The 65,084-nt window shown below is 52.0% G+C and overlaps 8 protein-coding genes and 1 long non-coding RNA gene across 12 annotated transcripts in view; 3 read left to right on the top strand and 6 right to left on the bottom strand.

The window, feature by feature from the left end:
* Positions 1-2,712, bottom strand: part of ARHGAP33 (Rho GTPase activating protein 33) — a 13,918-nt gene extending 11,206 nt beyond the window's left edge. Inside the window, exons 1-4 of the mRNA XM_037039659.1 lie at positions 2,583-2,712; positions 538-635; positions 375-459; positions 1-15 (exon numbers count right to left, since the gene is read on the bottom strand). The exon at positions 1-15 is cut by the window's left edge and continues 66 nt beyond it. Of these exons, the coding sequence (XP_036895554.1) occupies positions 1-15; positions 375-459; positions 538-635; positions 2,583-2,588 (204 nt within the window). The 5' untranslated portion in view covers positions 2,589-2,712. The remainder of the gene's footprint in view (positions 16-374; positions 460-537; positions 636-2,582) is intronic.
* Positions 2,713-5,245: 2,533 nt separating this feature from the next.
* PROSER3 (proline and serine rich 3) lies at positions 5,246-18,247 on the bottom strand. The gene is made up of 11 exons (XM_037039579.1): positions 18,148-18,247; positions 16,014-16,195; positions 15,605-15,807; positions 14,173-14,300; positions 13,960-14,069; positions 13,222-13,304; positions 12,985-13,121; positions 7,842-8,017; positions 6,888-7,731; positions 6,714-6,795; positions 5,246-6,556 (listed from the first exon to the last, which is right to left on the bottom strand). The coding sequence occupies exons 2-11, from the start codon at positions 16,017-16,019 to the stop codon at positions 6,442-6,444; spliced, it is 1,884 nt and encodes a 627-aa protein (XP_036895474.1). The 5' UTR covers positions 16,020-16,195; positions 18,148-18,247; the 3' UTR covers positions 5,246-6,441.
* Positions 18,248-19,326: 1,079 nt separating this feature from the next.
* HSPB6 (heat shock protein family B (small) member 6) lies at positions 19,327-21,735 on the top strand. The gene is made up of 3 exons (XM_037039580.1): positions 19,327-19,582; positions 20,522-20,644; positions 20,734-21,735. Exons 1-3 carry the CDS (start codon positions 19,385-19,387, stop codon positions 20,917-20,919), a joined length of 507 nt encoding a protein of 168 aa, XP_036895475.1. The 5' UTR covers positions 19,327-19,384; the 3' UTR covers positions 20,920-21,735.
* A 53-nt stretch (positions 21,736-21,788) lies between these two features.
* LIN37 (lin-37 DREAM MuvB core complex component) lies at positions 21,789-28,451 on the bottom strand. Its single transcript, XM_037039581.1, is given in 11 exon segments — positions 21,789-21,923; positions 22,007-22,080; positions 22,169-22,309; positions 22,907-23,073; positions 23,164-23,249; positions 23,325-23,354; positions 23,672-23,722; positions 23,916-23,991; positions 26,717-26,743; positions 26,746-26,820; positions 28,403-28,451. Coding segments are annotated over 11 exon segments (843 nt in total). The 5' UTR covers positions 28,437-28,451; the 3' UTR covers positions 21,789-21,841.
* A 1,184-nt stretch (positions 28,452-29,635) lies between these two features.
* Positions 29,636-30,990, bottom strand: PSENEN (presenilin enhancer, gamma-secretase subunit). Of its 3 annotated transcripts, none has more exons than XM_037039678.1 (4): positions 30,855-30,990; positions 30,580-30,671; positions 30,082-30,186; positions 29,636-29,891 (listed from the first exon to the last, which is right to left on the bottom strand). In XM_037039678.1, exons 2-4 carry the CDS (start codon positions 30,638-30,640, stop codon positions 29,752-29,754), a joined length of 306 nt encoding a protein of 101 aa, XP_036895573.1. In that variant the 5' UTR covers positions 30,641-30,671; positions 30,855-30,990; the 3' UTR covers positions 29,636-29,751. The 3 variants fall into 3 exon arrangements, with proteins under 3 accessions (XP_036895573.1, XP_036895571.1, XP_036895572.1); XM_037039676.1 differs by having other exon boundaries at positions 30,580-30,732; positions 30,855-30,989; XM_037039677.1 differs by having other exon boundaries at positions 30,580-30,698; positions 30,855-30,989.
* Positions 30,991-31,111: 121 nt separating this feature from the next.
* LOC118982554 (uncharacterized) lies at positions 31,112-32,573 on the top strand. The gene is made up of 3 exons (XR_005065566.1): positions 31,112-31,813; positions 31,896-31,939; positions 32,124-32,573. It is a non-coding gene; the product is annotated as an uncharacterized LOC118982554 (long non-coding RNA).
* A 17-nt stretch (positions 32,574-32,590) lies between these two features.
* IGFLR1 (IGF like family receptor 1) lies at positions 32,591-36,560 on the top strand. 2 transcript variants are annotated; one of them, XM_037039675.1, is made up of 7 exons: positions 32,591-32,609; positions 33,329-33,397; positions 34,043-34,263; positions 34,761-34,933; positions 35,215-35,524; positions 35,654-36,012; positions 36,051-36,560. In XM_037039675.1, exons 3-6 carry the CDS (start codon positions 34,107-34,109, stop codon positions 35,977-35,979), a joined length of 966 nt encoding a protein of 321 aa, XP_036895570.1. In that variant the 5' UTR covers positions 32,591-32,609; positions 33,329-33,397; positions 34,043-34,106; the 3' UTR covers positions 35,980-36,012; positions 36,051-36,560. The 2 variants fall into 2 exon arrangements, with proteins under 2 accessions (XP_036895570.1, XP_036895569.1); XM_037039674.1 differs by lacking the exon at positions 32,591-32,609 and having other exon boundaries at positions 33,310-33,397.
* On the bottom strand, positions 36,479-56,319 carry KMT2B (lysine methyltransferase 2B). The gene is made up of 37 exons (XM_037039672.1): positions 55,764-56,319; positions 54,635-54,707; positions 52,410-54,388; positions 52,099-52,212; positions 51,855-52,005; positions 51,399-51,678; positions 51,183-51,238; positions 50,669-50,947; positions 50,263-50,357; positions 49,891-49,989; positions 49,639-49,752; positions 49,353-49,499; positions 49,155-49,250; positions 48,615-48,732; positions 47,957-48,070; positions 47,610-47,794; positions 47,445-47,534; positions 47,250-47,354; positions 47,044-47,117; positions 46,348-46,463; positions 46,160-46,251; positions 45,943-46,080; positions 44,867-45,025; positions 44,542-44,662; positions 44,386-44,464; positions 44,123-44,283; positions 42,828-43,055; positions 41,445-42,738; positions 41,272-41,349; positions 41,085-41,194; positions 38,454-38,591; positions 38,297-38,371; positions 38,014-38,191; positions 37,610-37,717; positions 37,409-37,492; positions 37,162-37,291; positions 36,479-37,069 (listed from the first exon to the last, which is right to left on the bottom strand). The coding sequence occupies exons 1-37, from the start codon at positions 56,118-56,120 to the stop codon at positions 36,794-36,796; spliced, it is 8,091 nt and encodes a 2,696-aa protein (XP_036895567.1). The 5' UTR covers positions 56,121-56,319; the 3' UTR covers positions 36,479-36,793.
* Positions 56,320-57,102: 783 nt separating this feature from the next.
* Positions 57,103-60,928, bottom strand: ZBTB32 (zinc finger and BTB domain containing 32). The gene is made up of 5 exons (XM_037039673.1): positions 58,697-60,928; positions 58,352-58,425; positions 58,173-58,241; positions 57,883-58,047; positions 57,103-57,688 (listed from the first exon to the last, which is right to left on the bottom strand). The coding sequence occupies exons 1-5, from the start codon at positions 59,581-59,583 to the stop codon at positions 57,435-57,437; spliced, it is 1,449 nt and encodes a 482-aa protein (XP_036895568.1). The 5' UTR covers positions 59,584-60,928; the 3' UTR covers positions 57,103-57,434.
* Positions 60,929-65,084: the final 4,156 nt, after the last annotated feature.

Genomic DNA, 65,084 nt, shown 5'->3' with positions numbered 1-65,084 from the left:
TGGAGACAGCAGGAGCTGCAGAGAAAAAGAAAGGCCCAGGTGAGGGCCTCACATCTGTTCCAGTACTACCTCTCCAGGTGGCACTATCTAGGGATAAGGCCATATTCCCTAAGGGCAGAGCCTGGTGATGCCTCAGTCAGAATACAGAGTCTTGGCACCAAGTATATACCTAACAAAAAGTTGTTGCTGAATGAATCAAGGAAAAAACACATGAATGATGAGCAGCTCTCCCCTCTGTCCTGCAACTCCCATCACTGACTGCTCAGGTGGGTGGAGCAGCCAGTCCCAGGGACCAGTCTTAGGGGTTGGGTGGCTGACAATGCTTCAGGGTTGAGTGGGGTTTCATCTTCCCACCCGGGGGTAAATCCTCATACCTGAATGTGGCCAAAGTCAACATTCTCATAGTGGAAATGAGCACAGTCAGCCAGCCGAGGGAAGGGACCTCGAGGAGCTGAGAGCCTGGGGGACAGGTAACACATCACTAGTGGCTCCTGTGCTCGGCCCCCTTGTAAGCTGAGCCACTCCCTTACTTCTCACCTCTTCCCAGGCTTCCCCTTCGCACTGGGGGCCCCAGTTGGAGGTAGGGGCTGCACTGAGCCCTCCCCTGAGCCATCCAGGCTGTCAGTGCTTCGAGCCTGTGGAGCAGAAAAAAGAATCAGAGGACCCCAGAGATGGGAGCAGAGAGACAACAGGAGTATTGTTATCGTCCAGTCTGGGCCTAGAGACTGAATCACTCTTTATACTGGAGTAGCAGAGTAGGTCAAGGAGAGGTGAAGGCCAGGCTAAGAATAGGCCTTCATCTTCCTGTGTGGTCTGGGGTGGGGGTGTGTAGAAGAGCAGGGGCCAGAAGTGAGGCAGGGAGAGCGCATGCTAGTACCATGTCTCTGGGTTTAAACTCCTCTTGTAGGCCCTTGAGAGTACAGTCATCTTCCACTTGTGCCTCTCCACCCCTCTCAACGATGTCTGTGCAATCACAGCTTCCATTTTCTCAGTCTTCCTGCTCTCAGCCTCGCCCCTCCTGCCAGCATCTCCACAGCAAGCAACAGTATAACTTTCACACAACACAATCCTGTCTCTCCATAGATCACAGACCTTCAGTGGATCCCTGTTGTCTCGAAGATAATTCTCTGGTCTGTTTGCCTCTCCACCCTCATCTCTCCCCATTGCCTCCATTCTTAGAGTTCTCAAATTTCTGAGTCCAACAAAAGCACCATTTTCTCATTTCCTTCTAGGCCTTTACAAAGGCTGTTCCCTCTGCATGTAACACTCTTCCCTATTCTTTCACTAGGTTCACCCTTCCTCATCAACTCTCATGCTTCCTCCTCTCCAAAGTCCTCCCTGATCCTTCAGGTTGTATCAGTCACCTCTTCTGGACTCCTCCATCCTGAGGTTCCCCCACTCCAGGCTTGATGACTCTGCCTGGGTTTCCCCCATCACAGTCCTGAGCGCTCTGAGATGTCACTGTCTGGTGACAAGTCCATCTTCCCCACTGGACTGTGACCTCCCCAGGATCAGGGTCTGGGGCTGAGCCCTCAGCTCCCCAGCATTGTCCAGCACAGAGGTAGGCACAGAACTGATACTCCTCACAAATAGGGTTGTGTCTGGCTCCTTGCTGGGTCCAAGGCCAAGTGTCAACCCAGTTGCCAGTGGTGGGTGGGGTAAAATCTGATGCATAAATTAACCAGATACCAGATGTGGACTCCCCAGACTGGGCTCTAGCTTCTCCCTCATTCACACCCCTGCAACCCAAGTTCTCCTTCATCTACCCCTCAGGTCCGGTCCCCTCCAACCCATGAAACTCCCAAAGGCAGGATGGGACCCAACTCTCTTTGTGCTTGGAGCCTGAGCTGGCAGAGGTCTCAGTGAATGTTTGTTACGTGATCGAAGGAAGAAATAAGATGGATGAAAAAGCAGGAGCAGCGTGGTGGAAGAGGGAGATGGAGGGGAGGGAGGATGAAGACAAGATGGAGAGGAACTAAGGACCAGTGCTGGCTTGGGGATGGGGTGGACTAAGGAGGACAGGGAGGGCTGGAAAGGCTGAGGTAAAGGCTCTAGCTGGTGGGAGAAGAGGCTTGGTTGAGAGAGACTGGGATGGGGTTAAAATAATAAGAGAAGAAAAGGGTTAGACTGAGGTGGAGCTGAGTGGGGGTGGGGCTATAGAAAGAGGCTAGTGGTAGCAGGAGGAGGAGGCTAGGCTGGGAAGGGATGGAGGTTGGGCTAAAATGATGAAGACAGCTCTGGGATGCGGGGGTTGGTGGGGTCCCAGGGAGCGTCGGCAGGTACCTGTTGGGACCATTTGGGGGATGCCGGGTCCTTCCCAGGACCAGTCCCTCCCAAGTCCAAGCCTTCAGCCACAGACCTCCATCCGGGGTGTGGAAGGAGATGTTCGCTGAGAGGGCGGGGCAGGGAAGGGCTTGGGACCAAGACCAGGCTGGGGGACAAGAGGGCCCGCGACTTGGGGCGAGGGGCTGCGCAGGCCTCGGGCTCCGGCGGGGCCGGGGCCCGGGGCGGGGCGCGCGGGGTGGGGCCGTGCATGGACAGACTGCCACGCGGACCGACTGACGGCCGCATAGGCCCCTCACCACCATGGTCGCGTGGCCTCCTCAGGTGCTGGCCGCGCTAGACACCTCGATCGTCGTTGTCCTCGTCGCGGATGCCGCCGCCATGGTGACACAAAGGGGTGGGCACGAGCAGCGCGCGGGCAGCTGTAGGCTCCGCCCCTAACCGCTGCCTGTGGCTGAGGTGCCCGCCCCACGGGGGCGGGGACAGTAGGGACGGCAGGCAGCCCCTCATTGGCTCCACCCCGCCTGGGGCGTCCAGCCCACACAGCGGCTTCTCATTGGCTTTGGCTCGAGTCCCTCCCTAGCTGGGTCTTGCCCAGAAAAGCTTGACAGCGCCACGACCACGCCCATGACTGCTTTCATTGGCTTTCATTCCCTGATACACACCCCCTTGTTTCTTTTTATTTATAGAGACGGGAAAGGAGGGAGAAAGAGTAACATTGATGTGAAGATACACTGACCAGTTGCCTATCGCGCGCCCCGACCGGGGACCTAGCCCATAACCCAGGCCCATGCCCTGACTGGGAATCAAACCATAGACCTTCCGCTCAATCCACTGAGCCACACCAGCCAGGGATAAACTTTTCTTCTAACACCTTTAATGCAAAATAATGGGCCCTACGCCTTAGTTCACTCAGTGACCGCTCCTCTGACCCTCATAATTGTATACTCTCATATGCTCAGGGCTTTTCTCCATCTCCAGGCAGCTTTTCAAAGTCTCAATTCTCTAAGCCTCACCTTGTCAGTCCTCACCCCAGCCCTTCCCGCGGAATACTGAGGACATTTGCCCATGGATGGTTTCTGCTGGCTCAGGTGCCTCGCCTGGAACATAACCTAGGCACTGTGTGACTTAGCTCTACCCACTGGTATTTTCCTTGCCTTCCCTACTGCTTATTACAGGCCAGCTTCCAGCCTTATCTCTTTTCCGAGAAATAAGTTCAGCCTGCAATGCCACAACACAGCCATGCCCCGCCATAAAGCCAATCCCAGTCATTCTCCCCACCACTGACTTAGCCAAGTTCAGAAAACATTAACAGTGACCCTTTCAAGATGAGACTCCCACTGGTCATGCCCTCAACAAGGCTCTCAGTCTCAAAAGAGACTTAGAGCTCTTAGTCTCGTTTTTATTGATTGATTTTAGAGAGAGGAAGGGGGTTAGAGAGAGAGACATCGATTTGTTGTTCCACTTATTTTACGCATTCATTGGTTGACTCTTGTATGTGCCCTGAAGGGGATTGAACCCGCAACCTTGGTGTAACAGAACAACACTCTAAGCAACTGAGTTGCCCTACCAAGGCAGAAGGTACATCCTTAATCAACCTACTCATTCATTCAAAAATTTCAATCGCATCATTTGTGGAGACATCAGTAACCAAAACAGGAAAATGTACACTGCCCACATAAAACTCAAAAGCTAGTGGGAGAAACCAATGAACAAAATAAATAAAAATATAGATTAGGTGATAAATTCTATGGATACAAACTAAGCAGGGACTGGGGAAATGAAATGCTGGGGAAAGGGTCGATTTACAGTTACTTATTTCAATTTATTGAACTTGCAAACTTCACTCCCATCACAGATACTTCCTACATGATGCTGCCTCTACCCAGAGTATTCCCCTCCCCCCACTTCAACCTCTTTGGGCTGCAAATTCTTTGACACGGTCTCTCACAAAAAAGTAGAGTATACATCCCCTCCCCTTTGATTCCGGGCAGAATTCAACCAATAAAGGGCAGTGGGCTCTAGCTGGTGTGACTCAGAGGATTTAGTGCCAGCTTGCAAACCAAAGGGTCGCCGGTTCAATTCCTAGTCTAAGACACACGCCTGGGGGGCAGGCCAGGTCCCTAGGAGGGGGCATGTGAGAGGCAACCACACACTGATGTTTCTCTCCTTCTCTTTCTCCCTCCCTTCCCCTCTATAAAAATAAAATCTAAAAAAGAAATAGCAGAATGGACACTATGTGACTCCCAAGGCTAAGGAGTAAGAGGCGACGCAGCTTCCTCCTTGTCCCCTGGAACAACCAGCTCTAGACTTGTTGAGGCATCACGTGAGAAATGTGACTTTGCTGAGGTAGTCATGTTTTGAGGAAGCCCGAGCTACAAGGAAACTGTGTACTAGAATCAATAGTTCCAGCTGATCATGTGAGCCCTGGTGCCAGATGGTTTTAGGCCACTAAGTTTTGGGGGTGGTTTGTATCCCAGCCACAGTATCTGAAGTGTCCCTTTGCCAACTAGGTAATTCCTGCCTGTCTCGGTTCAAATGTACTTTTCTCAGAAATCCTTCTAGGCCCTACTCACCCTTCAACTAGATCAGGTTCTTCTACCATAAACATCTTTTATTTCTTCTTATATCTAAATATCTATTTCCTTCTTGTTGGTTTGATTTTCTAAAAGATTTTATTTATTTTTAGAGAGAGGGGAAGGGAAGGAAAAAGAGAGGGAGAGAACATTGATGTGTGGTTGCTTCTCGTGCACTCCTCACTGGGGACCTGGCCTACAACCCAGGCACGTGCCCTGACTGGGAGTCGAACTGTCGATCCTTTGGTTCGCAGGCCCACGCTCAATCCACTAAGCTACACCCAGCCAGGGCTCATTGGTTTAAATGTAGAGTTTGTTCAAAAAGGCTGAAAACAAATATTTACCATGTCTGTGACAAACAGAAGCTACTTTTTACAGAAATATATTCCATATTTTAAACAAATAATGTCAAAAAGGAAACTAGGTAGAAATTGTATCATCTTTTCTAACACAGTTTAGAACTTTAAAGCAGTATCATTTCCTCTGCATTCTGTATCATTCCTCTGCATTCCTCTGTATCATTTCATTCATTTATGGAAGTTAAAGTTCTATCAAGGAAAAGGAAAGAAAAGTCTCAAGGAAAAGAAACCTAGATTCTACTTTTTGATGGGAAATATTTCAAAGAACTTTTTGACAAAACAATAGTTTTTAATAGTCCAGACAGGTGATGATCGCCTAGACTAGGGTGAGGGCTGTGGAAGGGGAAGAAAGGGTTAAATTCTGGGTAGATTTTAAAGGTAGGGATGACAGGACTTCCTAGTCCACTGAGTGTAGGTGTGAGGAAAAGAGAGGAGTCAAGGATGACCATGAGGCTTTTGGACCAAGGAGGAAGCAGAAGGTCACTGAGGCAAGCTTGGGAGGAGCAGGTTTAGGGGAGCTCAATTTAAGCCCTGTGCAGTCTGAGACATCTCGTAGCCTCTGAATGAAGATGGTGAGCAGGTAGCAGGATATAGGAGCCTGAGGTTTAGGCAAGGTCCAGGCAAGGTCTTGGGCACTATCAGGACAAATAGGATTATCCATTTAGCTTCAACAGCACCTGGGAATGGGTGTAGATACAGAAGTCGAGGCCAGAGCCCTGGGTGCACTAAAGTGACAGACTGGTAATGCTAGAAGCAGGGGAAGGGAATGCTTCAAGGAGGGAGGGCTCCATGAACCAAATGCGGCTGCAGGCTCAAGCAGGATGTGAACTGAGGACTAACCATCGCCCAGTACTCTGATAATCCCATTACTTTCAGTCCCAGAGGGCAGTTCCTTCTATCTCATATAAGACAGGAGGATCCGCTCCTGAGTTAAGGTGAGTCCCAGACTTCCCTGTAGTGTTGCCTGGAATCCCTCCCCTGCTCGCCCTCAAAGGGGATGAAGGCAGAAAAGATTCTGTATGGCAGGTCAGAAACCAGGGTGGGGGTGGGGCAGGACGGAGGTAGGAGGCAGGGGGAGCCATTTCCCTAAAATAGCATGACTCAGCCTTTCTAGAACTCTTTTCATAGACACAACCAGTAAACTGGAAAAATAATTTCATTGGGAAAAAACAGAATTTGTACAATTCAAAATCTTCTGGTCTCAAGTGAAGCCCCTTCCCTCCTCAGCAGTATCCTTGGTGACCTGAGGGTGGGAAGCGTGGTGACCCAGCCAGAGGAGACCAAGACCCTGGGTCTTCACTGTGGTCCAGCAACAGGAATAATTGAGTGTCCACTTCCCTGGAAAAAAACCAGGTAGTAAAGACTTATGTATGTGCTCAGCATTGGGGTCTGGGGCCGTGGACAATTCTGGGAAAGGGGTTCAGAGAGGTGGGCGCTCTATGGGGGTCTCAGAAGATGCAGGGTTCCAGTGTCATACATCCTGGAGATACGTCACCTTTTCTGCCGCTGCAGCTCCACCCTCTGAACCCTGAGCACCTGCAGTACAGGGTCCTCCTGGAACTCGCTACTGTCGGAGTCTGGGGAAAAAGAGCGAGTGCCAGGGGGCTGTACTCACAATGTGCTGGACAGCCATCAGGATCCTAGCAGCCTTGCACAGATGCTCGCTCACCTTCAGCAGCCTGCAGAAGCCCAGCAGCCTGGGAGAGTATATCCTCTGGCGGGGCGTGGTCAGCGGCAGGCGATAATGTGACCCCAGTTTCTCGAGACCCCACCTTGAAGCCTGTGGAAGCCTTCTCAACTGAAGGGGGCGGGAACTCGGGCTGAGACTGCCTGACTTCCTTGCAACGCACCGACCCCACCGCAGAGGGCATGACCCTGGCTTTCAGAAACTCAGCCTTAGACAGATCGGGCGGTATCTCCGCCTGTGGAAACCATGAATCTGACAGAGGGGGTTTAACCTTGGTTTGAGAGTGTGTGGTTTTGATTTTCGGAGATTCAGCTAGGGATGGAGGCGAGCCCTTGAAGGGAGAGTGGGTGTCCTCCAGGCTTTCCGGGAATAGTCTAGCGGCCACTACCTGACCAAGAGGGCCTCGGAGCTGCGGACCAGGCCCTTGGTCAGCCACTGTGACCTGCCCAGCAGGTTCCTGGCAAGGGGTTCTGCCCCTCTGAGGCTTGGGGCCCTGGTGCTTGGGTTGGGCAGGGCTGCATGGCTCAGGGTTGGGCAGGCCCTGGAGGGGGGTAAGGGCACTAGGAGTGGAGGCCCAGGGCAAGGCCCTGGAAGATACCCATGGACCAGTGTGTGGTGCCCAGAAAAACCCATCAGGGCTGGGGCCCCAAAAGATGTGTGGAGAGAACCCTGGGGCAATAGGAGGCCTCTCCGCATAGAAGGCTTCACCCGGGGGATGAGGCCTGGCCACGCTGCCCCGAAGTGGGAGGCAGTTAGACTGAGTTCCCAGAGAACCAAGGGTCTCTGCAGGGGCAGGCGACGTCTGCAGACAGGAGGGGGCAGGGACCTAAAAGAGAGAATGCATCGAGTGTCCTCAGTCCCACTCAGGCTTCCTCTTCCGCCAACTTCCCTTAGGATCGCCGTCAGCCCCTCAGGTGCCTCTCTTCCCCATCTCACCGAAGTGGAGAGGGCAGAGGTCCCTGGCAGCACCCAGGTTCCATCGCCCTGACCTCCTTGAGCCTGTTCAAGCTTCCGCCGCTGCCGCCACTGGTACAGAATGTCATCCTCTGGTTGCAGGGGTGCCTGGGAGGAGCCCAGGGCTGGAGCAGGGATGGGGGCTGGTGCAGGAGTCGCTGTGGGGTAAGTAGAGGGAAGAGGGTAAGATAGGAGCCAAGGCGATAAGGAACCAGGGGGTAAGTAGAGGGAAGCAGGTACGTAGAGCAAAGAGGGTAAGACAGGAACCTGATGACAGCCTGCACACATACCCTTCGACTGTACCAGAAGGTTATTCAGACAGGCTTTCCAGATACTGTCCCTGCTCCTCTCTGGAGTGGGAAGTGGGGAAGGGGAAGGGTCAGAGAGCAGCCTCATGGACTTCTCAACCTGTCATCATTCAATTCTTCCTTCATTAACAAGTGTTTATTGAGCTCTTACTATTGAGCCAGGCACTGTTCGGGCTCAGTACAACAGTGACTCACAGCAGGGCCACTGGCTGGCCTCAGTCCAGCAGGGCAAAACGACACCTTCCCATCACCCAGAGCATCATTTCAACCGTGATGATCAGTAGGGCTACCACTGTCTCTCAGAAGCCCTACCATCTGATGCTGCACACAGAGGAAGGGGCATAGTCTCAGACTTCTCTCTTCTCCCCTCCCCTCTACATCCCCCCAAAAGATAGGCGGGGTGAATCCTGTGAATCTACTTCCAAAGCTGGCCACATACCTCTCCTTTGCTCTTCAGGCTCTGGCCCAAGACAGCTACCAGCATCTGTCACTGGGTATTGATAGCAGCCAGGGGCAGTTCGTTAACACTCAAGAAATATCATGTATCCTCCTGACTCAGACCCTCCCATGGCTCCACAGTACTAAGATAATGACCAACTGCCTCCCCAAGCCTGCTTGGCCCAGTGTAGTCTGGCCCTTGCCAATCTCTCCATCCTAATCCCACACGACTCTCACCTCTGGTTCTTGCCTTTTCTAGCTCATTGTCTGTACCATGTTCCCTTCCACCTCGGGTTCTCTGTACGTGCTAGAGGGTCTTCCACCACCATCATTCAGGTCTCCATTCAGCTAGCATCTCTTCTGGGAATGTCTTCTCTGACATCCCAACATCACGATCCTCTCCAGCATGGCCCCCACTTCTGCTTACATTTCACATTTGTTTGTGAGGTAATGTAGCTACTCTCTGTGCTACACTAACTATGCTGTGAGTACCCTGAAGATTATACTGGGCAGAGGTGGTTCACTGTGGAATCTCTAATCCTGTTCACAGGGCCTCATGCACAGCAGGAAATTAATGTTTGTTAGATGAATGAATAAATTAAATCTGCAGTAAAACTCATGAAGTGGTTACTAGTTTTATCCTCATTTTACAGATGAGAAAACTGAGGCTCAGAAAGAAAAAGTGAATCAAAGGTGATGCTTAGAGACTTCTGGCCAAGATGGAGGCATAGGTGGAAACACTGTGCCTCCTCGCACAACCAAGTTTAAAGATAACGAAGTTTTAGTAACAAAAACACAACCAAAACACAGAAAATTTAACTGTACAGAAGTCCGACAATAATGAACCACTGAGCCACACTGGTAAGAGGGCCGGAGTCAGTGGCTGGTGGAGAGGAGTCCCGGCAGAAAAAGGCGGCCGGACAGACCCAGGCACACAGGCGGCGGCAGTTGGCATTTCCCAGGTGTGGGGTGGCAACAGGCGGACCCAGTGAGGGCGCAAAGTGGCTGGCTGACTGCGGTCACACATTCGTGCACAGATAAACCAGGCAGAGGAGCGAGCAGTGAGACAGACCACTCAGGCTAGGGCCCCAGCCACGGGAATTAAAGCCTAAAAGCACCAACTGGAAAAACTTGAGAGGCTCCCAGGCTCACATAGAGTTTGTTGGAGAGACCCACAGGGTCCTAGAGGGTGCACAGGCCCACACACCCGGAAGCCAGCACCAGAAGGGCACCAGGTTTGCTTGTGGGAAGCAGCAGAGGGGACCAAAATCCGAGAGAGAGCAGAAAAAACACCATTGCCCCTCTCTGACCCCACCTCCACATACAGCGTCACAACCCAGTGACTGGGTCGCCCCACCCTGGTGAACACCTAAGGCTCTGCCCCTCATACATAACAGGTGTGAACAGACCAAAACATTATGGCTCAAGAAGAACTCAAAGCCCCAGAGCCAATACTTCTAAGCGACCAAGAGATAGCGAGCCTTTCAGATGCACAGTTCAAAACACTGGTGATCAGGATGCTCACAGAACTGGTTGATTTTAGCCACAAATTAAAGGAACATCTGAAGGCTAAACTGATTGAAATGAAGGGAAATGTACAGGAAACCAATAGTGATGGAAAGGAAACTGGGACTCAAATCAAGGGAGTGGACCAGAAGGAAGGAAAAAAAATGACCAAACAGAAAAGAATGAAGAAACAAGAATTCAAAAACAGGAGGAGAGGCTTAGGAACCTCCAGGGCATCTTTAAAAATCCCAACATCTGAATTATAGGGGTACCAGAAGGGGAAGAGGAAGAGCAACAAGTGGAAAAGTTATTTGCACAGACAATAAAGGAGAACTTCCCCAGTCTGGCAAAGGAAAGAGACTTCCAGGAAGTCCAGGAGGCTCAGAGAGTCCCAAAGAAGGTGGACCCAAAGAGGAACACACCAAGGCACATCATAATTACATTACCCAAGATTAAAATGAAGGAGAGAATTCTAGAAGCAGCAAGAGACAAGGGGACAGTCACCTACAAAGGAGTCCCCATCAGACTGTCAGCTGATTTCTCAAAAGAGACCTTGCAGGCAAGAAGGGGCTGGAAAGAAGTATTCCAAGTCATGAAATCCCAAGACCTACATCCAAGATCGCTCTATCCAGCAAATATTTTGAATAGAATATTCTGTTTAGAATAGAAGGCCAGATAAAGTGCTTCTCANTTCTAAGCGACCAAGAGATAGCGAGCCTTTCAGATGCACAGTTCAAAACACTGGTGATCAGGATGCTCACAGAACTGGTTGATTTTAGCCACAAATTAAAGGAACATCTGAAGGCTAAACTGATTGAAATAAAGGGAAATGTACAGGAAACCAATAGTGATGGAAAGGAAACTGGGACTCAAATCAAGGGAGTGGACCAGAAGGAAGGAAAAAAAATGACCAAACAGAAAAGAATGAAGAAACAAGAATTCAAAAACAGGAGAGGCTTAGGAACCTCCAGGACATCTTTAAAAATCCCAACATCTGAATTATAGGGGTACCAGAAGGGGAAGAGGAAGAGCAACAAGTGGAAAAGTTATTTGAACAGACAATAAAGGAGAACTTCCCCAATCTGGCAAAGGAAATAGACTTCCAGGAAATCCAGGAAGTTCAGAGAGTCCCAAAGAAGTTGGACCCAAGAAGGAACACACCAAGGCACATCATAATTACATTAGCCAAGATTAAAATGAAGGAGAGAATTCTAGAAGCAGCAAGAGACAAGGGGACAGTCACCTACAAAGGAGTTCCCATCAGACTGTCAGCGGATTTCTCAAAAGAGACCTTGCAGTCAAGAAGGGGCTGGAAAAAAAGTATTCCAAGTCATGAAATCCCAAGACCTACATCCAAGATCGCTCTATCCAGCAAATATTTAGAATAGAATATTCTATTTGGAATAGAAGGCCAGATAAAGTGCTTCTCAGATAAGGTCAAATTCAAGGAGTTCATCATCACCAAGCCCCTTATTATGTGAAATGTTAAAAGGACTTATATAAGAAAAAGAAGATGAAAAATATGAACAGTAAAAGGACAGCAAACTCACAGTTATTAACGACCACACCTAAAACAAAAGCAAACTAAGAGGACAGCTAGATTAGGAGCAGAATCACAGAAAAGGAGATCACATGGAGGGTTAGCAACAGGGGAGTGGGAGGAGGGAGAAGGTACAGAGAATAAGTAGCATAGACGGTAGGTAAAAATAGGAGGGAGGGCAAGAATAGTATGGGAAATGTAGAAGCTAAAGAACTTATGACACATGGACATAAAATAAAGGGGGGATGGTGGGGGAGGGGTGTGCAGGGTGGAGCGGAATGAAGGGGGGAAATGGGACAACTGTAATNTAGTATGGGAAATATAGAAGCTAAAGAACTTGTGACACGTGGACATAAACTAAAGGGGGGATGGTGGGGGAGGGGGTGTGCAGGGTGGAGGGGAATGAAGGGGGGGGGAATGGGACAGCTGTAATGGCATAATCAATAAAATATTAAAAAAAGAAAAAGAAAAAAAAGGTGATGCTTAGGTGGAGGGAAGAATCAGACTGGCATTTTGGCAGGATCACACGACATGCAGGAACCTCTGTTTACTTGGGCCAGCCTGTTGCCATCCACAGGAGCCCCATGAGACACAGAGCACCTGTGCTCCACTGCCTGGCAGGACCTGGGCACTGAGTGACAGTAACAATAATGACGGCAGTAATAGTAACCCAGGTCCTTAATACCATCTCTGAAATTTTGGGAGCAGAAATTTCAGAGTTCAACAGATTGCATGTTTCAGCAAAGTTGTATGGTATGAGAAGCGTAGGCAGGGGTCTGGTGCGGTACACCTGACTCAGACCCATTGGTATTCAGTCGAACAGTATGCAACCATTCTTACTTACAAAGTAACAAAAAATGGTTACTTACTTAACCATTCAACCATTTCTTACTTACAAAGGCAAAAATTTCATATGGTGCAATGTAATATACCCACAGCAAAAAGTATGCAGTCACCCTAACAGAGATATAGATAGATAAATAATTTCCTTTCTATGGTTAAGGTCAGATTTTGCTGTCAAGTGGGGTATGGTGAAAAATTTGCAAAAAGCATTCTGACTTTGGACCCCCTGTGTTCAGAGAGGCAGATGGGATACAGAGAGAGAGCTTGTCATCCTAATGATAGCTACTTTTTAACAAAGTGGTGCTAAGTCCTGCATGTATTCACTAACTCATTTAATTTTCTCAACACCCATAGCAGAGGAGTACTATTATCCCTGTTTTAAAGCTGGGAAAAGAAGAAAGACCCAGAGAGGCCCGAGGTCACATAGCTGGTCAGTGGCAGAGCTGGGATTCACACTAACTGCCCTCAGTCCTTGCTCTCCAGAACTCACCATGTGTCTTGAAGTCAGAGCTCTTGCTGGAGTCAGGGGTGAAGGTCTTGGAAGAGGGAGAAAGGCCATCAGACCTGATGGAGAATGAAGAATTGATGGCATTGCTGAGGCTTCGGGAGGAGGAGACGGAGGCTTTGCTGTAGGAAGAAGGCAGAAGTGAGGCGACAGGGTCTCAGAGACAGTGGGCCAGGCCTGGAACTTTAGGAGTGCGGAGGATGATGGGGGTGGGGAAAGTACCTGTGTTTCAGCAGCTTGGCAGCTCTGCTTTGCAAGCTCAGCACCTCCAGGTCCAGTAGGGATGAGTTCCACGTACTGAGGCTCTGCGAGGTGAGAGGGTCAGAGGCTAACTCCAACTCCAAAAGCTGTTCAGAAACGGGCCCCAGACGGAGGGCCTGGAGTACATACCTGCACTGCACCTGGTACCCTCACATGCTGGCTTAGACTCTGCTCCTTCTCTGGGAAAAGTGACCCAGTTTTCCTCTGTGGATCCACACCCCCCGATGCAGGCATTTTTGTAGAAGAACGGACCCTACTTTCCTGATTGTTGTGATTAGGCCTAGCTAATCACAACTATCTGTCCTCTGGTTCATGTTGATTCTGAGTGCATGAAAGTAAGCCCTGGGGCTACGGATGCAGCTATTGGAAAAGACCCCTCTTTCCTGTGGATTAAATAAATTAGAAGCCTAGAGCTACTGGCCCAGTTAGCTACTTTGAGGGGAAATCCTGCCTGAGACTGAGCCCAACCAAGAACAGAGACACGGTAGTCAAGCTCCTCCCAATAGTATTTAAACACCCAGATCCAGCCATGCCTGAAAACATCTACTTTGGGATTTTTCTTATTGTGGTAGCAAACAAATGCTTTTTTGTTTGGTTGGTTGGTTAAGCTTCCTTGAATTGGGAAGTGACCCTAATTCTACCCCAGAGCTGATGCTGTCAGTTCAGGTACACAGGGGAAGGAGTGGATGGGGACGTCACCTGCTTTATCTCCTGAAGGGGGGCCAGAGCCTTAGCCTGTGATGCACCGGCTACCTTGGCAAGAGTCGGGACTACTGTGTTGAGTCTTCCTTCCAGTGTATTGGTTCCTGCTGAGAAGCCCCAATTGACTGAGGAGGGCTGGGAGGAGTGGCTGCTGGGAGCATTGAACAGGAAAGGTTTGGGGCCAGCAGTAGATGGGGCTGAAGCAAGTACCTGTTGCAAGTTTACTGCCAGGATCTGGAGATTCAGGCTGCAGCCACCAAAAGTCAGCTGGGGTTGGACCTGCAGTCTGGCGTTCCTCTCTGCTTGTGGGCTGAGCCTGGCGGAACCGGTTTATGAACCTGTGGGCCTCAGGGAATGGGAGGTGGGTAGGGTGAGGAGAACCAAATCATCTTCGTCATCACCATCATCACAATAGCCAATACTATTGAGCACCACGGCAGTGTCTGGTAGTTGTCCCTCAATATCTGCTCTCTTTTCCTATACAGTAATACAATATTATGTACGACTAACACTGGGCACATAGCCTCTCTTCTAAAGATACATTTACCAGGTACTCTCGTAGCTTTATAGCCATGCAACTAGGTTTTTGACTAACAGGGTACAAGGAGATAGGATTCTGAAAAATGGGTGCTGTGGGCCATTTTGGTGCACGAAGGAAAGGGCAACAGCCTAGGGCTGGGAGGGCAACAAGATAGAAGGAAACTGTATCTCTGACCCCTCAACAAGGGCTGCCATATCAGCTCTGGTTACTTCTGCCTGGACTGTTAGGTGAGGGAAAAATAAATGCTACCTTGTGTAAGCCACACTTGATTTGGGACTCTTTGTTACAGCAGCTGAACTAGTGTCCTACAAATCCAAGTGCTCACCATGGGACAGACATTGCTGTAGAAGCTTTACAGACCATTGACAGGACTTGACAGGCCAAGGAGGAATGAAAAATCACCAGGTAGAAAACTACACCCTGGGAAACTGCAGCCCGCGAAACTGCCTGCTGACCCTGCCCAGGACAAATAGATGCTTGCCTAGGAGTGGAGTCTGGGGTCAGCCTATCCCACATAACAGGATGCAGCTTTAACCCGAGGCCGACAAGATGTATCAAGAACAATGGTCAGCAGAAATGGCACCCAGCGACCAGCTCTAGCCAATCAGACTCTGATACCCCAACCAGTTACCCTTCGCAGGTTTTTGCACTTAAAAACCCTGCCCTAAGAACAACTGAGCCACTTACTCCCCTGGTTGGCTCCCCAACCTCCCTTGGTTGTCTCCACTTTCCCCTTTCTCCTTGCTAATAATCCCTGCTCTTTGGCTTGCTGTGTCCAACTGGTTTCTTGAGCGACTCTGACCCAACAACAGTAACTCATTGAAAGTTTAAACAGCCCTAGAGGACATGTTATTCATATCCTCAATTTATAGACAAAAGCAAAAAAAACAAAAAACAAACAAAAAAAATGAGGCCAAGCTGATACAGGAAGTAAGTGACAGAGCTGGGATTTGAACCCAGGGAACCTAGCTCCAAAGCTCTTAACACACATGAAATGTGGTCCTGAAAGTGCTACATAAACCATGCTGGCTGTGGTGATTATTCCAGGATGGTTGTTCAACCCCTCAATCTTTCTTGCCCCTCAGGGCTGATGGGACTTACCTGGCCACCACAGAATCACCACTGTCGATTACGGTGGGTGGTTCGGAGGCACCAATCTGTTCCTCAGTGGTGCTGGGTGAGGAAGGGGTCCCTGAGCTGGATGGCCAGGACTTCTCAAACAGCTCAGGGGAGTTGTGACCTGTGGCCAGAGCCTTGGGAACTTCTGGGATCCTGGATCTTTGGGACCTGGATGGGCTCAGGGTCTAAAATAGGGGAGGTGGGGAGAAGAAAAAGTGATGCCTAGGGACCTCCCTGTAGGAAAACAAACACACATGAGATCTTAGTCCAGAGGGAAGGAAACATGTCTCACAATGGTAACAACTTGGAGTAGATGAGGTTGGGATGGTAGCAGAGGACTGGAAAAGGAAGGGACATGGGGAGAAAGAGGGGCTGTCTCTTCGTCTCTCACCTGCATCTCTTGTTACAGGTCTTCCCTCTAGTCATCACTTCCTTCCTACTGGGCTGGCAAATGGTACTCCGTGAGGTGTCCTCACCTCGAGGTGCCAGGTCTGGTTTCAGGATGGCCAATAGCAGCTTCGACTTAGGGGAGCATCCCCAAAGGGGCTCTCTTGGGGGGAGAAAACTGGCAGGCTGCAAGGGCAGAAGAGGGTTGGTAGGCAGAGCCTGGTCACTGCAGCTTGGGAGGAGTTGGGAGGGGAGTATAGGGTGGGAGGATGGGAAGAGGAGGGCAGAACAGACTACAGTTCCCGTGGATTCCTGTAAGAGATGGACTCTAATTCTCCTGGTGGAGTCTCAAAAGAGAAAAACCCAGAACTTCCAGTCAAGTCAGGGGCATAGGCAGACATGACTCGCCTCTCTCACAACAACAACAAAATTACAACTGAAAAATACAAAACCATTGCTCATAAGCAACGTAAATCGAGTTGAATGGAAGTCTGACAACTACAAAATTAAAGAAACCACATCCATCAAGACTGGTAGGAGGGGTGCAGATGCCGAACAGGCTGGTCTCTTACCCACACATGGTGGATAAACACACAGGAGGGATATCCTGGGAACCAGGAGGCCCAGCCCCCAGCCCAGGGTTCCAGTGCAAAGCTGTCTGAAAAAAACAATGAAAGAAAACTTCCCTAATTGGGTGAAGGAAATAGACCTAAAAGTCCAGGAAGCACAGAGTCCCCAACAAGATGGACGCAAAGAGGCCCACAGCATAATTAAAATGCCAAAGGTTAGCCCTGGCTGGTGTAGCTCAGTGGATTGAGCACTGGCCTGTAAACCAAAGGGTGGCTGGTTCAATTCCCACTCAGGGCACATGCCCGGGTTGCCCACCAGGCCCCTCGTGGGGGGTGCACAAGAAGCAACCACACATTGATGTTTCTCTCCCTCTCTTTCTCTCTCCCTTCCTCTCTCTCTAAAAATAAATAAAAAAATATTTTTTAAAAATAAAAAATAAAACGCCAAAGGTTAAAGAGATGGCTGAGTGGGTCTGGGAGAATAGGTGAGAAGTCAGGGGATTAAAGAGTACAAATAGGTTTAACTACAGAATTGCCATGGGGATGTAAAGTACTGCGTAGGAAAGGGAGTAGCCAAAGAACTTACACACATGACCTGTGGACATGAACAAGGGTTGGAGGGAGGTTGCCTGAGGGAGTAGGGGGTGCTGGGTGGAGGGGAGCAAAGGGGGAGAAATCAGCCCTGGCTGGTGTAGCTCAGTGGACTGAGCGCAGGCCTGTGAACCAGAGGATTCAATTCCCAGTCAGGGCACATGCCTGGACTGCAGGCCAGTTCCCAGCAGGGGACCCATGAGAGGCAACCGTACGTTGATATTCTCTCCCTCTCTCTTTCCCTTCCCCTTTAAAGATAAATAAATAAAGTCTTTTAAAAAAAGAAAATATTATTTTTTAAAAGGGAAAATCAGGACAACTGTAATAGCATAATCAATAAAATATAATTTAAAAAAATGAGAAGAACCCAGAAACTGCTAACCAGTGGTACTCATCACTGGGTCTAGTCTAGTTTTCTTTTGAAAGAAGAAAATACAGCAGCTGTCTTTGAAAATACAGATGTGTGGTCCCCACCACAGACCAAAAGAATAAGAATTGTCTGGAAGCGGGAGCTAAGAATCTATCTTTTTCTCAGCATCCCAGGTGATTTTGAAGTGGCGCTTGAGTTAAGAACCACTGCTAAACCCAATCACTGTATACATTTCGCGTAAATCCTTAGGACACTAAAGAGAGAAGGGTCGATGGACTACAATCCCCATCAGTCACTGGGCTCGGCCTAGGCAAGAAAGGTCAAAAACAGAACCAAAGAAGACACGGGAGTCTGAGGGCAATTTCAAAATTAAGAAACTTAATTCTCAAGATGCCCGCTGTCCATCTTAGGAGGAAAAAAAAAAACGGTCCGTGGGGCAATTAAGCGAGCGGAACGTAAGACGCTATGGGATTTCCCGGCTTGGAAGTTGCAGTTCTATGCGATTGAGGAGAGACTCCAGACGCCAACAAACAACTCTGGGCTGTACGGCTCTCGCCCTTGGTTTTCCCCAAGCCTCCTGTGGTCCCCGGAAGAGAGATCCGTCTCACCTGCAGTTCATCCTGCAGCTACCTCAGCGATTTCGCCAGCTCCTCTCCTTCCCCTGATTGACTCCGCGCGCCTCCCTGTTGCTTAGCGACGCCCTATCAGTCCCGCCCCTCCCCAGAAGTGCCCGCGCGGGAAGATAGCAGCCTCCAAAGCGACCAATGATAGAGAAGGAAATAAAAGTAATGGAATGTGACTAAAGGGGGCGGTCTCACGACCGGCTGTAACGGCGGCCTGACTGAGAGAGCGTGTTTGATTGGAGAACCACAGTGTGCAGGAGTAATTGGCAAGCTTGTGGTCCCATGGAAAGTACACGAAACTGGGTTCGAGGTTAGGGAGGGGTCCTAAAGTACACTCGCTTTCCTGCAGTCTTCCAACCACGCCCCCTCTTGCTGCGGGAATGTCTTCCAGACTCCATTACGACAACCGTTTTGTTTTTTCGTTGCAGGGGCAATCAGGGAGACTGTCCCCTTTCTAAAGGGTGGCCCTCCAACAGTCGGACCTGCAGGCCTGTCCTGCACGTTACCTAACTACTGTTGTTTTGCTGCAGGAGCAGCTGGTTGCGCCAAGTGCCAAGCCTGGGCTTCTGGCCAGGTGGCTGGATCAAAAAGAGCTATTTCGGGCCAGGCCTACGGGCCCCCGGGGGGCCAGCCTGGGCTGTTCTTGCCCACGCCCCCTGGCCTCTACTCATCTGGCAGACTCTGCTATCCCGCGCATCAGAGGCTGAGTCAGAGGCACAAAATTAGGCCCGGCTTGCCGGGGGGCTGGGCTGAGATGGGAATAGGGTCTGTCCTGTGTCCTCCTGACAGCTTGGCTGGTGCACTGCATTCCCTATACCCAGGATTCTGCTCTTAAGACTGCCATCTGCGTCATCTCCAGAGCTGCCTGCGGGGCGGGGGTGGAGTAAAAGACTGGGAACTGCAGGAGAGTTTCTTAGGCCCTGGGTCTCAATGTCGCGCTGCACTAGCCACTTAGAGTTGTTAGACAAGGCTCCACCTCTTCAGCCTTAGTTTCCCCTTCGGGAAACTGGAGAATCTTCTTACCCCTGTGGCATCCAGCAGGAGCTTAATAAATGGCCAAGTCATTGTTGGCTTTCTAAATAAGGCTCTGTTAGTGTCTGGGTCTGGCCGTGGTCCGAATGTCCCGGGGCGCCCCGCCGGGGGGCGGACACACAGCGTACTATAAAGCAGCAGCGGCGCACGCTGGGACTCAACGAAGCGTAGGCGGTGGCTGAGGAGCAGGATGGAGATCCCAGTCCCTGTGCAGCCGTCTTGGCTGCGCCGCGCCTCGGCCCCGTTGCCCGGGCTTTCGGCGACCGGGCGTCTTTTTGATCAGCGCTTCGGCGAGGGGCTGCTGGAGGCCGAGCTTGCTGCGCTGTGTCCCGCCGCGCTGGCCCCCTACTACCTACGCGCACCCAGCGTGGCGCTTCCGGCAGCCCAGGTGCCAGGCTTGGGGAAGGGCTGTAATCCGACTACTTCCAAGGCTCGGGGTTTCGTCACCCCGGGAGTGGGGGGGATCAGGGAATGGACAGTCCCTTGACTTTGGGCCGGGTGAAGAGTTCGGCCACTAAGAGGGGCTTCCGGAGTCCCCCAAGTACGGAATCTCTGAGGCTGGATTACTGAAGTGGGTCGGAGGTGCCTGTCTATCCGAGGAGGGACTCAGTTCTAAGGGTGAGGTGGTCACCCTGTCTTGGTGACTTTGAAAAACGCCGGAGACCCAGGAAATGCTGGGAGCGGGGGTGGGGGGGGAGGGGCGGGGGGCTGCGATGGAGCCCAGTCATTCTGAAGGGCTGGGGGACTTCCCAGTGACTCCTGCGGGGAGGGGATGTTTTGTTATTCTTGGGAAAGAGTTTGGAGACCCTATGTATCCTGGAGAGGCAGAGGGGAAGAAGGGTCCCGTGACTTGAGAAAGAGGGGCCTGGACAATCTGAGAAGTGGGGGAGTACTGATTAACTGCTGAGGGCACAAGTGGTCTCATGATACGAATGGGAGGTTAGAAAGAGGACCCTGGAGACTGGAGAAGGGGCAACCTGGCAAGTTCTGGCGGTAGGAGCAGGGTGTTTGTGGCAGCAAGGGCCCTGGGGGCTCTGAAAGGAAGGGCTGGAGAGTGAGCAGTCAGAAGGAAACGTTGACCATGGGGTAGTTGACACTGAGGGAGGTCGGGCGGGTGGAGGTCCCTCACTTGCTGAGGGATGGTGGCCTCATCACTCTGGGTGAGAGGTGGATGAGACCAGTCGGGATGAAGAGGTCATCAGTAGGAAAGGGGCTTCCGAGTTTTGGAGGTCAGGGTCAGCTGCAATATTAGAACCGTCCCCGGAGAGCTTTGCTGGGGACTGGGAGCCCCGCCCCACCCCGCCCAATGACTATTGGCTGTGCTCAGGTGCCGACTGACCCTGGGCATTTCTCGGTGCTGCTGGATGTGAAGCACTTCTCGCCAGAGGAAATCTCCGTCAAGGTGGTTGGCGACCACGTGGAGGTGCACGCCCGCCATGAGGAGCGACCGGTGAGCCGGCTGGTGGTGCATATACAGAATCTCGGGCGGGTTCCTCAGACCTAAGGGAGGGGGACTCTATCTGGCTTCTCTCCTTCCAGGATGAACACGGATACGTCTCTCGCGAGTTCCATCGTCGCTACCGTTTGCCACCTGGCGTGGACCCCGCCGCAGTGACGTCAGCATTGTCCCCTGAGGGTGTCCTGTCCATCCAGGCTTCACCTGTGCCCACTCAGGCCCCACTGCCACCACCAGCTCCTGCCAATTTGGGATCTGGGCATGCGTGAACCCTGGCAGCTACCGCAGGCACCTTCTTTTAAAGCCAAACTGACTCTGCCCAGCCAGATATCCCAAGCATGCCAAGATCCCCCTGCCTAAGCCGGGATCCAGCCCAGACCCAGCCCAGACCCCTCCAACCTAGACTCAGTCCTGATAACCTAGACCTTTTCCACTGGCACTCCTGCTCACATGCCATCCATTTCCAAACCCCAACACCTCTCTAGTTTCCAGACCCTATAAGTATAACCCCTCAGCCTAGTCTCCCTTTTTGGCAGATAAACCCACTCAAAACTCCCTATTTCCTCATCTCCCTACGAAAATATTTTCACTGTGACACCAGATAATGATAGAGGTGGCTGTAGTGGTATAAGTGATATAGGTGGTTTAGACCAAGCCTAAACCAGTTAAGTGTAATCCACCCCTGGGCAATGTCCCAGACTCTACAGACTTCCCACACCAGACCACCCAGGCCTGGTCTTCCCTTAATTAATTCCAGCCAGCCACCTTCAGACTCTCGAATCCCTTTTCTGACCCTCACCCTTGGACATCTATTCCAGGCCAACCAGTACTCTCAATCTCAGAATGTAGATACCCTGCCCATCTCCCCAGACTCTGCACACTAACTCCCATCTCCAACTTTACCCAGGACCCCGTCTCTAGTCACAGGCAATCCACCTTCCAAACCCTTCCCCTTACTCTCCAAGATCCAGCCCAGCGGCCACTTGCTTTTATTCTCCACAATCTTTCTCCCTCCTTTAATTCCCTTCTGTCCCCACCCCGTCACTCCTACCTAGCTCCACTCCCCCAATAAACGTGCTAGAGCTGTGCCAAACTGCTTTGCATCTGGGCCTGGAAGGATGGACTGGAGCAATCTGAGGCCAGTGTGAAGAGGGGAAATGTTTATTGGGGAGGGATGGGAGCAGGGGAACATCACTGTCGCTCGTACATCTCCCGTAGGATCTTCATGCTTTCTGAGTAGCGAAGCTGATTCCGATGAGATGCCTCCTTCCACCTGCAGTGGGGGTGGGGAAGCAGAGGGAGGACTCAGCAGTCAGGGCAGAAGCCATAGAGGGGCAACAGGTTGGGGATGCTCACCTCTGGCGGATGCGTTTCCAGCGCTGCATGTTGCGGTAGATAAGTGTGGAGGGTGAGGGCTCAGGCTCAGAGGGCTGTGTGGACAGAAAGGCCAGGCTGGGTGGCCATGCCCAAGTCCTACAACACATGTCCCATAGCCCCAGGCAAGCCTTGCAGACCCACCTCATCATCAGGGGTACCATGGGTCTCTGGCTGCAGTGGGGATGGAATTCGGGATCTGCAGGCATCTCCAGGTAGCCCTGGGGCTGTAGGAGGAGGCAGCTTGTACACGTCACAACTCTTGCAGTTGGTGACCTCTGAACCCTGGGGAAACAGTACCATACCAGGCCCCAAAAAGTCAGAGAAGAGGGCCAGGGATAAAAAATTTTACTCCTCTCGCCTTTGCCGGTGACAGTAAACATGAGGGTCTCACCAGGGACCTGTACTTCTGAAGGATAGGGACCTTACCCAGCTTGGGGGTCAGGTCTGTCCCAGGAATCCCTGCCTTCTTCTGTCCAGCCCAAGGACCCCCCACCAACCCCTATTCAACCAGTCCAGAGACTCCCATCTATGCCTGCCAAGCCCAGGGGTTTCCCATCTGCTCATTTAGATTAGGTGGCTACACCTGTTTATATTAAGGATCCCTCTCTGTCCCCCCAGCTATTGGGGATCCTCATCTTGGAGGTCACACTTATCTGCACAGGGGAACCCTGTCCCTTCTTTGTCCCAGATCAGATAGCTCTGTCTGTCTGCTTTACAGAGCTCCCTCCATACCCCTAGCCTAAGGGTTCGAATCTGTGTCTCACGGATCCAGGAGACATTTAAGAGACACACAAACCCGTGCCTGTCTATCCTACTAGCTTGTGACCATCTACCCACTCACTCCCTGGCTGTTGGGCAGGGGCCTACCACCCATCCCACCTCTTCATCCTCAGGCAGTGGGGGCAGCGGTGAGCTGGGCGAGCGTTCACGCTCACGCACTGAGGGGCTGTTGCGCATCCAGGCACGGCAGATTGGGTACAGCGGTGTGTTCTCACTGAATTGAGCCAAGTCCACACTCCGGTCAAACAGCTTAATTACATACGTGTCTAGAGTGGTAGGAGCAGGAGGTATGTGAACATGCTCACACAGCCCCCTATCACTGATCCCCCTACCCTCTAGGGCCACCACCTACTCACTGGATCGTTGCGGCCCTCCTTCAGCCAGTCCATCGTCCATCTCTCTCCTCTTCTTCCTCCGCTGGTGAGGGAAGCGGGCAGATGGCCTGTGTGAGTAGGGAGAACATCAGAACCAGGGCTGGGGACCTCTTGTCACCTTGCTGGGACCCCTGCTACCTTACCGTTTCCCAGTGGCTGCAATGGAGCAGTCCCTGTGGGGAGAGACAGGACATCAGCAGGCTGGCCCTTGAACAAATGCTTACTCAAAACCCCCAAAGGACACCCTAGCAATACTGAGATCAAGCCTGAGGTGCTCACATAAACCCCACTAACTCCGTAGGCCTTGTGTCCCATCCACATCCCTGGGCTCTAGAAGCCAACTATGAGGGGACCTAACTTTCTGCTGTCATGGGGTCTTTGTGCACAGAGTGGTTAGGACTCTGGTGGAGGGGACACAGTGGTCAGGGCTTGGATGAGGGAAGTCATTCATCACAAACCCTCAGATACTGATCCTATCAACAAAACTTACTTGCTGTGGGTATCTGAGGGGGTCTTCCCGGCTTCCTCATCCAGACGCTCCCTGGTAGCAGAAGAGAACTGTGGGCGCAGGGTTCCAAAGGCCCAGAGTAGGAAGGCAATGAGTGGCCTCTCCATTAAGCCCCTTCTTCCCTAAGCCAGGTTCTGGGGTCCCACCCAGATCCACTCAAGACCGGAGGGCCCAAACTGCCAGGGTTCCCAACCCCCTATGACCCCAAGCTGGCTCAGAACCCAACCTGTCCATGTTACTCTTCTCCAGGAGACACTGCAGAACGGCATCCAGTTGGTTCCGAGCCTTAGCCATCTCCATCTCTGGGGAAGAGAGTACCAAGCAGGAGTCAGTTTGAGGCCCAAGGCAGGAGGGCATCCAGCTGGGCTGGAGAAGGGCATGTGTACCAATCCTATGGCCAGGCCCAGGTGTGCTGAGGTGACGTAAGCTGACTACCGAAGCCATGAGCAAGAGCTCTGGGTTCCAGCGCTGTCTTGCCTAAGTCACCTTACCTCACTGAATTTGTTACCTCATCTTGAAAATGGGTCTCCAAGTGACACCTATCTGCTAGGACTATTCTGAGGTTGTTTTTTTTTTTTAAAGTATATTCTATTGACTATGCTATTACAGTTATCCCATTGCCCCCCCTCACCTTTATCTCTCCTCCCTGCACCGACCCCTCACCCTCCAGCATCATGGACAGTTTTATGTCCATGTGTCGTACATATAAGTTCTTTGGCTCCTGCATTTCCCATACTGTTCTTAATCTCCCCGACTATTTTGTGCCTACCCGTTCTGCTTCTTATTCCCTGTACCTTTTCCTCCCATGGTCCCCCTCTCCCTCCCCACTGATAACCCTCATGTGATCTCCATTTCTGTGGTTCTGTTCCTGTTCTAGTTGTTTGCTTAGGTTTTGTTTTTTTAGGTTCAGTTGATGACAGTTGTGGGTTTGTTGTCATTTTACTGTTCATACTTTTTTATCTTCTATTTCTTAGGTAAGTCCCTTTAACATTTCATACAATAAGGGTTTGGTAGTGGTGAACTCCTTTAACTTGACCTTATCTGGGAAGCACTTTATCTGCCCTTCCATTCTAAATGATAAGTTTGCTGGATAGAGTAATCTTGGATGTAGGTCTTTGCCTTTCATGACTTCCAATACTTCTATCCAGCCCCTTCTTGCCTGTAAGGTTTCTTTTGAGCAATTAGCTGATAGCCTTATGGGAACTCCTTTGTAGGTAACTTTCTCCTTTCCTCTTGCTGCTTTTAAAGATTCTCTTCTTATCTTTAATCTTGCATAACTTAATTATGATGTGCCTTGGTGTGCTCCCCCTTGGGTACAATTTCTTTGGGACTCTCTGGGCTTCCTGGAAGTCTATTTCCTTTGCCAGATTGGGGAAGTTCTCCTTCATTATTTGTTCAAATAAGTTTTCAATATCTTGCTCTTCCTCTTCTCCTTCTGGCACTCCCATGACCCAGATGTTGGAATGTTTATTGGAATGTTTAAAGATGTCCCAGAGGTTCCATAGACTCTCCTCATTGTTTTTACATTCTTGTTTCTTCATTCTGCTCCAGTTGGATGCTTATTTTTCGCTTTTGTTCCAAATTGTTGATCTGATTCCTGGTTTCCTTCCTTTCACTGTTGGTTCCCTGTACATTTTCCTTCACTTCACTTTGTGTAGCCTTCATTTCTTCCTTCATTTTGCAACTGAGTTCAGTCAATTCTGTGAGCATCCTGATTATCAATGTTTTGAATTCTGCATCAGATAGGTTGGCTATCTCCTCATCACTTATTTTTCTGGAGTTTTTACCTGTTTTTTCATTTGAGCCATATTTCTCATCTCAGTGCATCTGTTACATGTAAGGAACAAGGCCTTAGGTATTGCCAGAGTGGGGTAACCCACTTGGCTGCGTTGTGGTGCTGTATGTGAGGGAGAGGTCAGAGAAGGAACAATGCTGTTTGCTCTGTTCTCATTCCACCTTCCGTCACTTCCCTTGTTTCCCACAAGCAGTTTGTGCCCTTTAAGTGCTGATTGGCAGGTGGGTGGGTTTATGCTCATTTTGGGACCCTGTGAGTCTCTCCAAGGAACTCTCCTGTGAGGCTGGGAGTTTCTCCTGCTGCCACAATCTCTGCAGATCTTTTCCACAACCTGTGGTTTTGAGTCTAGATTCCCATGCTGAAACCCAGGGTTTCCCGTTCCTTCTTACTCCTCTGCTTTCCCCCGGGCTTGTCCGTGGGCAAATGTGACATCACCTGTGTGGTCCGCCAGCCACTACCTTATCCACCCAGTCCTCCAGCTGCTGCCTTGCTGCATTGTCTCTGCCCCACTGCCTGTTTCTGCCCCTCCTACCATCTGGTTGAATGTTTTTTCAGCTCCTTGGTTGCTGGACTTCTGTGCAAATGTTTTTCTGGCAGTTCTGGTTGTTCTTTGTTTTAAATTGGTTGTTTTCCTTCTTTTGGTTGTGCAAGAAAATAAAGCATTTCTGCCTATACCTCTATCTTGGTTCCTGTTCTGAGGTTTAAATAAACCTATGTTGTATACGAATCTCTTAGCATAATGCAATAAGTAACATGTACAGAGTGCTTATGTGCCAAGCATATCACACATATTAACCAACTGAATTCTCACATTAACCCTGGCAGGTACATAGGATTTTTATCCCCATTTTACAGATCATGAAACCAAGACACAGAAATGTTAGGTAGTTGCCGAAAGTTACACAGGTAGGAAATTGTAGGGCTAAGGATTTGCACCCAGGCTATCTGGCTCCACAGCTGAAATTGTAAGGCAGGGACTCAAAGTGGGTGCAGATATGCTCTGTTTGGCTGATGCATGGTACTATTTTCATTCAGAATTAAATTGGAATGACCTGACAACATTTAACTGGGAGATTTCACCCAAAATACCCACTTTGACCCTGCTCCAAGAAATGATATCTGGGCCCAACTTCCTGCATGTCACAGGCCCTGCCTGGCCCTGTGAGCCTGTGTGTTTGCCTCCTTTCATCACAGAACTTAAAGGACGTAATGACATTCTATTATCCTCTCACCCAATGATGTGTTCACTCTCCTCTTCAACTAGTAGGTGCTCTGGCCCAGTGCTCAGAGCCTGGAAGGACACTTGGGGATATGCTTTGGCCAGCCCTGGGACTTCCTGAGGAGACCAGGAGATACAGAGATTCCCAACATCACTCAGAGGAGATACAGGGTGGGGCTGTAGTTGGGAGCCGCTGAGATTCTAGTGAAAAGTCTTGGGCAGAAGCCACGGTATGGATTATACCTAAATATCTTTCGTTGGCCTGTACTTCTCTTCTGAACTTCAAATCTTGGGATCCCATGAACTCCTGGACACCTCCCCCTGGATATCACCCAGGGTCCTTCCACCTACTGGGTCCCACATGGCCTTAATGTTTCTCTAAACTTACCCTCTTTCCCAAGACTCCATTTAAGGGGTAGCTCTGCTGTCCCCAGTCCTTTCCTGGGCCTCACATGGATACCTCTCTCCCTCCTCCATCCCAACCCACAAACCCCTGCCCACTTGGCTTCCTGAGTTTCTCTCCCACCTATCCCAAACCTAACCTGCCCACACTGGTCCTTCTTCTCCTTCCCCTGGGCTCCCAACCTCAGTCTCCCCTTCTGACCCATCCTCTAAAAGATGGCCAAGGATATCTTCCTAAAACCAATCCTGACCCTTGATCCTCCCCTTAGAACTCACCACAACTCTGCAGTGCCCCCAGAACAGAGGCTGAGCTCTTCGGCCTGGTGTCCACAGGCCTCCACGACCCTACCTACCCCTCCCCACATGATCATTGTGGTCAAGCCCCCTGTACTTTTCCACCCACGATTTTTTTTGGCACGTGAGGAGTATCTTTATTAATGCACTCCTCAGCTTAAAACAGTCCCTTGGCTCCCCATTTTCCTCAGAGAAAAAGCCAATGTCCTAACCTTGGCCCACAAGATCTGTTCCCCTCCCCTCCTCTCCTTCCTCCTACCTCTTCTTACTCTTCTACCTCCATGCTAGCCCTTGAACAGGCCAGTCAAGGCTCTTCCTTCTACCTCAGGGCTTTTTCAAAGCTATTTCCTCCGTCTGATTCGATGTTCCCTCATAAATCCTCATGGCTCTCTCCCTCACCTTGCCTCACTCCTGATATCCTCTTCTGTTTCATTTTATTACCACTTATACCATCTAACATCCTACATAGTTTTACTATTATATTTTGTCTAGATTCTGTGCCTCTCCCACCACCATTAACATGCCAGTCCTGGATTCCCATAAACTCGGCCCCATCCCCAAATTACTTCCTCTCTCTCACCTTCGGTTTCCTCATCGACCATGTTGCCGACTTTTCAGATTAGTGGGATACAGTGACTGGGAAGATTAAAAGCTTCCCTGTACTTCAGGCGGTCAGTACAATGCTTGACTCATGGCCACTGCTGGAAATGGAGAAACTGGGGCACAGCCAAGAAGAATCCTTCTTAGAATCACAGGGCTCGGGATCCCCGTCTTACTGCACCACACTGCTTGAGCCACAACCCATCTCAAAGCTATTTCGGGCACAAACCAGGAATGTATGCAGGTGGCGATGAATCGCTCAATGCCTGACTCAGGGATATTGAGAAGCGCTGCAGGGAGACGTCGCGTTGTCTGCCTAATCACGATAATCCTGTCTATCGGGACTCCCATACCCTGATCAGTTCTGTGCTCCTTTACAGGCCCCTGACGTCTGGGTCCTCACCTGATTTCTCCACTTTCACCTTCACCGGGAACATGGTTTGTGTTGGGGTCTCGCTAGCTGGGTCGGAGGAGCCCCCAAAATCCTAGGGTCACAAGTCAAGGCCACAAGCTGACGGTGAGCGGTCAAATGTAAGCTTCGTGTTCAGTAGGACCTCCGCCCTGAGCAACCTGTAGCTCTCCTACGGAGGAGGGGCACCCCCCCCCATAGGCGGTCGCTTGTTCCCATTAGTCAATGCAACAGTCAATCTAATACTCTGACCAATTGACAGTTAACGCCGTGGGCTCTCAGCCCTAAGTCCCACCTTCCTGGAATCCGTTTCCGGAAACAAACTAACGCCATCTCGGAGCGCTTTCTGGGAGGTGTAGTTCAAGCTCTGGAAACTTAGCGCCTGCGCCGCGCGAGGCATGGTGGGAGATACAGGATTGAGGCACCGCGAAGCTTTTTGTAATATGTCGTGTTGGTAGCTTTGAGTAACACCCATTTAGGTATTAACGGGGCTAATTTAACTGTGGGAGTTCCTCTTGCTCCAAACTGGAAGACAAGCCGGGAATTAGGTTTCGTTCCCTCATAGCATTCGTTAGGTGCCAACTACCCATCATCTCTTTTCAAGCACAAGCTCATTCACTCAGCAATTATTTATTAGTGTCCGAGTCAATCTTCTAGGTGCTGGAGACTATCAGTGTACAAAACAAGCAAAAATATTTGCCCTAATAGAGTTTATATTTTAGAGGATGGGAGATAAACAATAAACAAGTAAAACATTTTAAGTGAAATGTAGTAAGGAAAGAATATAGCCTGAAGGAACATACTGAGTACCAAGGTAAGGATTGAAATTTCAAATAGGTCAAGGAAATGTTCTCTAATAAAGCAGACATCTTTTCCAGAAAATGGTAAATTTCAGTTTACTATATGTGCCTTGACCACATATGAACCATGGTCATTTCAGATGAGAATACTGATGTCAAATGGGAAAGTACTGTTTCCAAACTCACAAAAATACCAATACAGGATAGCAGCCCCTAGTAACAGAAACATTATTCTTTTCTTGGTTCTGCATCTGTAAAATAAGTTTCTGGCACAGGACAGCTCCCATTTCGGAGGGTTATGAGTAGTATTCAGTGAGAAAATGCCCATAAAGTGTGAAGCACTAAGTCTGAATAAAGTAAGCATTCAATGAATGTTTATGAGTATTAATAATCATTTTCTGTTTCAACGTCAAAAACATCCCAGGAGTCAACATAATTAGGGTTGTTTATTGGGGGGGTGTCAACAAAGAAAACAGGATATGGGAATAAGAGGAGCCCATCCTGGGAGAATGATCAGGTCTCAGGCCTGTGCAAAAGAAGTTGTTAGGGGGTACCCAGGGGTATGGTGAAGGAGAGGTAGTCCCCAAGGGCGCCCCAACGGGACCGGTAGATCTGGAAGATGGTGATCCAGGTGGTGAGTATAATTACCCAGAAGAGGAAGCCCACAGCTGAGCGCCAGACATCTGTAAGGGGTAATAAGTGTGGGGAAAGTTGGCTTCACATGCTTTCTGGTCACCCCCAAACCAGCTCTCTCTTCTCTTCTACAGAGCCCTAGAATTCTGGAACTTCCATCATGGACCCCCACCAAAGCTCCAAGTTTCCGCCCTCCACCCCCATCCCCACGGTCTTCTTTCAACCGTGCCCTGGACTCACAGCCTTTGATTTGGCTCTGTTCTGTGTACGCCGGTACAAGGAAGGCCTCTCGGAAAAACCAGAAGATGTTGACCAACCAGAGAAAAGGCAGGAAAGCAAACCCACCTGCAGAGAAAAAAACAAACTGGGACATAAGGCAATGAGTATCCTCCCTAATACCCATCTAGAGGACTTACTTGGAAGGTCCTCTCCCACACCCGAATTCAAACTGAGATCTCTGCTATTAGGGACTCAGGTATCAGGGATCCTCCACAGGATCCAGGAATCTAATTCCTTAGCCCTTTCTCAGGACCCAGGAGTCCAGGCCCCAAATCCCCTCCTCTCTTGGGACCAAGAAGTTGAGGCCCAGCCTCCTCTTTCCTCACTCAGGTCCCGGGCCTTCCCTCAGACCGAGGAATCCGCACCCTCAGCTGCTTCGTCCGTCTTAGATCCAAGAATCCAGGCCCAGAGACCCTATTCCCATCCCCTCTCCTGGGATCCTGAGAGACTGGTCCTTACCTAGGTAGTACTTCCGGCACAAGTTCAACTTCTCCTCGTTGGACACCCGCTCCAAGTTCATAGTTGCACTGGGACCGAGTCGTCCCGAGAGTCCGAGGGACAAGACCCGAGCCTTGACACTACAAAATGCAAGAATCGCGAAAATCCACGCCCCTTAAACAAAACAGATAAATTGAAGTGTGGGCTTGCTTAAAGCGCGGCACCCTCGCTCCCACCAGCAAGCTGAATGGGTTGAGGGCTCTTTATGTTTATCGGGATGCAACAAAAGACCTCACCTGTGGTGTTTACTTCCTCCGGGGTGAATGCCTTTGCCACTTTCAACTACGGACGTTTGCTGTGATGCCCTAAGTGTCTCTCAAGTTCGTAGTCTTTTTCGATAGGCAGCACTGCACGCATGCGCTTTCAGGGAATTCCGGTCGCTGAGTCTGCGGAGCGCAGGCCTTCAATACGCAAGCGCACTATGGAGTTTCCGAGGGCAGCGAAAAACTACACTTCCCAATGGTCTTAAGCAACGGAAGTGATTTAAGAGAAGACGGCGACTGTTAGAGGGTTTGAGTAAAAATGGCCGAATATTTAACTTCGATATCCTGGACTGGGGACACGTGAGAATGGGTGCAGGCAACGGCCATCTGGGGGCCGGGAACAGCACACTGGGTTTCCTCTTTGCTAGGCGGAGTGGAACGGTGTTTCTGGGGTAGCCGGCTTCCTAGCCCTCGGTTCACCTCTGTCTCTGCACCTTTTCCGGGTTAATTGCTCTTTTCAAGATCGGGACCAGTTGGCTACACAACAAACCGACTTTCTGGCACGGAGCCTGAGGGGTTAACGCCTCGCGGTCGTTCCCCTCCTGCTGTCCATCATTACGAGGTCCCGCCTCTTCCGTATTTCTTAGGCCCACCCTACCGCCGGCTTTTTTCTTGTTGGACCTGTACAAGTTCCTCCCCCAACCTTCAGGCCCTTCTCCCACGAACTTGGCCACGCCCCCGAACGTACAAACTACACCTCTGGGTTGTCTCTCACTTCTTTGCCTTCTTCTGGTTTCCTTAGGGACAACCCTCGCTGATGCATTCAGGATGCTTAGGATTCTTCTCTGGTGCAAGGTCCCACCCCAACCCCTTTGCACCTAGTACCTGTCTTTGCTTAGGCCCTGCCCTTATTAAATTTATTCAAAATGTAATGCTGCTCAACCTGCACCGGCTTCCACAGAACACTGCCCAAACCACAGAAGGATAGCACTGTGAGTGAGGGACCGGTCTTAGGGGGAGGGCGGACAGTCCTCAGCAGACCATCCCCTGATTCCACCCTACCCCCTCCTCCAGGTCATGTGAGCAACGTGGAGGTGCAAGAACATAATTTCTCTGAAGTGAAGGCTGGCAGGGGTGGGTTGAGTTTCTTGTGGGCCAGGAGCTCAGCTGAACAACTGGTCTCCGCGGGAGTTCCTGGAACTGCAGAAATACGGAGAGATTAAAGTGATGAATGTGTGTGACACTTAGGAGACCACCTCATTGGCAATGTCTGTGTCAAGGTGCCTCTTTTCCCTCCATTAGAGCCCAGAGGTGGAGGTGTTTCAATGCCTAAAGGCCACCACTGAAGCCTCATAGCTTGAGGTCCATCACTAAATCCAGTCCAGCCCCAGAATTGCTAACTAATCCCCTGAAGATTTCGGAGTTTGACTGCTGACCCTCACTGGCTTTCCAATCCGTTTTCATGTGAAGAGGATGCAGAGCAGACAGTAGCTGAATTCAGTAACTGTTTGTTCAGTGGGCAGGCTGTGCATACTGAGCGTCTCCTGTCACTGACTTCTGGGAGTCATGTTGTTGGCAGTATGAGATGGGGTATGGCAGCACGGAGGCACCTGGAGTCCCAGACTCTTGTGTGTGTGTTGGTGGGGCTGTCATTCATAATGTACTCCATCCATCCATCTATCCTCACCCCAGAGAAAGTACCTTTGGTGGCTTCTGCAACTGCATTCACCTGCAACTCACCTCCCAGAACCTCAGCCACTAGCCCTATGGGTGGAAACCCAGGGGCAGGTATCAAGACTTCTCACACCCTAATGCTCCTATACCCTGAAATGAACCTGATCCTATGCCCCCAAAACAATGTCTCCAGCTTTTGGTATCCTGATACTAGCACTGAGCCCCATTCCAAGACCAGCATCTAAGTCCCAATTCCCAAATCATTCTGAACCCCAAAGCCAAGACCAGCTTGGATCTCTAATCCTGAAATTAGCCCCTGAGTACCTATTCTGAGACCACATCCAGGAAGTCTAGTTACTTCATCAACTGCTGTGCTCCGTGTCTCTAACCCGCCTCTCCCCACTCCTGTCCCCATATCACCCCTGAAGTCTCAACCCCCCCCCCCCCAAGAAAGAAACCAGTGACGTTTCCCAGATGACTAGCATGGCCACTTCTGAGATCCTGGCCTTACAGGCACAGATGTTCATGGCCAGAACCCCTCCTCAAAGCTCCTTCAAGGCCCCAAGGTCATCTTTCCCAGCCTCTGGGGTCTACCACCCCTCCCCTAATAAAGTTCTGTATTGAGGGTTTAGAGCTTGAGCCTAGCCTTGGGCTGGAGTTTCCTTCCTCCTTCATATCTGACGAAAAGGGGAAGTAGGCGGGTATCTAGCAACCACTGTAGCTGAGCTTTCGTGAGCTAAGGTCCCAATGCTCTAAAAATCCCCAAGTGGGACTGGAGGGCCGGGGCCAACTTTGTGCTGGAAACCTCAGCACGTCTATCCGAGGCTTTTCAGGGGGAAGACACCTGGTTGCGGCAGGTTGGAGGATTCCCAGCCCAGAGAAGATCGGGGTTAGGAGCTAAGGTAAGGTGACTTGGAGTTGAGTGGGGGTCTCTAGTGGTTGAGACCTGGGTCCTCCATCCCAATTCCCTGAAATGGGAGTTGGTAATACCTAATACTTAAGTTTACCATGTGGCAGGTGCTGTCCTAAGAGATTTTTATTTTATTTCTTTTTAGAGAGATGGGAAGGGAGGGAGAAAGAGGGAGAGAAACATCGCTGTGTGAAACATCAATTGGTTGCCTCTTGTGTGCCCCTCCCTGGGGATCTGGCTGGCAACCCAGGCATGTTTCCTCACCCAGTCAAACCAGTGACCTTTAAGTTTGCAGGCTGGCACTCAATCTGCTGAGCCACACCAGCCAAGGACTAAGTCCTTTATTAAAATCATTTTTTATTTTTCAGTTACACTTGATTCTAGTAAGGGTTTTAATTCTTCATAATCCTATGAGACAGGTGGTATTAACCTACTCTATGGACGGAACATGGCAGAAGTGGGGTATGTAGCCACACTAGCTTCAGACCCCTTGCTCTAGCAATCTTGAGACCTTGTGGCCTCTGATAATGGGCCAGAAGGACTGGGGGCTGGGGGTAGATTCCTGACTTCTGCAGGGGCCTGGGGGTTTCTATGCCCTCATATCCACTACTTCCTTCTCCCTGGTTTCCTGGAAAAGTGTCAGAGGCACTGTGGCGGAAAGTCCTGTGGTTGCGGGCCTTCTGGCTGCAGGCCCTGCCCGGATGGGGCCCCAACGCCTCCTCTTGTCTGTGGCACTGTTCTTGGCCCAGACGGTGCCGCAGGAAGCCTCCCAGCACTGCAGCCGCCTGGAGTACTGGAATCCTGACAACCTGTGCTGTGGCAGCTGTCTGCAGCGCTTCGGTCCACCTCCATGCCCTGGTGAGGAGCAGGAACTGGGCATATATGTACACATATGTATGCATATGTTTTAGCTGAGCAAGGGGGTGATAGGAAACCAGAGAAGGACAGAGGTTTGAGAGCCTTGCTTTGGGGTAGAGCTGGTAGGCCTTAAGCACAAAAGGCAAGTATGGGTATTGAGCCAGTGAAAAAGGGTTACATGAGGGCCACCGCTAAGGTTTCGTGGCCTGTTAGATGGGGTCCGGGCTGTGAGGGAGCAATGACCTATGCAAGTCAAGTCCCTATGTGGGTGCAGCTTGGTGTGGAAGCCGGAGGGGCATTAAGGGTGAAGGCGTGCAGAGAAAAGGTTTCAGACTGTCAGGGCAAGTGTTGGGAGGGGAGAGTGGAGGGGTGGACAGGTCTGCTGATGGGTGGGCAGAGTACAAGGGGCGAGGCCTGCTGGGGTAGGACAAAGGAGAAAGGACCTTGCAGAAGAAGTGGATCTTGGAAGCCACATATGAAACCCTGTCTTCCACTAGACTACGAGTTTTCGGAAAACTGCGGACTCAATGACCTTGGTGATCACGTAACGAACCCCTTCACAGAGTGTCCTCCTGGGCAGTGCAACCCCGACTTCGCGGAGCTATGTAGCCCCTGTGGCGGCAGGGCCAGGGTCCCCACTCCCGCGGCCACCCAGCGGCGCTGCGGAGAGGTGCTGGTTGGGCTCAGCTCCGGACTGCTTGGGCGAGGATGTATAGCCTGCAGCAGGTGGGGTGGGCGTGGTCTGGATCAGAGGAGGTGGGTAGGCCCGCTGAAGAGGGTGGGGTGGGGACAGAATTATCCGGGGGTGACTCTGACTCGTTAGGGTTAAAGTAGTGTGAGGGCTGGTTCAGGTGGTGATGTGGCCCTGTGGAAGATTTTGAGGGGAGTTTTGGGCTGAGGTAGGAGTGGGTGGAGTGTGCCTCTTTCTTTATTCCAACCCCCTATTTCCAGAAGCCAGCTCCTACCAAAGAGCCCTGTCCCCTGAAGCCTGAAACACCCAGCGTCCCAAGCTCCCAGGAATCCACCTCACTGACGACTTCCAGCCCATCGTGGACATCTGAGCACACTGCCCCTTGGCAGGCCTTGCTAACTATTGCCCTGCCCCTGGTGCTGGTTCTGCTTGTGACCTCAGCCACCATCCTCTGGCTCACTTGGCAAAGGCATAGCCCCCATCACCACAGGAAACCTGGCCACTCCCATTCTGACTTGGTTCATGGTGATCTTAACCCCTCTCCAGGTTCTCTGAAGGCATCAAAGGCAGGTGACTGACTCAAGGAAGGTGCCTGCTTCCTTTCCTGGGCAGGTGGTTGGTTAGTCTTGGGCATGCGGAGGGGAAGATGGACTGGGAAACCCACCTTTTTGCCCTCTCGTGCTTCCTTTTGTCTCCCAGAGCTGCCAAATCTTGCATCGAAGCCCCTGTCTTGCCTCCTGGACGAGCTGGAGGTGCTGGAGGAGCTGATTGTGCTACTGGACCCTGAGCCTGGGCCAGGTGGATCATTGGCCTGCGGTACCACTCGACATCTGGCTGCAAGATATGGACTGCCTGCTGCCTGGTCCACGTTTGCCTACTCACTGAGACCCAGTCGCTCACCTCTACAATCACTGATTGAGATGGTGGTAGCAAGGGAGCCCTCTGCTTCTCTGGCCCAGCTTGGCACACACCTGGCCCAACTAGGGCGGGTGGATGCACTGCAGGTGTTGTCCAAGCTTGGCTGATCTGGGGCATGCCTGGCCTAGCACTCAATCAGGATTCCCCGTCAAGTGCCTGTCGGAGGGAGGATGACCCTATTCCCTTGAAGAGCCTGTTCCCCACCAGACTCATTAAGGCACCCTCTTAAAACATAGTCCTGTTTCGGCCAAGATGTCCTGATTCCCCAACCCGCTCAGAAAAGGGCCTATCCACCATACGTGTAAGACCAGACGTGGGAAAGCTGGCTTCAGGTGCCTCTGGGGAACCAGGGTACCCTCTTGAAAAATACTCCTGCTACCCTTGGGAGAGCTCATCCGCAGGGACCCAGATGGGTTCTAACTGATATGTAAAGTATTTGTTGCTCTGAAGCCTTGACAGGTCCGCCAACTTATTTCTAATCCTGAACAGTGGGTTCTCACCTACCTGTTGAAGCTGATGGCTTCCTTGGCTCCAAATGGGTGTGGGGCACAGAGAAATGGGATCTCCTACCTGCCCCCAGCACCGTACAAACTGGAAGGCCACCTCTCCAAACATTGACAGACTTTATTGTGGGGGGGTTCCCATCTGGGATCCCACCCTCTTAAATAAAAAAGTGCATAGAAAAGAAGGGATTTAGAAATTTTTGTACAATATCTACATTCTGGGCCCTGAGGGCAGGAAGGGAGCAATTGCTGGGTGGGCTGGAGGGGTGGGGAACAGGGCCCTCGACACCTGCAAGCCCACATCCACCCTGAACACGAGGGTGGGGGTGAGATGCTCGGAAGGGACTAGGGAATCCTCCAAATGGGGGTGAGATGGCAGCGGGGGTGGTGGAGCGGTTGTGTGTGGGCAGCCACAGTTTCAGTTAAGGAACCGACGGCAGCGCTTGGCGCCACAATTGCAGGGCAGCTTGTTGCTGGCATCCTCGATGGGGAACTTGTAGTCATAGGTGAGCTCCTCACCACGCAGGATGCGGCGCAGGGCAAAGATGACGATATGCTTCTGGCCTTCCACGTGGATGACTCGAGAGAAGCAGTTGGGCTCACAAGAGTGGTTGATGAAGCGGGCGGCATTGCCATGCATTGTGGCATCCACCACATCAAAGTCATCCATGCGGAACATGTAGCACCCAATACCCTACAGGGACAAGGTGGGGGCAGTCAGGTGCTCTGTTCCCATGGGTAGGTCCTGCTTCACCCACCTCATTCTCATGACCTGGCAGAGCCCACCTTCCCATCGTAGAACTTCTCCCGCTTGTCAGTCAGCACAGAGCGAATGACAATACCAGAGTATTCAATGACCATCTCGCCAGCATCGATGTTGCGCTTACAGAACAGGCCCCGCCCATGGATCGCAGATCTGCAGGGTAGGATGGGCAAGGGGAGCTCAGGGGGGAAGGGGGACAGAACCAAGGCAGGCCCATAGCAGGACACCTGTCATCCACCCAAGGGGCATCCTCCCCACAACTTCACTAACCTATAAACACCCACAGCCTCTTTGGATGTCTTCTTGAGGTGGCGAAAGCGCATGGCCATAGGCAGCTCCAGGCTGGTGGCGCGTCTGGTGGGGCATAGCAGTGTCACACAGGCTGGTACCCAGGAATGACCTCTCCTGCCCCTCGTCACCCTCTTTAGGACCCTTCCAGACTACCCCAGCATCCTGGCCTGCCCTCCATACCTAGTTGACCTGAGCTGCACCTCATCCTCCTCCTCGTCACAGGTGGCTCCCTCAGGTAGCACCCTGTGCTGGGAGGCCAGGAAGTTGAACATGTCAAAGGTGCACTTCCTGCAGGTAGAAGGGAAAAATGGAAGGAGGTTCATAGCCATTACTTTGAGATGCTATCCCCTTATTCTTGGCCTGGACCTGCTGCTGGCAGAGTAGGAGGAATACCACTACTACTGAAGACAGCAAAAAGGGAATGAATGAGGTTCATTCTTCTGATACGAACTCTAGAAATAATTCCTGGAATGGCCTAGTAGTCTTCTCTCAGGCCTCAGTTTCTGATCTGTAGACTTCATTTCCACCCTTGAGATTGCCCACAGGGGTCCCCCAACCCAGGCATCACACCCCAGACCTCTCACCGAAGATACACCTCGGCTCGGGCTGCCCCATGGGGATTCAGGGGTGGCTCTTCCTGGCCCTCTCCCTGCTGGTGGTATCGGAACTTATAGTGCTGGCAGCGCTGGGCTCCAGGCAGCTGCTCTGCCAGGAAGATGACAGCATCGTGGTGGATGCCCAGGAGCCTTGCCCCACTCATTCCTGAGGAGAGTCAAAGGTGAGAATGCACGAGTCCCATCAGAGGCCCATCTTGCCCTCAGAAAGTCATCCCAGCTCCCAAAGTCCCTGTGGACCCCCCCCACTTACCACTAAAGGAGAGATGTCTGAGCCGGGCATGCCCTCGGGCCTCTTGCACCTTCTCAATTAGAGTTCTCCATGCCCCTGAGAAGGCAGGGCCAGAGCAGACTCAGGATGGTATTCCATGCGAGACCTTCCCTCCCTGTCACCACTACTCCTGACTCACCCTCCAAACTCTCAGCCTCCACGCTGAACCCATCCTCACTGCTGATCTCGAAGCGCAGATGCGGGCCAGCACGTCTCGGGGCCTGGTTCTCTTTATCTTCTGGGGATGGAGGCTCTTCCTCAGAGCTTGAAGCCTCACCTGGTCCCAAGGAGCAGGTCAAAGTAAGTAAGGATCACCCCTCCTGGAGTCAAAACCTCCAGGTTCCCCTCTGCCCTCTTTCTCTGGGCGCAAGCAGACTTGGTCTGAAGGCCCCTGTTCTAAATGCCCAGTGAACCCTACAGACCAAAGTTAATTTTTTCCTGAAGGGTCTGTAGTCTCTTTCTATAGGACTTCTGGTGGCCCTACAGGACACACTATGGCTTACTTGAACCCAGTATACCATAAACATCCACACTTCCTTCTTTTGTCTCACGAAACAGTACAAATATATTAGTATTATAGGACTGTACTCACAGAATCAAATACTTGTGCATTATGAGCTATTTAAGGGATTTTTCAGCAGCTAAGGATTTTAAAGCTACAGTACACAGGATGTACTGATGTAGGAGATGTAGATGTGAGAGAAAGAGAGGGAGGTGTCAAGGAAAACTCTGAGGTTTGGGGCCAGAACAACTAGAGGGTTAAAACTGTTATTTAGAGAGAGAATGAGGGTTGGGGAGAAACAAATTTGGGGTAAAGGTTGGGAGCCCAGTTTGGAACATGCTGAATCTGAGATTCCTCTTAGAAAAACCTCCCTGGCAACTTGCTGGTTGGGATGGTAAGCAGGCACCAGGATAAAGGAGTGTGGCTAGCAGCTTGGGGGCTATTAAAATCAGAAATGGGATTTAGGGCCACAAAATTAGACAAGAGCGGCCTGGACATGCCAAAGTTGACAGGCCGGGGCAATGAGGAGGCACGACCAGAGAGATGAGGAGAGGAATGGGGTTCTAGAAACCAGGAAAGAAAGTGCTTCAAAGAGGGAGGGATCAGCACATCAGCTGCTGATCAGTTTGTAGGCTGAGGACTGACCACTGTATTTGGATGGAGTGGAGGTAATGCAAGTTTGAGTGCAGCACACTTTAGGAGAGGCAGGACTCACATGGTCACTCTGCCCTCATTACTTCTCTGGGCCAATCTGTCCACATGCCCTCCTTCCCCTATGCAAGACTCTAAACCCGACTGCTGCTGTGTGATCCACATCATCTCTAGGCCTCAATTCTCCTGAGTCCACCTCTGATTTGTTCCTCTTCTTAGTTCTCTCCCATCCTCACATCCATTCTGTTCCCTGAATAACATTCTCTTTGCCTTCTTTCCCAGTGCTCATTCTAGGATGCAGTGCACTAACTAATGTACATGTATGTTTCCTCTACCAAAATGTGGTATGCTAAGAGCAGCCAGGGACCTGTCTGTCATGGTCACTGTCACATCATCATGCCCTCTCTGATGCCATATGCAGTCTTTCAGTTAAGTGGTCTCAGTCTACCTCATGCCACTCCATGCTCAGCAGCTGTGATCTACGTGATGAGAAAATTCCCATGTTGGGACAGGACTGAGGCCACTAGAAATTCCAAACCTCAGGCTGCTTGACAACCAGGTTACTTGGCTGCAGCCCTCTCTCTCTCTCTGCCCTCCTTGACCTACAGAGTATTTCTCTTCCAGCTTCACTGAGATTGTCAGCCAAATGATTCCAAGTGCCCTCATCTTGTGCATTTCAGGTGCACCTAACCTCACCTCTCTTCCACCTCAGGGGTCTCCTATTCAACCCAACTACATGCCTCCTCTCACCTCCTTTTCCCTCATTCTTGGCTTTGCTGTCTCAGCCTTCATACCAAACCCCTCTAATGTGTTGGCCCACCTCCTCCCAGACTCCTAGCTGAGATTTTTAGCAAAGTGCCTGGGTGTTGTTTTGATTTCTTCATCAACCACTGTCTTTTAGTCTAAACTCTGACACAACAGTCTCTCTACCTCGTCCCACTGGCTCACACGGTACACACCAATCCTGGACCCCGAAATGTCTAGGGCCCTCTGTGACAACTGGGATTGCTGACTACTTCCCTCCCTGGGCCTCTGGGATACCACTCTCCTCTGACCTCCTTCCTACTGTTCCCATCCAAAGTCTGTCTTTGGTTTTACTAGGTACCTAAACCTCTGACCCTGGAAGACTAGGCTCTGAAGTCCTCCCTGGGGCTCTTGGGCATACTGGACAAGGCACTTTCAGAAGCCCTCTCACCTCAAACTGAAACTTCCTGTTTCTACTACAGACCATAAGCTCCCTGAGGGCATCTCTATAATTTTTACACCCAGCCTCAGGCCTGTTTCCAGGTGGGTGTGCATTGTGCAACACCTATAGATGTTTTTCTTTTTTACTTATTTTTTTAAAAATTTTACTGATTGATTTTACAGAGAGAAAGGATAGGGGGGAAGAGAGAAACACTGATTTATTATTCCACTTATTTACGCATTCGCTGGTTGCTTTTTGTATGTACCCTGACCAGGGATTGAACCTGCAACCTTGGTGGACTGGGATGACATTCTACCCTAGGGCCCATTAGGTGTTTTTCAAAGTGTATCAATTCTCCACTGTATCTATCAGTTACTCAGCTGAGCAAGCACAAGGAAGAAAGCAGTGAGAGGAAAAAGGCCAGTCCCTACCTGAGTAGTGGTGCCACTGGGGTTCAAGCAGCAGGTCAGGGGGACCATCAGGAGCCTGGGGAGGACCATCTTCTGGAAGTGGCAGCAGAGGGGACTGGGTCTGGAGGGGCCTATGAGGAGAGACCTGTCAGAAGAGAGAAGGGACAGAAATCCCAAAGCTTCCAGGGAAAAAGCACTGGCCACTCACCTCAGGCTTTCCTCCCCAGGATCATCCAGGTTGAGAATTCCACGCACTGTGGGCGTTTTCATCCTCACTCGGCTAAACCTGGTGGTGGCGGGGGAGGAACCACAAGAAGCCTGAGCTGCCTTCTTCTGCCCAAGTCCCTTGCCCACCTCCACAGCCTTAGTGTACTCACTCACCCGCTGCCACTAAGCCCTGGACCCTGAGGGGGATCCTCCAAGGCTTCTCCATCTTCCTCCAGCCGGGGGGTCTTGCTCGGGGGAGGTGCTGGTGGGGAACGGCCAGAGAAGGTGGACACCCTTTTGACACGGATGGCCTGGCGGGGCGGACTGGAGGGCCCAGTGCTCAACACCAGCGTCAGTGGAGGGGGTGGTGGAGGTGGGGCAGGGCGAACTACACCTACCACTGGCAACACACCCAGCAAGGGTCCTGGGGGCAGAGTCCAGGAAGTGGGGGCCGTAGGGGGGATGGGGGGGGAAAGAGGCAGCTGCTTTACTGGGGGGGAGACGGATTCACCCTCCCCAGCCATCTTCACAAACACTTGCCCCAGCTTGTTGACAAGAATGATTTTGGATGTGGCGGGTTTGGGGGGCTCAGGGGCAGTGCCCAGGCTCAATACTCGAACCCCTGGAGCCCCAGGGAGCCAGGCAAACGTCCGAGTGGGGTCAGCTGGGCTAGAGGGCAGGCCCTGGGGGGGTTGACTGCCATTGGCCAGGGGAGGTACTGGGGGAAGTGGCTCCTCTCTGGGCCTAGTATCTACCTCCCCAGACCCGCCTAAGTTCTTCAATACAAAATCCACAATTTCTGATGGCAAGTCCTCAGGAGGTCGCGCCCTGTCCCCTGCAGCCCCGATGACCCCAGCCCGGCCTGCTCCTGGCCCTGAAGGAGGAGTCCCCTGACCCCGAGGCTGCTGGACAGCCTCAGCCTCGCTGTCTGTGCCATCATCCACTCCGTCCAGCTGTTCGATGCGAGGGGCTCCAGGGAGAGTGCCAGAGGCCAAGGGAGGGCCAGATACCACAGTCACAGGGAAGTGGATGTAGCGGGGGACAGGGCTGGCCTCCTCCTCTGAGCTGTCCCCTGGGCCCCCATGGCTGCTCCCCACTGTCCCTGTGGCCACAATCTCTTCCTGAAAGGGCTCAGTCCCCAGCAGGCTGGCTGCAAAGTCCAGGTCAGCAGCACTCAGTCCTGACACCACCTCCATGTCCTCAAAGTCTGGGCCCAGGTCTTCAGGGGGTGGTGGAGACAGGGCAGGGCCAGGGGGAGCCAGCTCCCCTGAGGTAGGTGTAAGGGCTCTAACGAATGAGGTAGGAGGGGGCACCCTGAGCTGAGGAGAGGTTCTGAGAGGGGGAGAGGCCCGCCGTGATGGTGGCAGCCTAGGGGCCAGAGGGCTGGGACGACGGGAGCGTCTGGGGGGAGCTGGGAAGTCCGGGTCTCCCACTGTAGGGATGTGGTGGGTCAGAGAAGATGGACTTCCTGTGGGGGGAAGGGTCATTGTCAGCCAGGTGCTCCTGCCTCACCTGCCCCATCCCCCCCCTCCCCCGCAAATACTCCCAAATACTCACCAGGGGAGGGCAGGGGTCCAAAGGAGACACCCCCCAAGGGCCTCCGGGATGGTGAGTAGTTGGGCACTTTGATTCGAGCCCCTGAAAAGGAGCGGGGAGCTGGAGTAGGGGCACTGCTTGAATCTGACCGAAGAGTGGGGTCCAGGTTCTGAATAGGTGAGTGGTGCTCAGGAGCTCCAGGGATAAGGGCATCTGCATCTGGTGGGGGGTTGACATGATCTGGGGGCTCTGAAGAGGCAAGAAAATGGTATCAGTGATGGTGGGGGCTCTTTATCAAAGCCTTTCCTCACATGCCCTCCCTCTGGAGCCAAGTGCACTCTCTCTGCCCCGTCCCTGACCCAGTCACAAGCACTGTGTCCCGGACATCACCCTGGACTCAAACCCCTCCATGGTTTCTGCAAAACCTCTACATGCACTTGGGTCAGGGCCCTTGTGACCAAACTCAGCCATTCTTTGCCATCTCCCCACTTCTGGCTGCCTACTGCTCTGATTCATGTCCTACATGCCACAAGGGGCACTATCCTCTCTCCAGCACAGCCAGTCTTTCTTACCTACACTATACATCCCTGCCACAGCAAACACATCCGCCCTATCCTGGCACTTCTGGCTCCCCATTATTTGGCTCCACCCAACCTGTGCAGCTGATGCTGCCTCCTCCCAACATTCTCATTTCCATCCAGGAGAGCTACACCCTCCTCCCCTCTCCACTTCATGTCAGATCCTAACCTGGAACAAACTCCTTACCTGCAAACACAATCCCAATCTCTTCCTCCTCCCATTCAGCCCCCAATGGCCTCTCCCTTTACCAATCTCCAAGCCCATTCTTTGCTCTTTGTCATCCAGTCCTCAGCTACATCCCTCAGTGCCAACGTGACTGTGAAGGTGCCAGATTGGGAATTGAGCAGATCAGATTAGAATCCTGGCTCCACTACTATGTTACTGTGGAGAGCGACTACCCTTTAGAGTTGCAGTACAGCGGAGCTTGGACCTTCCCCAGAGAGCTGTGGGGAGCATTACATAAGCATGGAGCCCTGAGTCAGGTGGCCCTAAAGGCTCCTTCCATTTGTACCGAAGTTGTCACCACCTCCCCTACCCCAAAAACAGGTAGCATGGTGCTCTCCCCTCACTCCCTGTGAAATGTTGCACATAACCCCTGGCATAACATTAGGTTATGTCATTGCCATTACAACGAAGGAAAGAATGGAAAGCACCCCGGAGTGTCTTTAGGGGAGAGCAGAATAAAGACTGAGAGGGTGGCATTCAGGGTAGAAAATCAGGTAGTTCTAAGGCCGTACCAGTGGAAGGGGTGGGGCTGTGCACAATGGTCTGGTTTTCCTCTGCTGCCTCCAGGTGAACTGGCTCTTCCCTTGGCCCCCATGGCCGATACTCAAGAATTCGGCACCGATACCAGCAGCGCCGCCGAGCATCCACTGTGCTCCAGTACAGACGGGAGCACCTGTCAAGTGGGTGTGTGTGGGATACAGGGTCAGGACAACTTGGGAAAATGAGGTGTAGTCCTGCAGTCCCAAACCCCACCAGATTCTCCTGGGCTGCTCACTGGTAGCCAATGGGGAAGAGCCGTCCCTCGCAGTCGGAGAGATCAGACAGGGTACCCAAAGAGTCAATTCGGATGGAGCCTACAGGGCAGAAGAGAGGTCAGGAGGATGGGGCCAGGCAGGATCAGGAAGAGTAACCTAGAGAGCAAGAGGCTTACCAATGAGCACGTTGATGGCATCAGGTTCGAGCCCTGTCAAGAACTTTCGCTTGAAGTTGATGCCCTCAAAGTCCACGTAGACTCGGCGGAGAACATCAAAACCATCGGGGGTCACAATCTCCTGGTGGATGGCAAATGGGGTTGTTAGACTGGGGGTGCAGGAGAGGGACAACAGGAAAAGCTCTATTGGCAGGGACTGGACAGTCAGGGGCTTGGCTAAAGGACACAGGGAGAATAAGATGCACTGAGAGGCAGCAAGGGTCCCTGAGTGGAAGGGGGAAAAAGAGGGCAGTGGGGAGCCTTCTCCCCCACAGTAATGGCCCACCTTGCCATCCAGCAGATCTGTGTGTTTCTGACAGAAAACTTTCTTGTCATCCTGGAAGATGCAGTAACTGGCCCGGGCACACATGAAGTGGAAATTGCTGAGGCAGGAGGAAAGGCAGCAGCCCACCGTGGCTCCAGGCTTTAGGCAGAGCTCACAGCGCTGCGGGTGGAAGGGGCTGCTGAGGGGAGAAGCCAGTGACCGGGGCCAGGGCCTGATGCTCAGCATCGCTGTCCTTGAGATTCTGCTTGGACCCCTGTCTAGCCAAGCACTTTACAAAGCAAGGGAACTCACCAAACATAACCTCTCACCTAGCTGCATCCAGGGGGCCAGGTTCACATCAAAACTATTTCAGATATTTTTTGAAGCAGTGTTGAAAAGTAAAAGTTAACACCTGCATTTACCATCTTTCTCACATAATTTTAATATAGAACCCGTACTATTTCATTTAATCCTCACATCTGCTCCCTGAAGTAGGTGCCTCTATCATTCCACTTCCTGACAGTGAGCTTGAGAATTCTACAGGTACCACAATGGCAAGGGGGGATTCTAATCCAGGGAAGACCTCAACTCATGGGGACGTATTAAGAGGTAAATGCCACACTGCATGGAAAGCATCTAGCACAAACTCAATCAAAAGATGGTTTTCTGCCCTGGCTGGTGTAGCTCAGTGGATTGAGCTCGGGCCTGCGAACCAAAGGATTGCAGTTCGATTCCCAGTCAGGGCACATGCCTGGGCTGCAGGCCAGTTCCCAGAGGGGACTCACAAGAGGCAACCATACATTGGTATTTCTTTCCTTCCCTTCCTCTCTAAAGATAAATAAATAAAATCTTAATAAAAAAAAAAAAAGGTGGTCTTCTAACCTTTAGTCTCCCAGGACAGAGGGCACAAAAAAAGGGGGGGGGGGAGACATGCACGGTGAAAGCCACAATCCCTCCCACACCAGAGTCCTGAGACAACCAAAAGGTACCTAGGACCAGCAGTGAAAGGACAACTGAAATAAGAGCTGTCACCACTGAAGGAGGGGACCTACCCAAAACCCCAAGGGCTGCCCACCTCTCCAAGCCCGTGTCCTCACCATCTGCCTCCCTCGAGCCACAGCAGCATGCACATTCTTGAGGGAACCGTCGTTTTCCTCAAATACTTCAGCTGACCAAATAGCACAGTTAACATGTGTCCACTCATTCTGCCCGATGTACAGGAGCCGCCCTGCCTCCTAGGGACAGAGGAATGATGTGAGGAGAGGCCCCAAGGACTAGCCCCCACAACCTAGGGCTTCATGCAGTAACCCTTACCTTAGAGTCTGCATCACCATATTTGAGGCAGAGTGCACACTGACGAGGGTCCTCCAGGTGTGAGAACGCAACTGAATCCTTGCCTTGGAAAGCTGGAAGGAATGTGGGAAGGGAGGTCTAAGAATCAGGACCTGGAGCCGGGCCCAGCAACTCAGGGGCTCTAGTTCCCAGCTCCCACGTCCCAATACCTGCTGAAGGGTTCCCTGGAGGCTGCCCTGATTCTGGGGTCTCTGGTTCCTGCTGCCTCCACTGCGCATAGACATGGTCCAAGGATGGGGGCAACACGGCATTGGGAAGGACTCCACTGTGGATAGGGTGGATTAGCATCCGACATATTTAACAATGGCTAAACGAGGGCCCACTCACAATCTCAGCCTAAACACGCCATGACACCTTTCTGTCCCCTCTCCATGTGGCATTTCTCTTAGTCTCCCAAACAAGCCAGGCCCTTTCATGCCACCTTCGACACATGAAATGCACGTTCCTCATGCCTGGAATACTCTTCCTCCACTTCTCAGCTAGGATGGCATCACTTCTAGGAAGTCTTAGGTCCGAGGCTCCAGCAAGCACCTCCCCTGGGCTTCCTCCTCATCATCCTAACCACCTGGGTCACCAGGGACTGCCTACTCCCCCCAAACAGCTCACTCACTGCTGTCTCCAACACTGCCTGGCACAAAGAAAAAACAAAGTGAGAGCTAACTCCACAGTCTGAACCTCTGCTAATTTAAAACCACTGCGGACTGTCATCCGGGTCCCACCACCCTCTGGACCCCAACTCTGCTTCTTATCTATTCTCACACTAGTTTGACCATGGATTCCCATCAGATGCCCTTGGGCTTTGCCCTCACTCCCTGGTTCCCTTCCTGTTACTTAGCCTTACTCACTTGGGCAGCCGGGTACTCCGTCGCCAGTACTTGGGGTCATGGGCGTCGAACCAGCCGAACGTAGATTCTAGCAGCTGGGGAGTGGGTAACAAGATGAGAAGAACTAGCTTTCCCAGGAAAGCTGACAGGGAAAGGGTCTGAAGGACCGACTCTCTTCTCCCCACTACCACTGAAACCACCCGAATAGTATCCCCCAAACAGCCCACCTTCAGCAAGAGCCCCTTCATTTGGCCTCCAGCCCGGTGCTCTGAGGTCTCTCCTTCTTCCGAGTGTCTCATCAGGATGCTCACTACATCCTCCATGAAGCTGTGCTGTAAGGGGGCTTGTCAGGATCTACTCCCCTGCCCAACCCCAGCCCTCTCCTCCTGGCATCTACTTTTTCCTCTCAGTGTCCCACTCACCACAGACTTATAGTAGCCTTCCTCAAAGCGCTGGCGCACAGCTTGTAGATCACAGGGCCCTGGGTGCAGTTGCTTTCCACCTTGTCCACACTGCAAAGAGGGGAAGTCAGCAGGGCTGGTGCTGGGCCTGGCCCCACCCCACCCTGCTGCCCAAGCCCTCCAGACCTGGGTGCACAACAGCAGTGGGGCCGCCACCTTGGAGCTCAACAGACCCTGGAGCACCTGTTGTAAACCCCCCTGCAAGGCCCCACTCAGGGCCTCTCGCCAGCGGGGGTGGGTGGCCCCAGCACACGGTCCACAGGTGTACAACACTGAGTCTGGCAGCCCTGAAAGGATCTCATAGTCTTCATCTAGAACAGCCAAGGTGAGAAAGGAGAAAATGGTTTGGGGCTCCCAACAGCTGCTAAGTTGCCGAGAACATTTAGCCCACCTGTCCTCTGAGGGCCTGTGGAGGGGAGGACAGGGATCCCCACAGGGCTGAGATTCATACCCCTGGTACTCCACTTCCTCACCCGAGAGCCCCTCGCACTTGGCATGCACCCAGTGGTCACACTGTGCACACTGCATCATCTTGCTCTCATAATCATTATCCTCATAGCAGCGTGTGCAGATTGGGCAGTAGTTTCCTAAAGAAAGAGAGAAGAGGGCAAGTCAGAGGGGCTGGGGCTATTACCTGCCCCTCAGAATTTCCGTCATAGGGTAGGGGCACCTCGTTCATGGGCTGCCTCCATTACGGTCCATCTTGGGTCCCTACTGTTTTCAAAAAGCTGGCTGAGACTATGGCTGAGGATAAGGCCTCTTTTTTAAATCTGCAGCCCCAGTGTTTCACAAGAAACAGAGCCTTGCTAAACATGGTGCCTGAATAAATGAGGAAAGCCCAAGTTTTCAAAGGGCTCAGTGGAGACTTGAAGTTCCAGAAAGAAACTCAGGGACTACCATGCAGATGGGGCCCCAGGCCCTCCACCTCCACTGTCCTCAGAGAGGCTGTGTCCCCATTTTTACGTACTGGATGGGCTTCTATGGAAGAAGGACCATGAACAGAAAGGAAGATTACATAGCTAAAAGGGTAGAAGACCACCAGAAGAGAGCATCTTTTCTAATTGCCTCTGTAGGAACCTGGCCCACTCCCCAGTGGACTCCCAGGGCCCAGGGCCCCTGCCAAGTCCCCACCTTTCTCATAGAGCTGGGTGCACCTGGGGCAGAGGCTGTAATCTCCAGACCACTCGACGTCCCAGTTCTTGCCTGGAGTAGCCCCACAGCTTTTACAGCGCACACAGGCTGAGCAGATCTGGGAAGGGAGGGGGGCAGGGCAATGTTAGGGGTTGAGCCAGGCACCAGGCCATAGCAGTGAAAGGGGAAGATGGGCAAAGAGGAGCAGATGGTAGGCAGAAGACAGATAAGAAAGGAAGGGTAAAAGAACAGAAGAGGAATAAAGCAGGGAGACTGGTGATGGGAAACCTGGGAGGAGTGGAGGTTAGGCGAGAGCAGGGGCTTCTGGGCCTGGGACTATGGAATCCATGGTCTCCTAAAAATAGTACATGCAAATTCTTGCCTATGTGAAATTCCTGAAGGAAAAATGCTATGTTTATCAAATTCTCAAAAGAATTTCCAACTTTCCCCTCTTCATGAGTCCTAGCCTACAGCAAGGCTGAAGATGATGGCAGCATTAATTAGAACTCCAAAGCAAGAAGTGTGGGCCCCATCTCTCACCCAGTGGCGCCTTTTGCGTGTGGCCCGGGTTGGGTAGCTGGGTCCCAAGCAGGCTGGGTGGTAAGCATGGCGGCAGCGCTCACACTCCAAGAGGTGCTGTTAAAAGTTGGAGAAATACAGCAATGGCAGGATCTACTGGCACAGGGATACCTCTTTCCTCCACTCCTCCACCCACCCCCTTGGCTCCAGGGCCCAAACCTTGGATCCTCGGCCTTTGCGTCCACAAACATGGCAGAACTTGCAGCGGCGGCAGCACCAGGTATCATGATGTTGGGGCAGGGGCCGCTCAGCTTCCTCCAGGCAGAATGGGTGGAAGGGGTCACAGCAGACTTGGCAGAACACCAGCTGGAAATGGGAGAGTGAACAATAAGCACAGTGTGAGGCCAGGAGGCCAGGGCATGAGAACCTGCTAAGAAGGCCCAAGAAATCAGACAGTAAGGGCTAATGGAGACTTGGGAGGTTGTGAAACAAGGCAGAATCCAACCTCATGCAGGCCTTTGCTGGCACACAGTAAGCACACCATAGGTGGCCCCCCGGGTACGGAGGTGAGCACACTCAGGCCTCCCATCAACCACACGTTCTCTAGGTCACAATCCTCCTGATGGAAAAAGAACACATGGAATCAGAGAACAGTGAAAAACATAAAAGTCAGATCCATCTTAGAGTCCTGACTTCTTAGACACACTAAGTTTCTTCCAACCACAGTCCTTGCCATCCTCCCCTCTCAATGCCATACCTTGAAATCCACACGAACCCGGTGCACACCATCAGGGGACTTCTGTTTTCCAGTCCAGCCATTGGGAAAAGAAGCAAAAGGACCAGGGGCCAAAGCATCCTAGGGAGGAATGGTGGTGGTTAAAAGGCTGCCCACACACCTCTATAGGCTTCTCTCCTTGCTACCCTCTCTCCCAGTCTGCCTGACCCTGTATTTTGCTCAAATGCTTTGCTTTCCAGGGCAGGCTTGCCTTACCCCCAGGGCCTGTTTTCTGGTATGAACACACCATGGCACTCAGATGAGCCTGTTACTCTAACTTGCCAGGAAGCTTCTGGAAGGCAGGAGCCATGTCTTCCACAGGGCTCAGGGTTCTTGGTATGGGGCAATGCTCACCTTGTCCAGGCGCCTCCGAGCCTTGAGCTGCAACACAGGCTGCAGGGTGGGTTTGCGGGGTCGGCTCTGCTCCTCAGGTTCTGGCACTGGTAGCTCTAGGCAGGACATGCGAGCAGTGAGGTTCCCTCTCCTCTCTGCCCCACTGCCCCTCTCTTACAATCCCTCAATATTACCTGGATCTCCAGGGCCTTCTTTAACCAGGGGCTGCTAGGATTATCCTTACTTAGGCCTTGCTCAAAAAGCTACTAAACACCCCCCACACAAGCTCCCCCGTCCACTTAAAACTACTTTCTTCTCTGAACTCAGCTACTTTCTCTACCACACCCACAAAATGCTGGAGTCAGAGCCCCATCCCTTCCACACAAAAGACACGGGACTGACAGAGGAAGCAACAAGCAATTCGCACCATTCTCTCGTGGCGCCCGACGCCGGGGAGCAGGAGGACCCCCGGGCTCTGAGTCATCCGAGTCCTCGAAGATATCATAGGAGGGTCGCTGTTTGACGCAGCGCCGGGCTGACTTGCGCTGCAGTAGGAGGGAGTCCTGCTCCTCGGGCCCTGGGGGGGCCACCACCTCCTCCCGGGGCCCCCCAGCTCCCGCCCCCCGGCGTGGGCCTGGAGGACCAGGGGAGGCCTCAGGAGATTCATCGGAATCCCAGGGCAACAGCGTCTTCACTATCGTCCGGCCTGTGGGAACAGGGGACTTAGTAGGATCGGAGCTTAGCCAGGGACATGGGACATTTGGATAGAGAAAACCCAGAAAGTGGGGCAGAAGAGAACAAGTGAGAGAAACAAAAGCACACAACAGAAAGAGACAAAGGTGGTACACTGCAAAGATAAAGAAAGCAGAGCAAAGAAAACATGGTTTCTTCCATACCGTGAATCTAAATAAAGTTCTTAAATGCTCCTCAAAACCTGTTACCTTTTTTAGCCAGCCGCTCCATCTTCCGAGCCTCTATCTTGTCGCACTTCCGGTATCTGGGGAGGGGAGCAGCACGTCACCAGGGTAGGGGACTGGTGGTCTGGGGGAAGAGAGGAAGCTCTCCACAAGGATGCCAATCCCACTGCTCTGGCGGGGCAGGGGGCCTTGGTGACAACCACCATGGGAGGAAACACTGACTGAACCCCAGCTACTCACACACAGCACTGCTTCTTGGTGTTAGGGCCCCCAAATTTGGGCTTGTCTAGGCAGTTGACACAGGAGCCACAGTCCTGCACACGCAGGCAGCCCCGACAGTGTCCACATCGTGCCATTCGCATCTTCTTGCCATGATGTGAGGGCAGTGAACGCCGGGGTGTATGGGCCAGGGCTCCTCCAGACCCTGCAGGCTCTGAGTCTCCACCAGGCCCTGCTGAATCCACCTTTCCCGGTTGTGACTGTGATGGGACACTCTCAGTTTCAGATGCCGATGACGTATCTAGTGCAGTGGAGAGGAAGAGATGGAGCTACAAAGCCACCAGGCCTACCTCATCTCTGTTCCCTCCTACACCTCATTCAGTAGGCCCTCTGGCCACTCTACTAAGTTCTTGGGGCATTCACTTGGTCCCAGATTTGACAGAGCTGTCAAATTTCCCAGAAGACACCTGCCCCTACCCTCTGTTGCAAGGTCCTGCCGATCCCGGAGAGGGAGAGCACTGAGGCGGGGTACATCTTCAGGTACCATGGCCCGCACCTGACCCAGGGCCACAGCAGCATGACGGCAGACGTGTTTGATGCGGGGACCTTGCACCGGGGATTCGGGGCCCTGGGGGAAGAGATATCACAAACACATGTGAAGTGTTGCTACTTGTGCTCCTACAGCAAGCCTCCTTCAGAGGGCCCTCCACCCACTCCATACCGATGGTCTCTCTCGCTTAGTTTCCATCGATTCATCTTCAGACTTCACAGAACCTCTATCTGAGATCTGCTTGACAGTCCCCATGACTTCCTCCATCTGCCCTCCAGGATTTGGCTGGTGGGGAAATAATAAGCAGGGTCAGAGGCTGGAAAATGAAGGTGGAACCAGGGAAAGAATACAGGAAGCTCAGGAACAGGGGAGGCCTGGCTCTAAGGGTTCCCTCTGAAGTTAGGACGCAGGTGGCTAAGGGATTGCAGGGAATCGAGGCTAAATGGCTGGGTGCGGGGGCCTGGCCAAAGCATCATGCTTACCAGCATCAAAGATGCCACCTTCTGCTGCTGCTGCTGCTGGTCAATCTTGAATAGCTGCACCTTAGCTCTCTTGAGCAGACTGAACATTTTCTCCTCTACACCAGACAGTGGTAAGGAACCCATGCCTGCAGTCCGAGCCTTTTCCAGTGGTGGCAGCTGCTGTGGGGGTGGTGCCTGAGGCAGCAGCTGGGTTTGCATGACCTGTAGAGGCTGCTGTAGCTGAGCCTGAGCCTGCTGCCCATTGCTCAGAGCTGGTGCCCCAGGTGGGTGCACCTCGGCCTTAACAGGGGTGGTGACCACAGGAGCAAATCGAGGCAGGCTGAGATGGTTGGTGCGGCCCACTGCCCGTGGCTCAGGCTCAGCTGGAGATTCATCAGCGGGAGGTGGCTCTGGCTCAGGGGCTTCAGGGGCCCCAAGAGTAGTAGTAGTAGTAAGCACCGATTCATAGATCTTCAAGTGGGCTTCACTTGGGGTAAACTGAGGGGCCCGAAGGAGCAGGGGCCTCCGGGATGGAGTGACAGGAGCAGGAGGTGGGGGTGGGGGAGGAGCAGGGGGAGGAGCAGGGGGAGGAGGGGGCAGTTCCCGGGTCAGTGAGGTCCAGCGAAATGTGGGTTCTCTTAAGATGGACCGTCTCTTTTCAGGGAGTGGGACTGGGACAGATAGAGGAGTTGGGGCACACGGTGGAGAGGGCGCTGGTGCTGGTTCCTGCGGGGCAAGTGGGGAGATGGCAACAGGAGGCCGTGGAGTAGGTGTGACCTCCACCTTTGGGGGTTTGGAAGGGTCTTCATCCATAAATCGCCGGGGTGTCTTGATGACACGGGAGGACCTGGCACTCACCACAGGCATAATAAACTGCCGGATGTTCTTCAGGAAGGTGGTGCTTTTGGGGGCCACAGTGGGGCTGTCTTCCACAGAGCCTCCTATGGTGGTGCTGGGGGCTGGAGTGGTAGGAGAGGTGCCCTCTGGTCCTGCCCGAGCAGCTTCCCGCTCTGCCCGTTGGCTGGGAGTCAGGGGAGGCCGGCCCCTCTTCCTGGAGCATGTAGCTGGGACCATGGGAGGGGTTTCTTCCGGCTCCTCCAGAGCAGGAGGTGGAGGAGGGGATGGTGGAGGGGGTGGGGTCACTGAGGATAGTGGAGGGCAAAGTGGGAAAAGTGATATTGAGGGCGATGGAAGAGGTGGGGGAGGTGGAGGGGTTGGAGGAGTCACGGGTGGTGAGGGCGGCTTTGCCTCTTCCTTGTCCTCAGCTAACATTATCTCTTCCTCAGCTACAGCTCGCTCTTCCTTCTCTTTTCCTTCCTCCTTGTCTTTCTCTTCTTTCTCCTCCTCTCCCTCCTCCTCCAACTTCTGCTCCTTGTTCCAGCAAGGGCCATCTCCCTGTCCAGATTCAACTTTTCCTTGGGGGGCATCCTGCCAGCTTTCCTCACACCGATCTTGACCCTGACCTGATTCAAGTCCCAAGGACAATCGTCCCATCTTCACTCTTTTGGCCTTTGAAACAAACTTGATCACGAGGGGGTGTCCACCTCGGCCTCGGCCTCGGCCTCCACGGCCTCCTCGCCCAGACTGTCCTCCACGTTTAGGTGTTCCAGGTCCTAGGCCAGGCCCCTCCTTGTATTTCCAGCTGCCAGTTCGGTGTTTTAGTGGAACCACAGGAGGTGAGGGCTCAGGTTTGGGGATTGTCACAGCTGTTTCTGCCACCATTATTGCCTGTTGCTTCTTCCTGCAGGGCCCTGCTGGCCGGCCTGGGGGCCTCCCCCGAGACCGTCGGGGGGTGGAGGGCTCACATGCCCGACTCCTGGGGGCTGGGGGTGCCTGGGCCCGACGAAGAAGTTCAGTCAGTGCTTGCACCATCCGTTCTGTGCCTTCCTCACCCCGTTTCCGGGCAGGAGTCTTTGGGGGTGTAGGAGTCACATCTGCTAAGCGAGGAGGCGGAAGGGGGGTCATCTTATGCTTGCGGCCCCGACCTCGGGGGGCTCGACCTAAAAGGAGAATAGGTGTGGGGAAATGGGTCAATCTAGTCCTGGGAACTAAGGAACACACTCCAGGAGGGCCAGTACTAAATCTTACTTATGTTTCCCCCACAGCCCAGCATAGGTTGGGCTTTGAATACAGAACACACTCAGTAACTGATGACATAGACTTTAGTTGAACAGGGAAAAGCTGACACAATAAGTAAGAATAACATTCCTACAAAGCTACAGAGGTAGAGTTTCCCCATCACTCACCTCGCTGGGACCGGAGCGCAGAGCGCAGGGAACTGGGGGCCACATCTTCATCTGAATGAAAACCCTGAAATTCCTGATTTAGGGGGCCAAGGGTGGAGGGGAGAAACAGCAGTCAGTGCCAAAACCCTTGCTCCACCTGAGACTCAGGTATTGAGGAATATCCCAAGTTTCCCCCTCAATGGACCCCTATTTTCAAAAGAACTAAAAAGTCTGGAAGGGAGCAGAAAACAGGGTCTCTGCTTATTTAAGGATGAACCCCTGCTTCCTGTGCCAAACCATGCCAGCACAGCTGTCAATGGTTCGCTGGCCCAGAAGGAAACAGAACAGGGTCTTCTCAGGCCAGGCAGTAGGTACTACCATCAGATTCCCTTACACTCCAACTCAGAAAAAAAGTGGGACCTACGTTTACATTTTCTTGAGCTGTAATTTCTTCCAGAATGAAGATGAGAAAAGGGCCTCCCAAGCATGGTATGTATCAAATGTTTACCACATTAGGATCCCCACACACTCCTGCTTTTTCTGAGAGGCTGAGGATAAATCCTGAGCTCAACTCAGACCTGCTAGAATGCCCCATCTTAGCCTTTATTCCATTTCTCTTCAACCTGTGCCCCTAAGAGGAAGCCCTCCACCATTCTACCCTCTCTCCACTTGAGGTCAGAAGAGGAAATGAGGCACTGGTGAAACCAGGGCTATGTCAGAGGTTATGAGGCTGGGCGGGGCAGGTTACAGGTAAGAGCCCAGAAAGCCCTAGCCTGGGTCCACTAAAGCCAAGCTGCTGCTGACAACCACCACTGGTTAGGCATGCAGTCCCAATTAACTTCCTCGCCCAAATCTCTACTATCTTAGCTTTGTCAACTACCAAGAAGGATCAGCCCAGGGCATTTCAGCATGACCCGCCACGGGCCCAAGAGCCCAGCTGCACCTCAGGCTTCTCTCTTCACTTACAAAGCCCCTTCCACCGACAGCTCCGTGCAGCCTACCTCCTCCCATGCCTATTTCCAGGACCCTTTCTCTCTGCAGGAGCCCTGAAAAGCTCGCTTCCCCACGTCTCTCCTCTGGGCCACTTAGACCCCTGGAAGCCCCCGGCCTCCGCCCAGCCCGGCGCTGGGAACGCCTCCGACCGCCTCACCTCATCATCGGATTCCCCGTCACTGCTCTCTTCCTCTGGCACGCAGCCCCGGCTCGGGCCCCAGCCGCGGCCCCGTCCCCTGCCTCGCTGAACGCGCGGGCCGGCCCACAGTCGGCGGAGCCGGCGCAGGCCCCGGCGGAGCCCCAGCAAACGGAGCAGGGCCGTGTCCTCCCCTGGCTCAGCTCCGCCCGGCCCCGCCGCGCCGCCGCCGCGCCGCAGAGCCACCCGCAGTCTCTCGGCCCCGCTGCCCCGTCCGCCGCGGCCCCCTCCCCCACCGGAGCCTCGCGGCCGGCCCGGGAAGCGGCCCCGCGCGGAGCCAGGCCCCGGGCAACTGCCGCCGCCCGCCGCCGCCGCCATCTTGGCACCGTGAGAGGGGCCGGGGAGGCAGGGGGAGGGGCGGCCCGAAAGCAGGGCCGGGGGGAGGGGAAGGAGAGGAGGGTGGGAGAGCCGCGGCTCACGACAACAACCCGCGCCGCCGCTGGTCTGGCGGGAGCCGGGGGCTGGGCCGGCCACGCGCGAGGCACCACGGGAACGGGAGTCCGAGGCCGGTCAGCCGTCACCTTAGACCCGGCCTAAAGAGCAATAACGCCGCGTCGTGGCCGAAGAGGCGTGAGGCGCAGGGGCCTCAGGGAAATGTAGTCCAGGCACCTCGCTCCTTCCGCCGGGAGCTAGGACCGCGAGAGCTGGGACTGTGGGGATCCGACCCGACCCAAAGAGAAAGCTAGCTCCGAATCCACTGGGAGGTGTGATTTTCGCCCCAGACTCCTCCCATCGCTCTTGTGTAGGCCAGCGGCCCAGATGAACTACCACTCCCAGAATGCAGAGGGCTTCTTACCCTGGGAAGCCCGAAGACGGTGGGAAATGAAGTTCGTGACTGCGGGAGGTTTTGGCAGGGGAAGGGGCGGTGGCCAAGGGTTAGTCCCAGTTCCAGGAACGACCTGCCGGCCGTTTCACACAGCATGGAGGAAACATGCCGCAGAAGCCGCGGCCCGTGTCCTCGAGGAGAGGAGACGGGTGGTTGAAAGCAGAGCGGAGCACGCGTTGCCCTCAAGCCCCAGGCCGGTGTTCCCAAGACTCGGACGCCTCACACCTTTGCTTGCTGTAGACAGGGTAGTAACTTGGGATCTCACACCCTTCTCCCTCAGGGCATGCTGCTAAGTGTCTGAACCGTGAACCCTCCTGGCCCTCTGCTAGTGAGGGAGGACGGGGAGGTAGGGGAGGTGGCCGCCGCGCGGAATTGTGGTCGCGCGCCCACTAGGGGCCGCTACAGGATTAGGGGCAAGGCTGGACGCACTCCCACCCACGCACACAGACTAGTCTGGACTCGGCGTTCTGGTCCTGAGAGGAAAGCACAGAAAACGCTTTATTCGGGTGATGAAATGCACAGTCCACGCACAGTTAACCTTCGCTTGTGAAAACCTCACTGTCCTCCCCACACGGGATCGCTAACCCAGACTTCTGCAGCCCGCGGTCACCTGGAAGAGGGCTCTTGGCGGCCTTTCTGCGATGCTTCTTAGAGCCTAGCCTTCTGAATTTGCTAGACAGCCGAAACCCGCGGTGCCGGGTCAAAAGCCTAGTCATAGTCAGCCCACCGGCCCATCTTCAATGTTTTCATCATTTGTCTGAAGGCAAGGAAGCTCCATATCCCTTCAGGTGGAGGAGGAAGGGGGCCTACAGGGAGGTCGAGGCACGAGATGGCCTTGAGGTGGAGGAGTAGAGAAAAGTGGAGCGAATACTCCATCCCGGCGGGAGTTGGCTGGGTGAGTGGCCGCGCATGTGTGCCTGCATGGAGGCCAGGCTTGGGCAGCCGGCCCCGCACAGAGGACAGCGGTAGGGTGCAGCCCCGTGTGTCCGCAGGTGCTTGGTCATGGCTGAGAAGTCCCGGGAGCGCTGAGGACAGAGGCCACAGGAGAAGGGCTTCTCTCCTATGGCGGGTGGAGGGGAAGGCTGGTGAAGGAAAGAAGGGGGGAAGGCTGGCCTAGGGGCAGAACCGGGCAATGGACAAGGGAGTTGCACAAGGGAGTTGCGTGGGAGCTAGGCACGCGGAGAGGGACTTCGGGGCGAGCAGACCAGTGCTTGGAGAGAAGCAGCCAATTTTAATTAGATAGGACGCCTGTACCTGTGTGAACTCGATAGTGTGTCTCCATCTGATGCTTGAGTGAAAACCTCTTTCCACAAACAGAACAAGAATAGGGCCTGAACGCAGCAGGAGGGAGCTGAGGAGGACGTTGGTGAGATGGGCGGCCTTCTTTGCCCACATGACCCACACAGGTTGCAAGTGCACCTATGGGGATAAAGAAGGCAAAGGAGGGCAGAGCTAGGAATCCTAGGGCTGGATCACCGAAACACCCAGGCAAGACATCAGGGGTTATGGTGGGAGTAAAGCAAAAGCGCTCTCACTCTACTCACCTGTGTGCCTCTGATCAGACTCTTCCATCTCCCCAGGGCTGAGCTTTGTGGGGCCCTGGGGGAGGAAACCTGGAGGAAGTAGAGTAAAGTAGGGGCCCTGCTCAGGCTGGACTCCTGCAGCCCCAGCCCCAGCTGAGAGACCATATTACAGGGTTCATGCAGGACAATGAGGAGCTTACCTGAGGTAGGTCTAGAGAAAGCCAACTGGTTTTGGCTCCAGAGACTTTTGTGGAGGTTTAGAGACAGTGGGATCCTGGGGAGGGGGGGGGGACGGGTGTAGATTTACAGACTTGGCAAAACTTATGATCCTGACTGATCCCATTCTGAAGAGGAAGGTGTTATGAGTTCTCAGGGGCTGGGCTTTGGCTTCCCCTGTGACGGCTTCCCCTGGGAGCTTGTTGTCCTATCTCCAACTCAGGAAATGTACAACAAAGGTAAGAAACGTGGTGCCTTTCCATCCATCATCACTGCTTCCCCTGAGCCACTCCCTCCCAACCAGGCTTCCATTAGGCCCCTTCACTCACCTCTGGTCCTGAGGCAAGACCTCTTGCCAAGCTCCAGTAATAGGAGTGCTATGGGAGAAGGGAGTGCCATATCTCTGCGGCAACAACAGGAAGCTCCTCCATAGAGCAGGCTGGCCCTCCCCTAACCAAGGGGCCTCAGCCCACCAGGGCCTAGAGGTGATGCTAGTTTGGAGGGAACCTGGGTGGGGATGGGGGCCAGGCAATTCTCCCAGACTTTCCTCAGAGCCTCCTGGACTCTCCCTTACCCACATGATCACTTCTCGTTTTCCATCTACACCTCTGTGGTCAGCTAGGGATTGGTTGGGTTTCTCCTCTGATCTCCTCTGCTCCCCCTGACCCTTCTGCACTGCATCTGCTATCTCAGGGCTCTCTCTTAGTGACCTGTGATTGTGCATTGCCTCCTGTTCTCTCCTACCAGTTCTAGTAAACTTCTCTGGTTTCTGCTCTCCAAGGCCCCCCAGTCCTCTCTCAGAATCCCTTGTGGGTCTCTCTGGCTCCTCCTGGTGCTCCTTCAGCTCTTGACTCAGCTTTACTCTAGCCCTGTCTCTTCGAGCTTTCCTGCATGCCTCTTCCAGACACTGTACCCCCAAGGCCCTGGCTGCCTCCTCAAGAGGCCCCAGTTCCCCAGGTTGCAGCTCAACACTTTCCCCATAAACAAAGTACAGAAGCTGTGCAAAAGTGGAAGGGCTGATTCCTTTCACTAAAGTCCAGTGGCCCCTGTGGCCCAGCTGCTGGCTCACACCTGCCAGCACCAGGCTGTGGGCAGGGAACTCCTGGCTCCCCACAGTGATCATGGTATCACATAGTGCTGGCCATAGCCTGGCTGCTAGTCGTACTAGCCGATCAGAGTCATAGGGGCTAGGCAGTCTTGTTGGGGACAGGGGCATTTTGCCTTGCCTGGGTACCAATCTCAGAGGTTCTGAGACAAAGGCCACAGTGTGAGGTCCATGGTGGAAAGGGGAGGGAGGAACAGCATATTCTCAAGCCTGTGGAGGTGAGGGGAGAAAGAGTGAGTTGCTGGTTCTGGATCAGAGCTCTCTGTCCTGAATGGTGCAAATAAAATAACCCAAGAGACGACCTGAGCTTACCCAGAACCATAATGTGGGGCTGGGGTGGGGTCACAGGAAAATGGAAATTAGATCAAAGTCAGGACTTAAAAGTCGAGGACCAGGTAGTTAACAAGTATATCAAGTAGTGGGTTTAAGACTAGTATATACTGAATTTTGCCAGTTAGCAATCTGTGACTTAAAGGATAACAGATACTTATATCTCTGCTTCTCTGAGCCCTTTTTCAGGGAAAGACCTCTGAGTAGTCCAGACTCTCTTAATTCGAGACAAAGAGATCACCACAAGACCCAGTCGGCCCAGGCAGATAGGAATGGAGCAAGGCACGACTTCATGAGAGAGTTTAGAGAGCTGGTGTGTCCCCACACAAGCCGAGGGTCCTGAAGCAGAAAAATTAGCAAGGCATGGGTCATAGGTGCAAGAAGGCAGGCTCCAAGACATCGATTGGTCATCTCCTTGAGGCTGAAGCTTCTAGAACACAGAGAAGGAACTGGAAGAGACCAAAGATGCCTACCCAGGGAGTTAAGAGAACAGGTGCAGGAGCCACAGGAGAGAAAGCTCTTGACCCAAGGATGGAGAGAGGTTTTGGAGCAGACTTTGGCCACTGAGGAAGTGAGAGAAAGGGGGATGAGAACTGTAGAGGGAGAGGCGATTTACTTTCAAAGTTAAGGAGATAGTTTAATTTTGTTTCTCATAAGCCACAAGTGAAGAATAGAAAGACAGAACCCAACAAGGCAGAAATCTATCACACATCAAAACCAACACACTGGTTTTTAAGAAGAGAACTGGGAACCCAGATACAAAGAGACAGACCCAAGTGTCTCAGTGCTTAGCAGACATATTCCCAGGTGTGTTGTGGGACCCTTGTGGGAGGGAGGATTATTTCTTGGGCACCTCAAGGAGAGGGCTACAGATTGGCAGGAAGTGATCAGAAAGAGTGGTATGAGAGGAAAGTCTCAGCTGGGGAGAAGAAACCACTCACCATTTGTAGCTTCCTCCTGAACCACCGCATGTTCTGAACTGCTGTTTGGGCTCCTCCTGCCCACCCACCCCCAATAACTCCGCCTCTGACCTCACAGTCCTCCATTGGGTGTCCCAAGTATCAATCTATCACAGTCCCTACATGGGGTGTGTTTTTATACCCAAGGTCTGCTTCACCCCTCCAGGAGAGAACACCTCTTCTACTTCCCGAATGCAGGCATTCTGCCTCCTAACCTCCCAACTCATTTTATTTGTGAACTTCTGGAGTCAAATAAGTGTATATCTTAGGCAACAAAAACTTCGAACTAATCAGACCTGCATTTGAGTCTCACCTTTGCCATTTACTAGTTGAGTCACCTTAAGCAAGTCATCTCTGTGAGCCTTGTTACCTCATCCATGAAGTATCTCCAATGAGATAAGCCTCTGCTTATCTCATTTGGAGGTGGAGGTGAAGATGAAATGATGAGTGTGAGAGTGGTTTGTCATTACATAGCATCATTCAAATAGTATTAATTCTGTTTCCTGAGACACCTCTAAGAGCCCTAGCAGATGGTGCTTATACTATCTCAGAAGTAAAAAGACTAAAATATCCGGATTCCAAGGAGAGAGTGAAAGAGGGCCTAAAGCATGCCTTACTTGGAACTAGGAAGCATTGACTGGTTTGTGGGAATGACCACTCATCTGGGCTACCACTGGGGATGGGGTGTGTGAATGACTCATATCCTTCCATCAAGCTCTGAGGGGGCAACCCCAGAGAGGGGTTGCCCTTTGTGGCAACCCCAGAAAGGGTCTGTAGTGGTCTTCGAAGAGAAAAACTTCTTTTCTTGGGTTGATGACAAATGACATTTCTCTGAAATCAGGACTCTGGGGTTTCTTTCACTTCCTGCCCAAAGGGTCAAAGTCCTCATAGATTTCCCCTCTTTTCACACTTTAGCACTTGTTAACCTGGGGAAAGGATGAAGTCTGAGAAACTCGACAAAATTTTTTCAGTTTCTTATTATTCCATTATCCTCATCATGCTGTGGCAAATTTTCATTTATTCAACAAGTGATAAATCACTTATGTGTGCCTGGCATATCATATAGTGCCCAATAGATAACTGGGAAATAAACTAATGAGGCCCTGGTAGGCTGCTCTGGTGAGGAGACATAGTCTGATTCCCCCTTAGGCTTCTCCCTTAGATCCCGATTCCCTCCTAGGTTCAAATATTGTGTTTCTAAACTCCTGTTTCTCCCTTTGGCTCCAGGACCCCAAAGTGTTCAGACCAGCCCCTACTTGCTCCCTCCAGACCTAACATGCCCTCTACCTTTCATTCCAGGCAGATGTGAACCCTTCCTAGATCACACAGGGCGTGGCAATGGGTGGGGCCGGTAGAGGGGCAATAATAGGGTGGGAGAAGGGAAGATGAGTCAGAGTGAAAGGGAAAATGCAAATGGGCAAGCTGTAACAATTTGCTACTCTAAATGTTAAATGTTTTCCATTTCTGAGCTTTCTAACTCCTCACACCACCACACCCAGGGACTCATTACATATATAAGAGACACTTGGCCTGGACATAAATAAGAGCCAATGTCTGATATTTGTTGTATACACAGGGAAATGTCTTCCAACAGAGAAGTACATAATCCCTGATGATATGGAGTAAGTGAGGGAAGCCATGAAGGAAAAACTCCAAGTGTAGAAGGAAAGGTACAGGGGTCTGGAAGATTACATCACCACTGTGGTCCTCCTCCGCTCAACCCCATATCATGTGTTTGTGACCAGCACACCTGCTGGCGTGGTTTTCCCACAGATGATCAAAAGACTGGGAGGCTGCCCAAATGTGGTTGACGGGGAGCGGCAATAGGCTTTTAGGAAGGCTAAAAGGGAGCAGAAGGGACAAGGGAACTCCCCATTCAGTGAACAAAAGCCCTCAAGAAAAAGAAACCCTATCTTGCCTCCCATTTGGTGTCTACTCCATCACAGGAGTGTCCAAACTTTTGATGTCTCTGGGCCACACTGGAAAAAGAAGAGTTGTCTTGGGCCATGCATTAAATAACATTAAAAAACATGAATGAAAGCAAATAAAATCTCATAAGGTTTCAAGTAAATTTATGGTTTTGTGTTGGGTCACATTCATAGCCATCCTGGGTCACATGTGGACCCCAAGTCATGGGTTGGACACCCCTGAAGTATATCCCTTTAGAGGGTGCCCCTCCCCTTAGAGGTATCTCTAGAACTTTCTACACCTCAGCCCTCAGGCTGGTGACACTCCAGGTCATGCTCTGTCTCTCCATTTTCTGTGACACAGCCCAAGCCATCTTGCACTGAGTGAGCAGTGACAGCAGAAGCAGTTGACACTGCTCTTTTTATTTTTGAAAGGTCTCCCCTCCCCAGTCTCAGAAACCTTGTCCACCTCTCATTTCCCAGGCTAACTCAGTAGGAATCACCTGCAGTTGTCTCCCTGGGAACCACAGGTACTGAGGAACCAGACCTGGATTCTGGGAGAGGGTAGAGTGGGTAGGAGAGATTAGGTAAAACATAATTGGAAGAGAAGCATGTAGGAAAAGGAGGCATGATTTTTGCCTCTCAGTCCTTTATAATACTTATATTTCTAAGTAAAGATAGAAATGTGGTATTTTTTATTGTTACTGATAAGCTTGACCAAGAACCCCTTCAAGTATAACCCAGCTTGATATAAAAAAATCAGTACAGCAATACAAGTGTGGATTCTCTTTAAATATTATAATTAAAATTAAATCATCAAAATAGACCAATTAAAGGGATGGCTTTATTTTATGAAAAATATTCTCCCTTTATTGCATTTATTTTAAATATTGAGTAACTTCAAAGCCAAGTGTAACAAGATTCAATTTTTAAAAATTATATGAACTTCCCACTCTTCCCAGGAACACTTCTCTTTACTTAAAGTGATTAACACCCTCCCCCACCCACAGCATTTTCTATAGATTGAAACCAATTATCCAAATTTGACGTAAACTTTCAAATGTTTGACCTTTTTAGTTAAATACATCCAGAGAAGAGACACCACAGAGTGAATTCATTTCTTCCTTCCTTTAATGTATGTTCTATATAACCCAAGAACCAGCTTATAGTCATAGCCAGGTGAGCTAAATCTGGGTCATAGTGACCCTATCATAGCACACATTTTGTGGATTAAGTGGAAAAAGAACTAGACTAAAAGAAAAAAAAAACTTAGGTTCCACTACATCCTCACAATGAGGAGCCTTTTTCTTCAGCCCTAATATGGGGCTAACTCTTCCCAAACCATCAACTTCCTCACATAGATTGTTTTCAAGAGCAGTACTGAATACCAGTATTGCCTTCAACCCAGGGAGAGAGCCTCACTCTGACATCTTCTGGCTGTGTCCCTCTCCATAGGCTGAGGAGTCCAAGGGCAGCCAGGAAGTGCCCACCTGGAACCTGTGCCCATCCCTCAATTCTAGACCACGCTCTGGAAACTTGGAACCCTGGATCTCCTGGCTCAATTGGCCCACTTCTAGGGCCTACATGGGCCTCAACCCTAGGCCTATATTCATGAAAGTGGACCATGGGTCTGATGTAACTTAAGGCCCTGATTGTGTGTGAGGGGCAGGTGAACTGAGCTTGGACATTTAGGATAGTGTGTGAGATACCTTCAAATGTGCACCAGTAGCAGAGGTGGGAAGAAAAAGGGGAATCTCCATTTCTAGTCATGCCTAGCCCCATAAATAATATGGGAGCCTACTTTATTCCAATACTCCTTAACCTCTTAGGGGGTCACCATCCCCTTCTAAATGTAAGCATGGAATCGACTCTTTACAACAGAAAATTGTAGACTCTCATACCATTTTGCATATGAATGATAAGGGATTCACAGACTGCTCTGAAGCCCATCCTTGGACAGGCCAAATACTTCTTGTTTATCCCTGTGACCACTTTCCCACCTTACCCCCCATAAAACAACTCTGGGTATACATGAAAGCACTCTGAAAGTTTGAATGCCATGTAATGCTGGAAAAATGGAGTGAAATTAGATATCAACACCCTGCCCCATAAGTGTAAAAAAGTCGTCAGTAAAGACAACTTGAATGATTTTCTAAAGAGCAGGATATTTCACACACCTTCCTCTGCTCCAGTACTATATATATATATATATATATATATATATATATATACTGGAAGATACACTATATATATATATATATATAATCTTTCCCATTTACCTGCTCCATGCTTACAGCTTGATGTCTTTGGGGAAGAGTTCAGGAACTGAAATGCCCCAGACATGACCCTAGCCATATTTTGTGTACAGCCACCACAAGGCAATGATACTTCATGGAGGGCAAACAACTTGACTGGG

This window comes from Sturnira hondurensis, unplaced genomic scaffold, assembly GCF_014824575.4.
Source record: "Sturnira hondurensis isolate 20B ecotype Veracruz unplaced genomic scaffold, ASM1482457v3 Scaffold0025395, whole genome shotgun sequence".
NCBI classification, from domain to species: domain Eukaryota; kingdom Metazoa; phylum Chordata; class Mammalia; order Chiroptera; family Phyllostomidae; genus Sturnira; species Sturnira hondurensis.
The sequence above is the reverse complement of the archived record's forward strand: the minus strand, read 5'-3'. Positions and strand labels throughout refer to the sequence as shown.

Excerpts from the sequence above, each read along its gene's own strand:
- PROSER3 (XM_037039579.1), bottom strand. Across the intron at positions 14,070-14,172 it reads TGGCAGTAAACTTGCAACAG|CAGGAACCAATACACTGGAA; the intron begins GTACTTGCTTCA and ends GGGGCTTCTCAG. Across the intron at positions 6,557-6,713 it reads GAGCTGCAGCGGCAGAAAAG|GGAAGTGGACACTCAATTAT; the intron begins GTGACGTATCTC and ends GTTTTTTTCCAG.
- HSPB6 (XM_037039580.1), top strand. The coding sequence starts at position 19,385 with ATGGAGATCCCAGTCCCTGTGCAGCCGTCTTGGCTGCGCCGCGCCTCG. Across the intron at positions 19,583-20,521 it reads TGGCGCTTCCGGCAGCCCAG|GTGCCGACTGACCCTGGGCA; the intron begins GTGCCAGGCTTG and ends GGCTGTGCTCAG. Across the intron at positions 20,645-20,733 it reads CCCGCCATGAGGAGCGACCG|GATGAACACGGATACGTCTC; the intron begins GTGAGCCGGCTG and ends CTCTCCTTCCAG.
- PSENEN (XM_037039678.1), bottom strand. The coding sequence starts at position 30,640 with ATGAACTTGGAGCGGGTGTCCAACGAGGAGAAGTTGAACTTGTGCCGG. Across the intron at positions 30,187-30,579 it reads GTGCCGGAAGTACTACCTAG|GTGGGTTTGCTTTCCTGCCT; the intron begins GTAAGGACCAGT and ends TTTTCTCTGCAG. Across the intron at positions 29,892-30,081 it reads ACAGAGCCAAATCAAAGGCT|ATGTCTGGCGCTCAGCTGTG; the intron begins GTGAGTCCAGGG and ends TACCCCTTACAG.
- IGFLR1 (XM_037039675.1), top strand. The coding sequence starts at position 34,107 with ATGGGGCCCCAACGCCTCCTCTTGTCTGTGGCACTGTTCTTGGCCCAG. Across the intron at positions 34,264-34,760 it reads CGGTCCACCTCCATGCCCTG|ACTACGAGTTTTCGGAAAAC; the intron begins GTGAGGAGCAGG and ends GTCTTCCACTAG. Across the intron at positions 35,525-35,653 it reads TCTGAAGGCATCAAAGGCAG|AGCTGCCAAATCTTGCATCG; the intron begins GTGACTGACTCA and ends TTTGTCTCCCAG.
- KMT2B (XM_037039672.1), bottom strand. The coding sequence starts at position 56,120 with ATGGCGGCGGCGGCGGGCGGCGGCAGTTGCCCGGGGCCTGGCTCCGCG. Across the intron at positions 54,389-54,634 it reads TGCGCTCCGGTCCCAGCGAG|GTCGAGCCCCCCGAGGTCGG; the intron begins GTGAGTGATGGG and ends TTCTCCTTTTAG. Across the intron at positions 47,118-47,249 it reads TGAAGGGGCTCTTGCTGAAG|CTGCTAGAATCTACGTTCGG; the intron begins GTGGGCTGTTTG and ends CCCACTCCCCAG.
- ZBTB32 (XM_037039673.1), bottom strand. The coding sequence starts at position 59,583 with ATGCCCCTGTCCCCAACAAGACTGCCTAGCCCCTATGACTCTGATCGG. Across the intron at positions 58,242-58,351 it reads TTTCTCTAGACCTACCTCAG|GTTTCCTCCCCCAGGGCCCC; the intron begins GTAAGCTCCTCA and ends TACTTCCTCCAG. Across the intron at positions 58,048-58,172 it reads GTCTGATCAGAGGCACACAG|GTGCACTTGCAACCTGTGTG; the intron begins GTGAGTAGAGTG and ends TTATCCCCATAG.